Source organism: Euprymna scolopes, chromosome 3 (assembly GCF_053919585.1).
Source record: "Euprymna scolopes isolate OS-2025 chromosome 3, ASM5391958v1, whole genome shotgun sequence".
NCBI classification, from domain to species: domain Eukaryota; kingdom Metazoa; phylum Mollusca; class Cephalopoda; order Sepiida; family Sepiolidae; genus Euprymna; species Euprymna scolopes.
Window position 1 is genome coordinate 184600272 of NC_136484.1, and position 72089 is coordinate 184672360.

A 72089-nucleotide genomic window follows, 5' to 3' on the forward strand; every position below is an offset into this window, starting at 1 on the left:
TGAAATATACGTACATATATACATATAATTATTAAAAATACATATATATATACATACTATTATCAATACACTTATGTACATAATAATGTTATATACTTACATATATATATATATAAATATATATATATAATATACATATGTATATATACATTATTATACATATATATATACATATGAGTATATACATTATAATATACATATGTATATATATATTTTATATACATGTAGATATACATGTTAATTATATATATATATATATATATATATATATATATATATATATATATATATATATATATATATATATATATATATGACTTCGTTCAGTCTTGGATACTCACTGTAAGAGTGCCTGCGCGTGAAATTTTTGTGGCAAGAGTTGCGCAATAATGAACCACACCTCTTCTGAGATTGTTGAATACCGGTGACAAGTTGGAGTATATATATATATACATATATATACACATATATATATATATAAATATATATAATTGCCATTTTTTGTTTGATACTTTTTGTTTTGTTTTTTTTTGTTTTTTTGTTTTTTGTTGTTTTTTTTTGTTTTTTGTAATAAATATATAAAAATCAATTTTGAATTATTCACAATAAAAATAATGAACGAATTTTAGTCTTTGGAATTTATGATAAACCGCGATATTTATCTTTTAACCCAGGAAGGACGTGCTTTTTTATTATTTTTTTTTATTAATATTGAATAAAGTTAAATTAAAGCGTAAATTGTGTTTAATATTTTGATCTTTCTTAATATTTTTCAAAAACTTTGTTCAATCTTTTTCCTTATGTCATTGCTTCTGGATAACGCCGGAAAGTAAACTACACGATTATTATTATGATTGTGTTTCGTAAGCCTAAATGGAATGTCACTTAAAAGAAGTGTTTTAGAATTAAATACTCATGCACAATAAGGAATGTTAAAATGATTGAATGGAATTTTATTCTGAAAATATTGGTTTCACTTGGAAGAGGAATTTGGAATCAAGAGTTTGAAATGTAGGGATGATAACAAATGGATTATGTGAAAACAATCAAGTGATGACGTCATAAGTAAGAAATATAGTTTTAACAATGTTAAAAGTCCACGTATGCTTCTAGGATAGTGATTTAAAGGTTATGGGGTTTTTTGAAGCATGAAAAACGATGTTAATTTTTGTATTTAATATTTTTATTGTTATTTTTTATATTTTAAGTGGACCTCCGCTTGAAATATATTTTTCGATATAGATTTGGAGTTTAGTTATTTGGGAAGAACAGTTAAGTATCGGCCTTTGACAGAGCTGGACATGGAAGTGGGTAATCCATACGATACAAATTGGGATGATGGAGCGTAAAGAGTTAGACAACGACAGAATAATTGAAGGAATAAAGGATAAAAGATTATGAAATCACCAACTTTGTCCGACGTTGCTAGGAAGAAGAAGAGATGAAACAATGACAAAATGTAAGTAATTTGTCTGTATATAAACACCCACCCACATACAGACACACACACACAGGCACAAACGCGACATTATATATATAGACGTTTTTCTTGTGCATACATGTAAAGATACTGCACAATATTTTATATATACACGATTTACTTCACTCCAGTGCAACATTTTCAAAAAGCTCTCATTCATTATCGACAATTTTACTGTTCGACAGATCTTGTATGTTTTGCCTACTTTGTGCGACGTTATTTTTCAGTTAACAGCCCTTGTTTTTCAGCAGCCACGACTGAAACAACTTGAAATGGAGATCAACGACCCTGACGGAACTGATACGCTACAGATAAAGTATTACAGTATTAAAAACAAAACATAATTCTTCATCATTTTAAAAACTGCATGTTGATACGAATGCAGATATATGAAACAGAACATAAGTAACAATTGCTACAAGAAAATAAATATCTTTATTTTTGCACTGAAGTATATCATTGAACGATAACGATACATAAGTTATAAATGCACTCACTCTAATATATATATATATATATATATATATATATATATATATATATATATATATATATATATATATGCAAAGGTAATTATGAATCAAATTGGAATAAACACGCAGAAAGAAAAATGTATGAACAATCTCAATGGAAAACAAGAATTACAAGATAAAACAGAAAATGTATATGATTAGTTTATTCGCGAAGAAATGTCTTAGGACACGAACGCTCAAATCCGCAAATCAAAACTGGTAAAAAAAAATATCAAATCGTAGATACGCAAACTTTCTTCGTGATAAAAGTTCTGAAATGATGGAAGCTAATCAAGGCATAACTAATCAGAAAAATATGACATGTTAACGTTAGAATAAGATAAAACACTTGTTTTGAACATTTATATAGCAAGATCATTTCTTTTTTCTGTACGTGTATCAAACTAATATGAAGAAACGAGAATATTTAGACAAATAACACGCACGAACACGTGTGCATATATATTTATATAAAAGAATGATGATATGAAGCAAGAATATGAGAACAATAATCGTTAGTTCATTATGTAGCTAACCTTTATTATGCGGAGCATATGAATTTAAAACAAGTCGTTCGAAATACTGCATATATATATATATATATACTATAATTATTAAATACTTACAGACACTAGTGTTTCGTTCTGGTTATATATATATATATATATATATATATATATATATATATATATATATATATATATATATATATATATATATATTGATTTTAAAATATAATTATCCACTGACACGTGTTTCGTCGGTTTATGAATTATCAGAGTGGTTGAATCTAGCGAGATTCGAAATCGGGACCCTACGGTAATGAGCTTGACCTCCTTAATCGCTGGTCCATCTCGCCGACTGCCTGAATAAATCGCGATTTATTTATATGTTATTTGTTTTTTGCGATATATATATACATATATATACATATACATACATACATATACGTACATATATATGTATATGTATATGTATATGTATATGTATATATATATATATATATATATATATATATCGCAAAAAAAACATATAGGAGCCTATTTGTGACCAGACACACACAGACGTTCAGCTTTATATCATATATATATATATATATATATATATATATATATATATATATATGTATATATAAAAAAGCGAAAATGTATGTATGTATGTTTGGATGTCTGCTAAAAGCTTTCGACAGACGCGACGAAAATTCACAAACTCGGTATCACATCGAAGCTCCATCCTTTGCTCGAAAAAATATCGAAAAATTGGCTAAAAACGTTAACTTTTAAACCCCGAAATCGATAATTTTCGACAAGGGGGGTCTACAAAACGGTCCTCTCGTGACAATGACCGATTCTACGCATGCGTCAGATGACGTCGTTACCTGATTTACTTTGAATAGTTGAAAACTTTATGTACGTCGCGTTAGCTGAGTTGGTTAAGGCTTTGGTTCATTTTTTTCACGTAACGTTCGTTTTGCTGTTTTTTTTTTACTTCGCTTATTCTTAGCGACACCCAAAAACACCCGGGTACCCACCGATTTTTTAAATTTTAATATCGAAACAGGCTTATTTAAGCCATTTTTCACGTGTTCGTTTTTCTGTTTTCATCGTTCGTTTGCCTTACGTTATTTTTCCCCCGCTTAAGTGTTAACGTTGTTTTCTGTTTTTACTTCGCTTATAACAAAAAAAACCTACGTCGTCGTCGTAACGCTCGATGACTTCCGGCCGCGCACCTGTCAATTTGGTTCTTAAATAAATTCAAACATCTTCCACTAACTCATTCTGGCTGGCCGATTTTATTTTCAAGCTTCGCCTCAGGACTTCGGGTTCGATCCTACCCCCCTCCCGGGTTCTTTTTATTTAAAACAACATACACCTCCAAACACCCAGGCAACGCCGGGTACCCCCGCTAGTATAATATAAAGCTGAACGTCTGCGTGTGTGTCTGGTCACAAATATGCTCCTATATGGTTGACTATTATAGAAAACTGATCACATATAATGATAGAAGATGTATCGAGACACAGGAATGGGTATGTTTGATCTGGCATAATGATGATTCATTAAAATTGTGGGGTTTGCGTACGCGCCTGGTCCACAAAGTAGTGAAATAAAAAATTTAAAAATTAAAAAAAAACGTTTACAAGTGTTTTTGATATAGATGTACATAAGAATACTTTGATAAGTATGTTTTAACTTAAATAGGGATGGTATAATAAAATTGTGGGGTCTGCCTCCTTAGAATGGAAATAGGCACAAACTTTAATAAAAACTTTTCATATTTATCTCCGTAAGTATACTTTGATAATTATGTTTCAGTTTGAAGAAATATGGTATAATAAAATTATGGGCGTGTTCATCCGCGCCTGACCTCTATAGAATGGAAATATGTCACAAAGTTTAACAAAGTTTTTTTTTTTTTAATATAGATCCACAGAATATTGTGTAAGTGTTTCAGTGTGAATAGGTATGGTATAATAAATGATGGGGTTTATCTATTTTATTTTTACTTTCATCATATTTTGTTGTGGTTTTGATGCCCCCAAATTCGAATATATCTCTTTATAAGCCTTCCTTTTCATAACCTATCATAGTTTCATAAATCAGAGTCCATTTTCTATTGGATGTTTTTGAACCCAGTCAACGACGGGTACTTTTGCTAGTATATATATATATATATATATATATATATATATATATATATATATATATATATATATATATATAACTAGCTCTATAAAAGGGAATTAGATTCTCAAGTGCCAAAGTAGATTAAATGAAAGTGTTGCACAAATAATTAACAAGAACACGAAAATAAAGGTATACAATAATACATTAGGAAGGAAGAAAAGTTATATACATATTTACATGTCTTCAGATATACTTCCGTGGGAGATATTCCGGCAGATGGCGTGTTGCATGTCTTACTGGAGGCAGCATAAGCGTCTTGCCTATTTGACGATCGTTGCCGCACTCTCCCGGTATTGCCGATTGATACCTTTATATATCTCACTCACCCGCCTATGTTAATTAGTGGAGGTCTCCACAACAGAAAGGTAATTGAAATTAATATGAACTCATTTACACGTTCAACAAAATCAAGATAAAAATGACTAGTGACATTGTACGATCGTTTCAGAGACGATAATATTTTGTTATGATCTCCTCATAAGCACAATGGAGTAGAGGAGTGATTGAAACTAAATTCATGATTAATTTATAGCATCAGGCTGATTTAGGTTCCACATCAAATCGATAAGTAATTTATTTACAATCTGATTTCGAATAAAAGACTCTTTGATGAACGAGAAAAAATCAAACCTAAAATGGTGCCACTATTGTTGGTTGTTTTTGGCTTGCTTTCTTTGAATATGTAAATGAATTCATACGAAGTCATTAGTTCAATTTACCTCCCATTAATACATGTGTGTGCGTCATATTATAGTACTTGTAATGTAAACAGCCTATAAAATTTTATAACCTTTTGTTTAGATGGTATTTATACTTTCTAGCCTGTATAATCCATTTAACTAAGTAGATTATTTTTATCCATTTTTAGCCTATAATCTTAATTTACTGTATAATCTTTTGATATTTTGGTGTTAATGAAATATATAAAGATTCTATTTGATGTGTAATTTGGGTGCTCATGATAGACTTCATTCAAATTTTTTTTAATCCATCGTATGAGAAACGATCATAAATGTATTGGTTGTTGTTGATGCTGTTGTTGAAATGATTTTTCCATAAATCACATTACTTTTTGCTTTACACACATACACACATGCACAGATATATATATATATATATATATATATATATATATATATATATATATATATATATATAGAGAGATAGATAGATAGATAGAGAGAGAGAGAGATAGAGAGAGAGAGAGAGTATTTTTTTAATGATTGCCTACATGTGCATACATATTTAAGTTGCGATTTCATCCAAAATCCAGCATCTTGCAGCCATTTTTTTATTTCTTGTTAGAAGCTGGATTTTGAAGGTAACCGCAACCGAAAATGTACGCACATATGTAGTACATTATTTTTGTAAAAATAAATAAAAGTATAATCTAATACAGTTTTATTTGTTATTGAGTATAATCGTATAACTACTAGAATTTCACATTATTCACATTATTAACATCTAGAAAACTACAAAAACAATACAAGTTATATATATGTATATATATATATATATATATATATATATATAACTACTTCATTTACTCACATAAAATTAATATACGAAAGTATAGATTTATGCGTAAACTTTAAGTATTTACTTCAAAAGTGCCCAATACGTAGGTAGAGCTAGTTAGTAATTTATAAAATATATATGGCGATTAAGCTACACTGAATATTCGGCGTTTCATCCACTCTATGAATCCTAGAGTGGATGAAACGCCGAATATTCAGTGTAGCTTAATCGCCATATATATTTTATAAATTACTATATATATATATATATATATATATATATATATATATATATATTTCATATACCCAGATGATGATGATGATGATGATGATGATGTACAACGGGTTAATATCTATAATTGTCCTTTCTACTCATCTTTCTGGCTGAAAGTTAGACACTAGCAAAATGCATTGCTTATTTTGATTCAGTATGACCACAAGCAGGTTACGGTAAACTATTTCTTGTCTAATTTGTTTTTTATTCATACAAACATTATTGGCTACATATATGCATACATGTTTCAGAGGTGATTTCTTTCGAAATCCAGCGGCATCCGACGCCTAACGATTTCTAGTGATATTCATTTATTTTGGAATTATCAAGAACAAAATTTGTTACTGTAGAAGCAGAAAAAATGTTTTATTACTCACAGAAATTCAAATTATTCCCCATTAACCAACTAAATTAGAAAATTATTGAAATTACAAATGTGCAAAGAAGGAAGGATAGAGGGAAATGAAATCGAAGATATGTTTATACACCTTTTATATTTCCCGTACTTAAGCTGCTAGTATTTAATATCATCTGCAAACTGAGAGCTTTCTATTTAACCCTAACCCTTATTCTATTAACAGGATATAATGAGAAATATGACTCTTTTATTATCGACATTAAACAGTGGTTATAACTTTTGAATTCAAAACTGTCTTCATTTTTATATTGACCAGTGGTTTCGTGAGACAAAATCAATTTCTGCTTTCTAAATCAGATGGGCAAAAAACTTAAAAAAATAAAAACATTTTAAGCCAACAATAAGCTATGATCGGTACTGGCAACATCGATAGAAGAAATCTATTTGAAAAATTAAGATTCTTTGACATAAATCGACTTAAGAATCTGAACCATCCTTTGAAGTATACTTTTTATGGCTAAACTCCATCGTAAGACTCAAAAAAAAACAAGAAGGCAAATTGTACGAGGAATTATATAGTTCCAATATACTTATATCTATCTTTGTGTTTTGTATGCTTATGTTATGGCATTGAAGGGTCGATAATGATTAAGACAACACGGTTGTATATTTAAAAAGGCGTATTTACACAAGGTTTTTGATAACGGCGTTACCACTTATCAAGGCGTAAAGACCACTCGAAGATAAGGGTTGATGAATATAAGATCGTGTATGGGACAGTAGCGTAGTGGTCGATAGTGGTGAACATTCGGGAGAATTTAGTTATTTAAGGGGACGGCTTAACTATAACTTGTTTATATTGGACTTGAAGACGATCATATTGTAGTCAACTAGAAATAAGGTCCGCAGTACAGAGTTCTACATGCGAGCAGTTCTAGGAAAGACGTTTTGTTCATGGAATTTGCGTTTAGATCACAACACAGTTAGAGTGTGAGAGATTATATAGAAATAGTATGTTATCGAAAGTCTGTGTCCGGTACTGTGGCTATTGCTGCCACCAATGAATGCAACGACAATCTGTAGTATCCGGATGAGTCCATCTATTCCTGAAATAAAGTAGATAAACATCACACTATGATGCAATAATCATCTAGCGCAGAAACCACCCTAGAAATTCAGATGACGCTGACGAACCACAAAAACGTTTAAATAAAACAAAACTTAGTCAACAATACTTCAAATGTGATTTAAACATACTAAGAACAGATACTTTCAGTCTACATTAGATAATTCCTTAAATAGGTCTCTTTAATTATATTTGAATTATATATACACATATATTTATATACATAGATGCGTGTCTATATATAGAGATATACGTGTATATAGTTTTACACACACACACAAACATACATACATGTACGGTTTTGTTATTTTCTTTCTATTATTCAAATATGGCAACCAATTATAAATCCTGTGCGAAAACCAGTAATTCAGCTATGAATAATATGTCCTGGAAATTGATATATTTGTTTTAAGTAGCTGGGTGTTTCTGGCTACTATAATTGAGTAATATACTCTAGTAGGTCGCTTATCTAACAGTTGTTCGTGGTCGTAGTTGGCTTAGGATTTTGGTATACCTTTTGACGTCTCTCTCACACTGCTATACGCATTTATGGCTTACAATAGTTTATCATATGCTTGTGTGTAGGAACCGGATGAAATCGTATTAATTACATCAAATAATAACGGTTAACAATTAATTAAAAGTTCTCTTTATATATAAGATGATTTTTTATATATTATTCTTAATAATTGGCATGGATATATTTATCAATTAGTAGAAGAACATAGCTTTAGCTTATACAAATTGGTAGACGGTTCTGGACCTAGGAAAGGGTCATAAAATTGGTATAGATAAATATGGTATAGGGGACAACAGATTTATGAGAAAGAATATATTGTACAAGAACGTGAAATACAAATAAAGGTTGTCGGTATGGTTAGGCAGTCTGTAGTCTCGCGTTAGATCGCGATATTTCCTCACACGAGTATTATCACAGTGGTTTATATAATGATTATTAGAGTCTATTATGTGTGAATGAATAAATCCCAATAACACCTCCAAAGCATTATACTCTTCAAAGGTTACTTCATTTTTATAATTTTATATTTATATTTTTATTTATTTATTTTATTCTTAAATCGATGCATTAGGATTCGTGAATTTTCTTTTTCTTCCCGAACGGCGTCGTTCTGAAGCTACTTGGATTTTGGGATATCAAAAGTGTCGTATATCATCTCAATTACCTCCTCCTCCTCCCCCTCTTATTCTTATTCTTCTTTTTCTTCTTCTTCTTCTTCTTCTTCTTCTTCTTCTTCTTCATCATCATCTTATTTTTCTTCGTGAGGTGCATAGTTTGGATCGCCAAACCGACGCTTTCTTATCTGATTAAGATATCTTTTATATGTGAATTTAGGACCTTGATTAATGTATACCAGATTTCAAATTTTTGTGTCTATTGTGCCCAGTTCCCAGGAAGACATCTTATTTTTGTAAGACGTGGAAAACTTTTTCTCCTGTGATGTAATGTTTCTTAGACACAATAAACTCCCTTAATTTTGTTTGCTTTTGTAACAGGTTTTTAAATAAGGGGTTTATCTTTCGTTTGACATAGTCTCCGTTGGGGATAATGCCGATAGCATGTTAGGATTACGTGTGATCCTATGAATTTGTATAAACTGTTGTAATGCCGTTTCTGTAGGTGTGCCACGTGCTTTTTGGAGGGCTCATTTTCAAGTGTAGACGAAGCATGCAGCCATCTCATTAGGTCGTGGATAATACGGGGTGGTATTAATTTTGAACGTCTCACAGAACTTCTAGAAGTCTGTAGATGTAAATTGTCACTTACTAAGCAGTCTAGTGACCCTGCGAAAGCTATATGAATTCTAGAGCAGAGGCAGTCTCTTTTCTGTCACGTTTTAAATGCGATTCGGAGTACCTTTGTAGCCAAAGCCCAGCCCTTACGCGATTCAACTATGTTTTTGATGTCACCATCTATCTTTGATCAATATACGTTACTAAACATGAAGCTCTCTATTCTATTTATTCCAGGGTGACCAATGTGAAAATCCTTTGTTATTCATTTTTGTGGCGCTTTTGGTATTACGAGCCTCTCGTTGTACAGTAGAACTGTTTTGTACTTTCCGGGGTTTATTTGCGATTTTCTATTTTGCAACATTAATAAATTGGTCTTTTTGTGCTTCGTATTTAATTTCATGTAATGTGAGTGGAAGAGTTTTGAAAATATTGCAGATAATGGTTTTAATTTAGCTATCAAATGAAAGCAATTACTGAAAGGTTTACTTTGTTTCAAGACCAACTTTGAAAGTCCCTCCGCGTGTGTGATTTGCTTTTAATTCAACAAAATAGTTTTTCCCACCTCAGCAGTTTGTTTACTGTTTAAACGGGTAACCTTTTCTTCGAACTAAAGATATTCAATAAAGATTTATTGGGTGGTCTGCAGTATAAAGAATCGTCTGTGTAAATATCGGTGGAACTTTGTAATTGCGAAGATAATAGCAAACGCTACATTCTCGAACGTGAATATTGCTTTTCTGCAAGTAACAAAAAAAAATGGCGCGTGCGCAATCGGTTTTCTACTTCCTGCATTTTATGGATGATACAGGTCCCTATTTCATATGAGCTCGCACTGTTGCTAGCGACTATTATGTCTAGTTTTGAGTCATAATATGTGAGGAATAGATTTGGCGTTAGTGTTTTTATGCCGCTTGGTATTTAGGTGTGTATTTCAACACTTTGTCTTGTTTTAGAGGCTCGTTCAGTGGATCTTATAGGTCGTGCATATTGGGAATAATTGTCTGGTCGCGAACCTCAAAACACTTTTTAATTCTGTAATGATTTTTGGGATCGGCATATCCTTCATAGCTCTGGCTCTTTTCGGACCCGGTTTTTTTTTACTTGGGCCGCTCAACATAGTATTCATAATTTCTTGAAAAATGACGGGCGTTATCTTGACTTCAAAGGCTAACCTTTCGAATTTTAATTACCTTTTATCGCTGCTAATACAAAAGAACTTCGAGCAGTTTTCCTCGACTGAGTTATAAAGATATGCGTCACTCAGCTCGCTTTTAGAGAAGACTTTTCCTCCATTAAGCCTAGTAAAAAGTTCTTTATGGCAAAGAAGTGAATAATGGTAGTCTTAAGTGCCGAGTTCAAACCCGTGCTGCAGTCAGTGCAAATGTAAATTATTTTTTACTTATTTTTGAAATAGACAGTAAGCGCTGCCCATTGATTGAATTTCACTTTTCATATAGTGCAGGTTTTGTTTAAGTCTTTTAAGCCCTTATTTATTTTCTCCAATGAGTTAAACTGTACTTTTTTATATTGGTTGTGTATTCTCTGTGAGTTCGAATCTGGCTATTTTTGTGCATTTTTCAAGACTGTCTGTGAAAACTTCCGTGAAACTTTCTTTTAATTCCGACTTTAGATTTTCCTTGTCAGTCGTTAGAGTTTCGATTTATGACACAAGGTATTTATAGATAAATATCACAAATTGAATTGCTGCATAAAATCTGTTCCAAAACTTTCTTTGCGTTTCTTAACTTTCAATTTCTTTGTCGTAATGATTAACATTAATGATTAATTCACCTTTAAAATGTATTTTCTACCCAATCACCTTTCTGTCCTGCAAGACTTTAGCATGAATTTTCATTCATGTATGGAAATTTTGGATCGATAAGTCCGATCCCGTATCTAACTGAAACTTCACGATTTTATTTCACGTTTTTGCTAACACATATTTCCGTATATTTTTCTCGTTATTTTCGTTTATTCTCGTGTGTCGTACCCGAATTGTAATTTTGTTTTTTGCTTTACAATAAGAAATTTTATCTCCAATTCTGTTACAAGTGAAGCAAGTTTTGTGCGGCATAACCAGTCTTTAACCCAGTGCAGAGCATCGCATTGATAACAATTGATAACTAGGTGGTGACTTATTTTTATTTTCAGTGAATTATGATTTCTGTCTGCAAAAGGGGGAATGAAGCTCTTTTTTATTTTTATGTGGACTTTTATGTATTTTTCTTACGCGACGCTGAATTTTTCTATGTTCTTTGAATCCCGTCTAGCGCTAATCACTCGTTGGCAGTTTTTGCACTAGTCTTCGTAGTGTCAGGTTTGGCTCGTTTTCTAATTTAGTTAACACTTTGCGTCGAATTTCAGAGGGTTTTTTTTCCGATGTCACATCTTGTACGTATATCAGACATTTGAAATCGTCAGCACTTAATTCATGGGTTTAAAATCGTCGCAATGTTTGTGGACTATTGATGCACATATTCAATAGTCCTCATCATCTTTCTTTGTTGCATCCAGGCATTTCCAGCGTTTATGAAATAACAATGTTTTCAGGCTAAACAGTTCTGTTAAAGGTTTTACTGTTTCAGAACATGTTAAGTCATGTTTTTCGAGGTAAAATTTAGTCCACGAATTTGTTGTGTTATGTATATCCCAGTTTTCGAAGCAATAAACGAACATTTTATAGCCTGCCCAATCGACACGATGAATTTTATATAGGTCCTCATACCTTCTAAAGTACGAGATGAAAGTCTTTTCTTCGTCTGGGCGTAAATGAAACTGTCCATAGCGTTCTAGACTTTGGGAGAGCACTATGTTGTTTTCTGTAAGTACATTTTCATTTCTTAAAATTTGTAGTCATAAGTCTGTATTCTCTTGTTGTTCCAGTAAGTTTTGAAATCTTTCTTTCATTTTCTATTGTTCTCTGCTTGTGTTATTGTATCTGGTATTTAACAAATTCAGTTTTTCCTCTTTTTTTTAGTTTTTATCATAGCTATTTTAATTAATGGATCTAATAGAGGTTCCACAGTTATCATTCCAAGAATTAAGTTAAAGCCAAGTGATACAAATGTTCCGTTTGCATTTCATCGGATACAGTTTGCAATACAATTAGCATATTCACTGACCATCAATAAAGCATAAGGCCAAACTTTGGATAAGGTTGGTATATATCTTCAACAACCTGTATTTTCTCATGGTCAACTGTATGTGGCATGTTCAAGAGCCCCATCTAAGCACAGTGTGAAATTTAAGGTAATGCAACTGCATAGAAATGATAATCAGGGCAGAAAGCGTGGTGTAACATATACTAAGAATATTGTTTACCGTGAAGTGTTATGAAAACAATCAGTAACAGCTATGGAATCTAAAAATTAACTTGGATGTAAATATGATTTTGGAAAAAAAAATTTTTTAATTGCTTTCCTTATATTTAAAATTCATAATTTGATGAAAAAGTAGTGTACAGTTTGTTTAAATTTACTTAATTATATAACATTGACATAAATTTGATAGGTACAACCTACCTCACATCATTTTGATTATCGAAAAATCAAAATTTAACTGTACTTCGTAAGATTTACAGAAACACTTCATTTTATATGCATGTAATACACAAGAATCTGAATATTATAACGGATTACAATGTTTTTATGGAAAAAACTTTTGTACAGAAAATTCAAAGTGTTCTATTTATATTATCAGGAAGTTGTGATGCATTAATTGAAATCTATATCAATAATTCGACTTAAAAAATATTTGTGAATTTCCAAATCTTCATTGAATAAAATTCAAAATAAATAGAAAAGTCTATTGCATATGTAAAAGTTGACGGTTGCTTATTTAACTTCATTAAAAGCTATCAAAGTTAACCAAGAGCTGCTCAATATTCTGGCTTAATGGATCATTTAGCAAGGAATGACGATGGCGATTCTGGTGTACCAGTTATTCTACTATCTTCATTTACAGGAAGTCCTAGGAATCTTCAACAACTGTATCAAGATGCAATGGCAGTTTTCTGTAAATATGGGAAGCCAGACTTATTCCTTACCTATACATGTAATCCAAGATGTCTTGAAATATTAAACAACTTGGGGTCATCAGAACTTGCACAAAATCGATGTCAACAATGTCACACAGTTTTTTTTTAATTCACAGTCTGACTCCCCAGAACCTGCTGACTGACCACTATTCTCACTCCAAGCAGCTGATCAACGTCCCTGTCACCGCCTCAATCATCACCAGCACTTCCTGACAATATCAACAGCATCAGTTACGATCGCATTGGCCATCAATAAAAGTTTTAACTAAAGTTCTTTATTTGTACTACTTGCTTCCATACGGTCATTTTTGTAATATAACAATAAGGAATTTCTTATTGATGTGTTTTAAAAGATTTTAACTACCGTGGAATTTCCACGGGTCCTGCTAGTTATTATTATTTTATTTATTTTTATTTTATTTATTTATTTATTTTGCTGTTTATGTTGTTGTTTTATTTGATATCTGACTCATTTCTTGGGGGTTTTCTGTATTTGCATTAGTCTTTCTTCGTGTTTTGTGTTTTTTGCTGCAACTCTATCTAAAGTTTCCACATTTACGAATTTTAGATCCTCCATTGCTTTAAAAAGAAGGAAAAAATGACTTTGAATTTGTAAAAGAAATAACTTACTATTTTCCATGTACTTTTTTCGCAAACATTACCAGAATATTTACCGTCAGAGTGAGAGAAATAAAAATCAACTTTTTTCACTCAATTAAAATTCACTTTCTTTCTTTTGACAAAAAATCATGTCATTTGTGTTACAAAATTTAATTTTCTCTTTGAGAAAAAAAAACAAAGAATAAACGAAAAATCAATAAGTCATATTTTTTTTTAAATCGACATAGGAATTTTTAATTTATAACAGTTAAACAATCCTTTTTAGTCGGTGCGCCGAACTAACATATCCACCAGTTAGTGTAACATAACGTTAAATTATATTTAGTAATTGGTATAGATGTATCCATCATTTAGTATAAGAACGTAATGTTCAGTCGTAGTTTCTTTCATTCTTGCTCTCTCTGGTGATTGGTAATCGATAATTGTGGTTACTAGTCGGTTATTATCGATCTGACCTCACTCAATCGAGCTCGACCGAATCGATTAAAGGAGGAAACAATAATTGCTTTCACAGAACATCATACAATTATCGTGCATCGACAGCCATCTTGCCCTTTCTCTTGATTTTCGGCTTTCCCAATCCTGGCGTTCGATCTTTCCCCCAACGCCGATTGAGATGAGAGAATTACTTAATAGTCCGTCAACGGATTCTCAAGCGAGACAGAAAAATACACTGCGAACAAAGGTTGAGGAGAAGGACACAAAAGATCGCCTAATTGAAAATGACTCATAAGTTTCTGGGAATAGTTTCAGCCGTCGAAGCCATAATGTAAGGGAAACCCATTTCCCCCGTTTCATAGTTTATAAAAGAAAAAAACGTTAATCTTAATTAGATATCCAGCTTATCGGGAGAATCTTGTAATGCGCGATGAATAGACTTTTCGAGGCGGAATAAATAGAGGCGACTTTTATTCAGTAAATTACGAAACTATTCGCCGATTTCGAATATCTAAAGATGTGATCGCTGCGAAGTTGTTAATGACTCTGTATGGACAACAAAGATAACAGAAATTTGAAGGACTTTCAATTATATGTGTGTGCATGTATGTGTGTGTATGTGTGCGTGCGCGCGCGTGTGTGTATGTGTGTGTGTGTACGCGCGTGTGTTTAATATTATACCGCTTCACTGAAAACAGACAATAATTTATATTTCTCCAAAGAAACCAGTTTATTTACTATATAAGCGTATAAATGTTTCAGCCGTACTGAATATCTTTATATATAGTTCTCTCTAAATGTTTTCTTTGTATTTCAGTACGGACAGTTCATTAGAGCTAGAAACGTATATGAAAACCCCATAACAAACGTCACACTAACCTTTTTTTTTCAGTCCCGTCAATTTATAATTAGAAGTTTTTATGCGTCATCACTAGGGCTATGACAAATGAATATTCTTTTCATTGTTTTGACTCTTGAGTATATATCCGTTCATATCATATATGTTTTTATATGGACTGATGTGGTTCTGGGTGTTGATTGACTGTGTCTTACTGTATGGGATATATACTAGAGCGTCAAAAGAAGGAAAAGAATATTCTGTTGTCACAGTCCTAGTCATTACGCCCTCGTACCCTACAACCTCTCTCCCACAGAAGAGACGTTGCGAGCCTATTCTTGTTTTATCGTTATTTCCATGGCAGGTGCTCGTCTGAACTCCAATCTTTGGTCCCCCCTCGCCAATCTTTCACGAAAAACACCCGTCTAGCTGAATCCACTGTGAAAAATTTCCCCCACTCTATATCTGTGCCTAAATCAAAACGCGGATTCCATGAACAAAGCTTCTTTCTTGGAACTGCATGCCTGTGGAACGCTGTTCCGTCTGCCTACTTCCCTCCGGACTACAACTTGGATGTCTTCAAGCCCAATGTTAACAAATTCCTAATGAACCGCCCCCTTAAGTAAACACTTCATCAAATCTCCACACTAACGTAATGTACTTGCAATAACCCTTATCCCTGAGTGGCTTCCGGACCTTGATAAGTGGTGATTACTGTGTAAAAAAAAAGTCATATGCTACGCTCTAGCTGCATAATCCGGTATCATCTGTACAAATAAGTTATGGATTTTAAAGTACAATTATTTTAAATAAATGTACTTAGCTTAAATATTCATATTTCCGGTGTATTTCCCTTTCATCCCTTTTACACTATTCCTTATTATTATTTGCTCATGCGTTCAGGAAAAGTAATAACGCAAACAAGAGTAACACTTTCTATGTAAACATTTACACCCGTCTTTTTTGTATCAATGAAAGTATTATACGCACACATTTATTTATATTCTAGCTGTACCCTACCACGCGTTGCTGTTGCTCAATTTGGTGCGATGAAAAAATCTAATAAAAGAGAACATGCATGTTACTTATATTCTTAGTACAGCAATCCACTCAAAACGTGAAAAAAAAGACGAAAATGAAAAAAATAATGGTACTCTTGCAGAATCTGGCCCGGATCATTGGGAGTTTTCCCATTAATCATGGCTTGGACTCGACCAGCAATCATTGAATTAAGCCGAACGTTGCTAAAATGTTGAAATGCTAAATCGAGTTTTTTTTTTGGGGGGGGGGTTGTATTAAAAAATGTGACTTTTTAATTAATATTTGGGTGAGGGGGGTACTATACACAGATTCTAAAAGTTGTCCAAAAACAAATAAATGAAAGCAAAGGTAAAGTAAGTTACGTTTCTACATAACTGGATAATTTTTTAGTGTTTTTAGTTAATGTAAAATGTTTAATCGGCTCGAAAAACACAATGTTTATCGATGTATTTGAAAAAGACAAATAATCGTGGACTCTGTTGAATACGTTAAGTTTGGGAAAATAAGTAAAAGCTAAAAAGAAAAAAACTATACAAAACTGTGTCAGAAACACCCCCCCCCCCGAATATATGTTACCGTGACATACGCTGATATATTCGGTGGGTTTCTGACAGTATTTTGTATATTCTTTGTTTGGTTTTGTTTTGCTTTAACTCATTTTCCAAAACAACGTAATCAGCAGTGTTCGCCACCGTTTGTATTTTTCAAATACACCGATAAACACTGTTTTTTGAGCAGACTAAACGTTACATTATATGAAAAGGGTTTGTATTACTAAACACAGATTCGAAAAAGTTGTCGAGAAATAAATATATAACAAATAAATGTTATCAAAGGAAAGATAAGTTACTTTTCTACCTAACTGGATAAGATTTTAGTGTTTTTATTCAATGTAAAATGTTTAATCAGTTCTAAACATGCAGTGTTTGTAGGGATATTTGAAAAATGCAAATTACGGCAGACTGTGTAGAACACATTAAGTTTGGGAAAATGAGTTTATACTAAAAAAATATACAAAATACTGTCAGGAACTCACTCAATATATGTTACCTTGACATAGGCTGACATATATTCGGTGGTTGTTTAACAGTATTTTGTATAGTTTTTTACTTTTAACTTATTTTCCCAAACACAGAGTCTGTCACCATTTGTAATTTTCAAATATAGTGGTAAACGCTGTGTTTTTTCGAGCCGAATAAACATTTTACATTAAATAAAAACACTAAAAAATTGCCCAGTTTGGTAGAAAAGTAACTTATCTTGCCTTTGATAATATTTGTTATATATTTGTTTTTTGACAACTTTTTCGAATCTATGTGTAGTAATACAAAGCAAATAAAAACACTAAAAATTATCCAGTCAGGTAGAAAAGTAACTTATCTTGCCTTTAAAAACATTTACTTGTTATATATTTGTTTGTTTGTTTGTTTGATTTTTTTGTTTGTTTGTTTTTTGTTGACAACTTTTTCGAATCATTGTGCATAGTGATACAAACCCTAAGGGGATATTTTTCTGTCTATTTTATTTTTGGTACCGCGCTATTTTAAAATAGTTTTCCAAGTATAATTTAAATTTCATGATATTTTTTTCTTACATTAGGTCCACCTCCACAATTTTCTTTAAAATGAGTACTTTTAAATGTTTTCGGCAATGCTAAATAAGAAAATCTCATTTAAAATTTGCAGAGGCAAGTAGTTTTCGAGATATAAAGACCTGTACTATGCACTATAATTCACTGGCGGCCATGAATAAACACCCCTAACCTCCCCATATTAAGAACGGCTTTTGGAATAAACACCCCCCAATCTCCCCATGTTAAGAAGAGCTTTAGGAATAAACACCCTCAATCTCCCCATGTTAAGAATAGCTTTCAGAATAAACACCCCTAAACTCCCCATATAAAAAACGGCTTTTGGAATAAATACCCCGATCCTCCCCATGTTAAGAACGGCTTTCAGAATAAACAACCGCTACCTAATCATGTTAAAAATTGTGGATGTGGACCTAATGTAAAAATTTACCATTTTTTTAATAAATTGTTAATTGAAAGCACAGAATAGTTACAAAACACCATTCCCTCCCCATAGTAAGAACAGCTGAAAAAAATAACGGTTTTCTTGCTAGAAACTTTTCTGTATTTCACCTTACAATTTACGGTTTTGGTATTCCTTGGGCGTTGAGCTCCATGGTCGCCAGCATAATTATTTAATAGTCGCTCTCTTAGAAAAGATTAACGCATGCGCACGTAACATTTGTCATTAATTTATTTACTTACGTTGGCTTGGGTGAGTCAATGTCGGTTGCAGAGAAGTAGATGTATTTATCACACTGAGATTTTTTGAAAACCAATAGAACTCGTCATTTTAAAGAAAATTGTGGAGGTGGACCTAAATGTAAATATTTACCAAAAAGTTATCCGCGCATGTAAATTAAAAATGTTTGTGGTGAGAAAGTATCAATAAATGGGTTAGTTACTTTTCTTTTTAATATTCATAAAAAAGTTGAGTCAACGTAAGTAGATAAACAAATAAATAAAATGTTACGTGCGCATGCGTTATCCTTTTCTAAGGGAGTGATTATTAAATTAATATGCTGGCCCACATGGAACTCAGCGCCAAGGAGTACCACAATTTTAATAAAGAAAAATCATTCCTATTTTCTTATATAAAAACAACTCCTTTAAAAAAATAAAGTGTGCTTTAAATTTTGTTAAAAAAAGTTTTCTTGAAAAACAAAAACAAAAAAACATTAATCACCAAATAGGCTCCGGCTAGAATGTTGAATGCTGCATCCATGTAGTTTTGTTTGTTTGTTTTTTTTTTTTTTGTTTTGTTTTTCCAAGTAAAATTCAACTTTCATGATATTTTTTTCATAATTTCACGATATATGTTTTATATAATAAATTGTTAGCTGAAAGCACAGAATAGTTACAAAACACTCTCCCCTCTCCATGGTAAGAATGGCTGAAAAAAAACGGTATTATTTCAGCACGTTACGAAAATGCATATGTACCGTAAATTTTCCTCCGAAAAAAAAACTGTATTTTCACCTTACAATTAAAAAAACAGTTAATATTTTCTTATATAAAAAGACCTGTTTCAACTCAAAACGCACCTCCTGGTGAGCCTTTTTTTTTTTTTTTTGCCTGATATAAAAAACAACTATATTTTTCAGTACGGTGACATAGGTGCTCAAGTACAAAAAAATCGACCGGAAAAGCGGAAAATTGTAACAAAAAAAAAATAAATAACCCTAACGAAATGCATGTTATCAAAAGTTCTTAAATAAAAAATAACGGTATAGCAAAATCCACGTTCAACATTGTATGTGGAATTTTAGGTTCGACTCGTGTACGTCAGGCCATTAATATTCTTTTGAAAAAAAAACAATCACAAAGCGATAAATTTCGCGTCTTCGCAGTTTGGAATTCAGCCAATCGGAGCTCTTCTTGTGCCAGTGTTTGCTGCTGTTCAACGTGTACGTCTTTTGCAGATGACAAACGATTTCACACGATTTAGAAAACAGTGCTTTTTTAAATATTTTAATATCTTTCTGTTTTAAGTATCAGGCCTGTAGTTTTCTAGTTTATTTAAGCCAAACAAATCAGAAGTTTCATTTATATATATATATATATATATATATATATATATATATATATATATATATATATATATATATTAAAATTTTCAGAATTTGAGAGATTATATAATTGTTTCCACAGTCAAGCAACGTCGCAGCTCACACGAACAATGAAAGCAAACAAACCGGAAGTTAAAGACTAAAGTTTCGCCTTCACCAGCAACCTCAAGTGGCAGAGTACTTGCTTCGCATGCAAGAGATTTGGGTTTCGAATCTCGAGTTCAGATGTGTTCAATTGATAGACTAATATGAGGGCGAAACTCGAGTCTTGGACTTCAGGTTTCATGGCTTTCATGGCTTGTGTGAGCTGCGACGTTGTTTGGCGATAGAAATAAATACAACATCTCTCATATTCTGAAAATTCTAACATTAATTTGTTCACTAGGTTAGCTTATTGGATGACATGTGAAAATCCTACTGGTAAGACATCGGCTTGAGTTATCCGTGGTTGGATGACTGCATAGCTTGTTTGAGAAGAAGCTGGCATATTTCATCGTCGGATTTCGCCGCGGTTTGCTTGATCTAGATAGTTAATGTAGTTATATACATTTCGACAGCATTCTTTCTTGTCTACATGTCTATTTAACTGGCTAATGTAACTGGCATATTCACTTATTTATGTGGACATATTGTCAGGGATAATTAATAGAACTGATATTAAAATATTTATAGAAATATGTATGTTTAGTTCGTGATATCGCATAAAAAATTTATTACTTATAAATGTCACTTAAAAAACAAAACAAATATTGGTCTGAAGCTAAAAGACGACAACAACAAAAGATACGTAACTATATAACTAATCCTTACACAGGGTGGAACGATAAAATTGTCAACCCAAAACGAAACAACACTAAAGCTTTATTCTTAAACTTTTATTGAAAAAATCAATTCGGCTAACTTGATTATGTAGTAGAACTGACATCTATTCAATTTAGCCGCCTTCAGCCCTAATCACTGCCACAGGACGAGTTCAGAACTGACAGCCGGCTTTTCCATCATGTATGTGATGTTCCCGGTGTATAACCAAACGAAGTAGTCCAGCGGGTTCAGGTTGGGTTAGTGAGATAAGCCAAGCTTGGGTCTCTTTAGACTTGTGGGCCAGCGCCGAGTTCTGCTGCCACACCCAGAGTCTGCCAGCGGGCACGTGATTGCACCAGGGAATCACCACACTCTTCAGCACATCCAGGCACACTTTGGTGTTGACTTTCAAGCCGACTTCGAAGATGTGAAGAAGCAGGATTCGACCTTTACTTAAAACCACGTCAAAAACCAAAACCGTAGCCGAAAACTTTGTTTTCATTATACTGGACACGTCCTTGTCACCGGGATTTGCATTTTGAGGGTGCTGGCAATGGTCCTGTTATCATAACTTGGATTGGTAAAGAACATGAGTTGTACAGCTGCGCATCTCTGATTTCGCTCGTTGAACATTGTGTCATTTTTACACATGATAGAAACCTCCTATCGCTCCTGGGATTTGTACACAACTACCCAACTAGTAGATGGTCTGAAACAAAAAAAGAAAATCTGTTTTCAGCAAACGGAAATGGAACCATGTCGTCTTTTCTAGGGCAACAATTTTATCCTTCCACCCTGTAATGTGGAGGAAAGTATAGTAATTACATTATTATAGTAATTGTCCAGAATGTTGCAAATATATTATAAGCTCAATAGAAATGGAGTTAGATATTCTAGAGCTAAGGTATAGTAGATAGAATGTTAATGAAATTAATGCAAGATCTTTTACATATGTGCCAAGAATTTCAAATAATAACAAATTTGAATAATGTACGATCGTTTCAGAGATGATAAAGTTAAATTGGTGTCAACCTTTACCTAACCCCTTGTGCTGTTAAAGAAATTATGTATGACTAAACATACACACTTTTAAGATTTTAATACTTTGAAACATGTGTTAATAATCTTGTATTAATTTCGTTTATATCCCATTTACTCTCTATGTATCTTTCTAGCTATCTATCTGTCTGTCTATGTTATTCTCTCTTTCTCTTTCTCTTTATCTATTTATCTATCCATCTACCTATATGCATATACATATATACATATATATACATATATATATGCATATATATATATATATATATATATATAATGTTAAATACGTATGTATTTTTTATATTTATTGTAGCGGATTCACTCCTAAACTAATTCACAAATCATTATGATTTTTAGAACGCAGTTTTTGAGTGTAAGAAGCCGTAATGTGAGCTATATATAGTTTATGTAATACGCAAATGGAAACCGTTCGTTAAAATTCAGATACGTTCGATTCTTTTTTTTTATTTCTTTTTTTTTTTTGAGATTTTAAGAATAGATATAAGTAATCTATATTATACATCTCATCTGAAGCAAAGGATTTTTACGAGATCGGTATCGTTTTGAAAGCTGGCCTTTTGGAAGACAAATATCGAAAAATTGGCTAAAAACATTAATTCCCTCATCCTCAACGGGGCATTTTTTACAGGGGGAGGTCGCTTTTTTCGCCGAGATTTTCGAAGGTCATCCTCTATTTTCGTTACGACCATCTCCAAACTGGAAGTGGCGAACGTTATTTCACGCGGTGAATGGTAGCCGAATTGATGCGCTAATCGAGCCAGAGATGTGTCGTGTTGTGGGAATCGAATCGTTCGACTAGTGTTAATCGTGACACCCTGCACTGAAGATTCCCGAAATGATGAAACAGTGTCTGTTGGTATTTAATTATTATAGTAAAAAGATAATTATATATATATATATATATATATATATACATATATATATATATATATATATATATATATATATATATATATATATATATAAAAAATTATTTTTTTATAAATGTCTGTCATAATCTTAATAACGGATTGGCATAAAAATAAGACGTAAATGAATATTTGTTGTAATGCTTTTTAGCCATGAGAGAATTTAATGGCAAAATCTTTCTAGGATCTACAATAAATATCAATCTATATATATATATATATATATATATATATATATATATATATATATATATATATATATATATATATATATATATATATATGCATTGAGAGAATTTAATGGCAAAATCTTTCTTGGATCTACAATAAATATCAATGTGTATATATATATATATATATATATATATATATATATGTATATATATATATACATTGATATTATAAGAGAATTTAATGGCAAAATCTTTCTAGAATCTACAATAAATATCAATATATATATATATATATATATATATATATATATATATGTATATATATATATATATATATATATATATATATATATATAATATATACATTGATATTTATTGTAGATTCTAGAAAGATTTTGCCATTAAATTCTCTTATGGCTAAAAAGCATTGCAACAAATATTTATTTACGTCTTATTTTCATGCCAATCCGTTATTAAGATTATGACAGACATTTATAGCAATTAGATATACGGTTTCCTTTGGTGCTATGTAAAGAAATCGAACAAGAACGAGGTTTTTCCCTTTTTCAACCAGTCGCTGTTCAGTTATGGACTTACTAAAAATCTGACAATAGCGGCTATCAGAATGATTTTCTCCCCACAGGATTCATATAACCACCGTCTTCCGTTTCAAATATCCATTCAGCATCCATTCCATATCTTGTTTCGATCGATATGAACCTCTTCGAACGCAATGATGAATCGAAAACAGAACCGTTTTCTGATTTGGCCTGTCGGCTCAAAAATAATATCAGGAGGATAATTTTAGTAACATTAAATTTTATATCAATATATATATATATATATATATATATACATATATATATACATATATATATACTACTGTTTGCAATAATACTTTTGCAAAACCTTTTTGATAAAAATTTAATGCTACTAAAATTATCCTCTTGATAATATATATATATATATATATAGTCTTTGAAGTTTTCAACCTTTAAAACTATACAAAAACATATTTTTTATCATTCGTTAGAAAACTATCCAGTCAGTATGTTATTTAATCACCTGCAATCACTGCATCAACTCGATTTCGAATTTACTATAGTACCAATAATTTATTTTTCAAGGGATCATCAGTTGTTTACCATGAAACACTGTTTCGGGGATTTAAAAACAAAACAGTATATTACATCATGGCTCTCCGGCAGTGTTGATCAAACACCACCACCTTTACTCTTAGGAAGAAGACATGTTACAAACATTTGATCCAATTTCCTATTCTTAATTGCAGTTACTAACCTTTTCATACTAAAAAAATGAATTTCTTACCTGTGTGATTCATCAATTTCCACATTTAAAATGGATATATTTTTTAATTTTTAATTTTTCAGTCTTGTATTTATAAGATTAGGATTAATCCATGTAACTACTTATCACCCTCACTGTGATTAGTATTTAGTATATTTACATTTTTATTTATTTAAAATTAGATATATAAAGGTTAAAAATATTTTTACATATATACAATTTTTTTTTAATATTATTATAATTTTATTATATGTAATTATAAATACATTTTATACATTGCTAATATAGTTTTGGATTTCCTTTATTAATATCGTCTGGTTAATCTTAAACGATTCAAAAGTATCAGGATATCGAACAAATGCTTTATTTAACTGTTTAAATATTTTATTTTTATCCCCACCTTGTTTTATCATACTTATTACTAAGTTAGAAACTGGTGGTTTAAAATCTGTTAATTTTAAAGTAACGCGAGCTATTCTCAAAAACTCTGACATAATGGTTCCATAAAACATAAAAACAGGGCAGGGGCTATCTTTATGCGGCATACGTACTATTTTAAAGGGAAAGGCGTTTCTTTTATCAAATATTTTATAAAGAAAAATCCCATCCTTTATTTTTATATCTAAATCCAAAAATGTAGCCTGTTGTCCTCTATGTTTACAATTCAATTTTAATTCGTTTGGATATATAAGATGTTTATTCTTTTCGAATTTATCATTATCGTTTATACATATAAGGTCATCTATAAATCTCCTACACCCATGAAAGTTATGTTTTAGATATATCAATTTTTAATAGTGATGACATATATATATATATATATATATATATATATATATATATATATATATATATATATATATATACTCGAGTCTATGTAAATACAAATTTGCCCAAAATGGTGCAGAATCCAATCCCATTGGGATACCTATCGTTTGGAGTAATATTTTATTTCCTATTTGAAAATAGCATTCTTTAACAAGATGACTTACAAGTATTTTTAAAATACCTTTAGAAACACTCATTTTGATATTTTTATTTTTACACCAGAAAGCTTTAGAGTTTGAAAAGTCTATATATTTACCTTTTTTACCTTCAAAAGCTAAATCTACAGTATCATTTAATTCTTTTATAAGTTTTTCGTGCGGAATTTTAGTATATAGCGTACTAAAATCATAAGTAGCTATAGATTTTCCTTTTATTCTGGAATTTATCTTATGTAATTTTTCTTTCACTGGTTGGGAATTATTTACTACCCAAAATAGATTTATATTACAATAGAATTTTCTTTTCAGGTGAAAATTATTTATTTGATTTATAATTAATTTAAATATTTTAGATATAGCTTTACTTAAAGGTTTAGTGATGCACGTCTTTGAACCTACAATAAATCTAGCACTAACTGGATTTTTATGCATTTTAGGTATCCAATGCATACATGGAAGATTTTTGTGTTTATCTTCTAACTTTAATCCTACTTTTTCACTAATAATACTATTATTCAGAATAATGCTATCTAAATTACTATTACTTACTTTATAGGTATCCGAAACGTTACCTATACGCCCTACTTCTATCAATAAACGTTGTATATAACATTTTTTACATATAAAAGCTATATTGTTTGCCGCTTTATCAATCGGAACTATTACAAACTTGTCTTGAAGTATTTTAAGTTCCTCCAATATTTCTGAATTTTTTAAAAGAGGATTGGTTTTTCTAGGGTGTTTAATTTTTTTTATATGTTTAACCTTTTCATTTACGCATTCAAGTATACTATTTTTCCATGCATCAAACGTAGACTGTGCTTATTTATATTTATTTACCATAGACATAATAAAACCTTCTAGTGCTTTTGTTACTTCTTTAACGCATTTAGTGTAATTTAAGCATTTAGGCTCTCTATAGTTCGGACCCTTACTAAGTAGTTTTCTTAATTTAGGATTATTTACTATCTTTAAATATCCTGTAATTACATGTTTTATCTCATTATTACAGAAAGGAGAGGAATTACATTCACATTCTGGAATATTTATAATATTATCATTTATATTTATATGTTCTATCGTTTTTTTATAATTAAAAATCTTATTGCGTATTGTTGGCCCTAGTTTATATGTAACTATTGGTTTTTGATCTTTTGTCTGTAACTCATTTGGTAGTAATTGTATGTTGTTTTGTTTATTAAATATTTTAGGTAAATTTACATCATCAAAACCTTTATTTTCATACAAAACTACACAAACATTTTTAGGTGTCTTTTTTATACGGTCCACTGGTGGCTTATATACTTTAGTGTCGATTATATCTAGAATTAGTCATACTATTGAATGAAAGAGTCCTTCCTATATATCGTATCCGGTTGTAATATTTTCGATGCTATTTCCTTCAAAACTTTCTTTTTTGTTTGATTAAACAATTTTCTTATATAACTGAATGACTCAAAAATTTTATTAATAATAATATCTTTAATTTTACTAAAAAAAATCCTCGCATGAAATAACTGGTTCTCTATTATTTCTATTAGCATGAGTTCTATCTCTAATACCGTAGCGAGGCAAAGCTGGATATAATCTACCTATAATTTCAGAATCTTGTAGGGTTTTTTTTTCTTTGATATTTAAACCATATTGGTAAATTACTCGCATTTTTTTAATTATGTTGTCTTCCTTATCCTGACGCATCCTTAGGATATCGTTATGTACAAACTATTATATCCATTACTTTTAAATTTTTCAATTATTTATACAGAAAAAGACGACTGACTACAGGTTTCTTTAAAATGAATACATCCCCTAGTACTAGTCCTATGCAAATTCATGCGTTTATTTAGAGTTTATTTAGGTTTCCCCTACGGATTGTAAATTACAGTTTTCACAGGACAACAGGTAAACTAAATTTTGGGATCTACATGACAAATCTTCTTTAGAATGAGTTATAACAGAATAAATTTTATTAGTCACATTTGACTTATATTCTTTCGATGTTATAAGAATATTACAAATTTTACATAAGGGTGCTCCACAAGGAGCAACCTTGAAATTATTATCGACCGAACAAGTCCCATTTGTCACTTCGAAAGAAGGAGTTCCTACTTCTATATTACTAATGACAACGGCTTGACCCTGTCGAGACATCTCCGACCTCCTTGGGTGGTAAGTCCTAGGAGAACTCACTAGTTATGAGGACTGCCCAAACCTAGCTTGCAATCTAGTTTTCGTGACCATATTCAAAAGTTATTTGATAATTATTTTTGTATTTTATCAGGAAAAAAAAAAACTTTAGTACCTTTGGTACCAGAAAAGTATCTAAATAAGAGGAAGGGGACATATATATATATATATATATATATATATATATATATATATATATATATATATATATATATATGTGTGTGTGTGTGTGTGTATGTATGTATGTATGTATGTATATATATATCTATATATCTATAAAAGTGAACGTGTCTGTCTGTCTGTGTGTCTGTGTGTGTGTCTGTCTGTCTGTGTACATTTCCCTACGCAATAACTCTGTCAATTTTTAGTCTATAGACTCGAAATTTGAAATACCGGGTACTGAGATTTGGGAAAATCGATGTGACGGGTGTCAGCCAGAAATTTGGCTGTTAAGGGGTCAAATTTCAACGATTTGATCTTTAAGAACTCTACCAAACTCCTCCGACAATTTTGGGTCTAGACACTTGAAATTTTAGATACAGGTTCCTTGAACCTGGATCTAACTTAATAAAGTGATTTGAACCCGAAACAATAAATTTTAAGGGGTCATAATAGGGGTCAAAGTTTTAAAAAATTAACCATTTTTTTTGTTTTTTTGCTTTTTTTTGCACAGCATACACCTCCAAACACCCGAGCAACGCCGGGCACCCCTGCTAGTATATATATATAAGAAATATAGATGAGGAAAATAGACTTTTTTTTTCTTCTTTTTTTTACACAGTGATCACCACTTATCAAGGCCCGGAAGACACTCAGGGATAAGGGTTATTGCAAGTACATTACGTTAGTGTGGAGATTTGATGAAGTGTTTAATTGAGGGGTCGGTTCATTAGGAATTTGTTAACATTGGACTTGAAGACATCCAAGTTGTAGTCCGGAGGGAAGCAGGCAGACGGAACAGAGTTCCACAGGCGTGCAGTTCTAAGAAAGAAGCTTTGTTCATGGAATCCACGTTTTGATTTAGGCACAGATATAGAGTGGGGGAAATTTTTCACAGTGGATTCAGCTAGATGGGAGTTTTTCGTGAAGGATTAGCGAGGGGGGACCAGAGATTGGAGTTCAGACGAGCACCTGCCATGGAAATAACGATAAAACAAGGATAGGCTCGCAACGTCTCTTCTGTGGGAGAGAGGTTGCAGGGTAGAGAAAAGGGTATCCCCCACTAAGCCACGAAGTCTATTTTGTACTCTGTCAATGCAGGATAGGCTGTTTTTAGCAGCTACTGCCAAGATATGGCAAGGGTATTCCATCCTTGGACGTACTTGGCATTTTATATAGATAGAGAATTGCATCACTAGTGAGATATCTTCTGGAGCGGTAGAAGGATCCCACCATCTTTCCAGCGACCTTGGCAACAGACTTGATGTACGTGTTCCATTTCAGATCAGGAGTAAAGGTCAAACCCAGAAGCTTGTCAAAACACGGAACCTCACCCAGACGAGAGCTATCCATCACAATTGATGCCAGATGGGGATCAGAGCGTTGATGATGTAAGGATAGGAGTTTGGTTTTGGATGCATTAAAGGTAACCAGCCACATCTTCCCCCACTGAACCATGCGCTCATGATCAGAGGAGAGAGAATCAGAGAGAACTTTGTCATTTACAGCCGTTATATGTGTTGCTGTAGATGGTCGTGTCATCAGCATAGATGTCAACGAATGATTTAAATATGTGTTTAGGGAGGTCATTGATGTAGATCAGGAAGAGAGTTGGGCCCAGGATTGACCCCTGAGGGACTCCAGCATTTATATTGCAGGCCTCCGATTTTTATCGATCTACCACTACTCTTATGAGCCTATCGGAGAGAAATGATTTAATGATTGAGAAAACATTTCCAGTTATACCGTAGCTGGAAATCTTGTGAAGTAGACCCTTATGCCATACCTTGTCGAAGGCCTTAGATATGTCAAGAGCAATTGCCCTAGAAAGGAAGCCTTTGTCAAGAGATTCACTAATCCTGTGGGATATAACCGTCAGCACATCTGTGGTAGATCTTGCAGAGCGGAAACCATATTGTGTGTCACTAAGAAGGTTATTCCTGCTGAGGTGGTTGACTATTTCTCTATTTAATATGGATTCCAGCAACTTACTCATAACACACAGGAGACTTATTGGTCTGTACTGAGAGGGAGATGACTTATCACCTGAATTCTTAAATGCAGGGCAAACTGATGAGGTCTTCCAGGGAGTCGGAAAGCACTTCTCCTTAAGGCAGCGATTAAATAGTTTCATAAGTATGGGAGCAAGTTCTGGTTGAAGCTTTTTTAACACTATAATTGGGATGCCATCAGGGCCAGTTGCTTTACTGGAATCTAGGTTCTTGATTAGCTTGGCGACCTCATGCACAGATATTTGTATGTTACCTAGCTTGTTCTGTGTTATAGGAGGAAATATGGGGAGTTGATGGCCTTCGTCGCATAGGGTAGAATTAGCTGCAAAGGTCTTTGCAAATAGTTTGGCCTTGTCTGACGCTGACTTAAATAAATTACATTAGTTATTGATAAATCAAATTCAAGTAAGGAATTAAACTATAAAAATTCCTTAATAGATTTTCAAAGATAAACATTAGTAAAAAAAAAAAAAGGCATCACGTGATAGCATAAATATAGTTTTTTGAAACAAAGTCTCCTCATCAGCAAAAATATTGGGTGGGGATTTATTAAAGACACCAAAAATAAACCTAGACTTTTTTAAGTAAGGCAGATCTATCTGGAAAAATATTTAAACATAAAGGAAAATAGTTACTTTTTATGTTAATAAACAAATTAAGATAAATTGATATTAAAAATCAGAATAAATTGGTATTGGGTTTAAATGTAATGTTATAATAAGATATTTTTAAGACAATTTAACAAAGATATATATTTACCTTATAATAGTTCGCCTTTTAAGATTCGTAATTATGTTAGATGTAGCTTATGAATGTTTTAAATGTTGAATTTTCAAAGTGAATGCCAATGGAATAGTTTTCTTATAAGCCGAATAGTTTTCTTATATATATATATATATATATATATATATATATATATATATATATATATATATATATATATATATATATATACGATTACCTGAGCTGGACATACCAACCATTATCGATGATGTCTCCGAATCCAGGCTCCAGGTACTACTTCCATCTCAGGCGAAGTGATCAAAAGTGGCAAGTCCTTTCTCTCCTGAAGCTATTATACCAACGTTTGTTATGTTGTTGGGAAGAAGGCGCTGTTCCATCTTCCATGAGAAACGCAAACATAATCACATAAGAATAAAATGGATCGGAGCGACTGTAATAATTATAGGAGTATCTTGCTACTGAGCATCGTTCGCAAACTGTTTGTCCGCATCATTCTGAGGTGACTGCAATATATTCTGGATCACAGTGTGGTTTTCGCTCCCAAGGTTTCCACCATTGACATAATTTCTCACTAAGACAACTCCATAAGTGCAGATAACGAAACAGGCCATTTTACTTTGCCTTCATTGACTTTACTAAGGCATTCGACTTAGTTAGTAGAGATGGGCCATTCAAAATGCTATCTCATTGTCTGACCTCCCAAACTTCTGAGCCTTATAGTCATTTCATGACGGTATGATGAGCATTGTGCAATTCGACGGAGACACCGCTGCTGAGTTTGGTGTAAAAAGCGGTGTCAAACAGAGATACGTACTTGCCTCTACGCTAGTTGGCTTTTCTCCGGAGACATGCTTTCAATCCGTCTGAAGACAGGGTTTACCTCCGCTCCAATGGGAAAATCCCAAACGCAACATGAAATCATGTGATGTTGACTGTACCAGCTGGGAGCTCAAAGCTAAAGTCTGCAACATCTGGAGACAAACGGTAACCAAAGGCCTGACCACTAGCGAAAGAGCCATCGCAGAACGTGCGAAGATCAAAATACTATTCAGGAAGGCCAGTCAACAAAATTCAACATACCACTGATACGATGCACCGACCTACACCTGCGACGTGTGCAACTGACAATGTAGATTGAAGATAGGCTTATTCGGTCAAAGAAGACAATGGTCAAACACCTCTACAAGCTCAACCCCAGAGAATTCTAAACTGACGGATGCCAACAACAACACAGTTGTAGCTCATAAGAGCCATGAGAGACAATAAACAGACGGAAGTCCAAGACTGTAGTTTCACCCTCATTTGGGCTCATGAGTTAAACGCACCCGAACTCTTTCATGCGAGACGAACACTCTACCAATTGAGCAAACCACATTAGGAAGCTTATCAACTGACACCGATAAAGCAAACCGCGGCGAAATCCGACAGTGGATTCAAACTACCTCGTTCCGAACAAGGGACGTGGTCATCGTAACCAGCTATAACCTAACCGACGCCTAAATAAAATACATTAAATATAATCGACAAAAATATATATAAATAATAGCCCAAACTTTAAAGAATTGGTCAAAAATACCCGTGGTAAAAACAATCTAGCTCTATATCCTCTGCATTGTTTTTCCCGCGGATTTTATTTGGCCAATCCTTTGAAAAGTTTGGACTATATTTATATATTTTTTCTTAATTATATTACATGTATTTTTTATATTTATTTGCTATCCCTCCCTATATATCCCTACTTCCCTATATATGCCTCTTTTTTATCTCTACCTACAGGTTTTAATTTCTATTGCTGCATGCATTTATTTTTTATTCTTTCTCTCCACGGAAATATCACTCCTGATGACGCTTACGCGATCTATAACGCTCGAGAAAGAAATGGCCAAAACAAAATCACTCACTTCCACAATACAAAATTTACCATCTGAGACAAAAAGAATTGCTCCTCAAGTTCATAAAATCATCAGGTTTTTTAGCAGAAAACGCAGTCGTTTTTAGTCTCACACGCTTACAAGTGTGTGTGTGTGTGTGTGTGTGTGTGTGTGTGCGTGCGTGCGTGCGTGCGTGCGTGCGTGCGTGCGTGCGTGCGTGTGTGTGTGTGTGTGTGTGTGTGTGTGTGTGTGAAAATCGACCTGCTATTAAGAATGCTGCGTATTACAAAAACAAGTTGTATTCGCGTCAGAGAGCGAACAACGAATTAAAACTTTTGCCGCTTTTATTTAATTTAATGGCGAATTGCTTCAGTCCGCCGAGTCAGAACCTTTGAATTATATTGTCTGGCGAGGCAGGGCTATTTAAAGCGAACTAACCTCGAACCAATACACAATACAACTCTCACCCTCATGTTCTTCATTTCTCTCTCTCTCTCTCTCTCTCTCTCTCTCTCTCTCTCTCTCTCTCTCTCTCTCTCTCTCTCTCTATCTATCTATCTATCTATCTATCTATCTTATTTCTATCTATCTGCCATTTATATTAACGTTTTTGATAAGATATGTAGGTGAGGTGACGGACAATGCAAAGGGCAAAATTAGTTTGAAATTGCATAGTGAATGTCAGTGAATGAGAAGAGTGAAGAATTGGTGCCGTCCGTGAGTGGGGGATTTTTTTCCATAGAACTAGTTTCTTATCATTTGAAGTTCTTATTATGAATATTATTTCCCATATTTACGGCCTATGATCGTATTTGGTATGCGGCTTTGTTAAAATCGAATTCCATTTTCGTAACAATACTTCGAATATTATTCGGCTTCGGTAAGTTTTTAAGGTAAGACAGATCTTGTATGTAATTGAAGATTTTATGTCTGCCAGCACTGAAAGGAAATAATAATTTGTATGAGTTGAAAGCAGATAATTTGGTAGAAATAATGGGTGATGATAGAAAAAGAGAGGGGATTCAAGGATCAATGAGACATAACTATTATAAGAGTTATTTTTATAGCAGGTGCTCCATTGGGTATCTATCTAAGCCCCCCTGCAAAACATTCACAACAACTCTGGTTACTCTTACTCTCTCTCTGTACTTAAAACTAAAATTCCATGAGCAAAATTTCTATCCTAGAACTGTTCGTCTGTGAACACACAATAGCGTAAAGCTGCTTCCGAACTAAATATAAATAGCTGTCTTCAAGACTAATACAAATAAGTTCTTGTTTAGCCGTCCTGTTGTGTATTAATTATTCTATCCTAAAGGGGGCCGTGTGTGATCGTCTAAATGTGTTTCTCTTACATGATATGTTCATATGCTTTTGTGTGTGTGACATGTAATGTATTTTCGAACATACCTTCTACGTCGTCGATGTTGGTCCATCTGGAAACATCTCGTCTTGGAGGGAGACTGGTACCTGTTTTTTGGGGATGAAGATTCATTTCACTCCAATACAAGGAATTGGTTTTATAGTGTCTTTTTTATTTCACTTTCCAGATGTCTTGCAGAAAGATGGAAAGCAAAACTCTGGCTTGTGTGGTTCTGTTCTACGCACATCAGCGAGCCCCCTCCCCAGTGAAGGGGAGGAGACAACGGTGAAGCCGTCCGTCCTCTTCTAATTCTAAACCAAATCTCTACGATTTAGCTAACCTGATCACGTGACTCACACGCAATCCGATCAGCTGACCCTAACTTCCGGTCAACGTGTCTCAATATAATTTATACATCTCTCTCTCCCTCTCTCTCTCTCTCTCTTTCTCTCTCTCTCGTCTTTCTATAAAAATCCTCTTCAATAATTAAACCCTATTTAAGTCCAACCATTAACGATCACCATGGTGTTGTGTCACCGTCTACTTAATGCTCATTAATCCTTATCATCTGGAAAATAGCGCGAAATGCATGCGAAGTGACGTCACCGGTGTGGAAAATAGACTATAAAAATAAAAAAAGAGAATTATCACGAGGGAGACGAGATAACGTCCGAGATCTCGCGAGACGTGGAGTTCTAGTCATGGCTGTAACAACATGGAAATAAATGTCGTTGTATAGACATAGGATGCGAGTTGAAGTTATTTCCTATTCTTTGTCTTGGTATTCTTTGCGACTGAAACTGCAAACGACATGTGTTGGTCCGAGGACAATGTTACATCTCGAGTGGCCTTTGGGCCTTGATAAGCAGTGCCCCACCCCTTGTAAAAAAACTCATGTGTATGCATCGTTTTTCAAAGGAGAGCGTGGAGAGAAATGGGCGTCACCAGGCTATTCTTGCTCAAGATACGTTGCATGAAATAATGCAGTGTCCTCACAGCCTGGAGGGAGGGTTAAACGACACGTCTCATATGGGTTGATGCATCAACCAATCATCTCCCCGCCTCTCTCTCTCCTCTCTCTCTCTCTCTCTCTCTCTATATATATATATATATATATATATATATAATATATGATTGCAACGTCTTATCAGACGAGTGCCACTCTCTCAAAGTCCATAAGCCCAAAAATGACTTCCATCGCCACGAGACCATTTTAATAGACACATGCCTGAGAGAGTATCTGTATATAGATGATGTTACAGAGTCTTAACTTTGTACGACAACTAAGTCTCTCTCTCTCTGTTCAAAATGTTGAGATCCGGCAACAAGCAAGAGCAAGATAGCCAACAGTAAGTTAAACTGTAGACCAACTTAATGCGGGTATTGGTCTATCGCTTTATGGTTTTTTTAAATCAGAGATTTGCTTCTCCTAGAAAGGTTGCCTTCACCACGGCTTACGGGAGCCCTCTCCACCCCAACACACACATACAGACAGACAAACACACCGTGCTAGTTGGCCGTTGACCCCGAAAAGGGGTTCATTCGCCCTTTGGAAGGTCTTGTTTTTAATCTTTCAGGGGGACTAGCCACCCTCCTCACCAAACTAGTCTGGTAGGGGAACCAGTTTAGTCGCCGGTGACCCGACCATGAGGCAGGTAGTACTGGGTTACATGCTACCATAGTATATAACATGACCTGACATACGAATATATATATAGTGAATAGAGTTCAAAAACAAATCTTCACTCTTACAGATCCCCCACTATCAATCAAGATCCAGCCCCTGTCTCATCGCTACAATGTTGCATCCCTAGTCTTGTTTTACATTTTAATGGAATGTGATCTGACGAAGCGTTTACTGGTGCTACTTTCACATAAATACTCCTGACTTACTCGATAAGAAACAAAATTCCACTCATTGCTTCACTGAAGAGGTCCTCCGAGAAATTTTTTTATCCTGATAGAGTTTTAGAATTCCCTCTCTGTTTTCTGCTTCACAATATGCAGAAATTTAAATGTAATGTGAACATCTTGCTGCTTATCTCCCTTCTCAGAGCAGACTCTAATTCACATTAGCCCCTTAAAATTCAATAGCAACGTGTTTTGTTTGAGGTGAATATGAGTTAAAAAGAAAACAAGATATTAAATGAGAGAACGACTAGCGAATATATGAGATGACCTGTTAAATTAGTTAACCTTACAAGTAGATCGCGTAAGTATAAATCAGTATATTAAGTAGACATTGTTCCTATTTACTTGCCTCCGGGGACAGAGGTCATACAAAGTCTACTTTTTGTGTGGCAAAAATTCCAACTGTCCCCTTCTAACAAAGGTGCCTGAACTTGAACAAAATTATTTTTACTCACTTTGTTTAAAAGGATTTCTCCTTTAGTGACCAAGGACAGGAGCATGATTTTGTTTTTTGTTTTTTTTTTTACAACATATTAACCCTTTTAAGGCTATTTAATTTCGAATCCTATACTTTTAGAAAATGTTTTATCGCAATAAGATTTGGAAACTTCCTTTTAGTTTTATGGCATATCAATCCTTTTCGGACTATTTAATACTGAATCCAGCAACTTCAAAAAAAGTTGTATGCTTAAAGTTATTAATGTCTTCCAATATATATATTTGTAGTGTTTGTTTTAGTTGTTTTATTTTATGATATATCAACTATTTTATGACATATCAACCATTTTATGACATATCAATCATTTTATGACATATCAACCATTTTATGACACATTAATCATTTTATGAAATATCAACCATTTTATGACATATCACCCATTTTATGGCATATCAACCATTTTATGACACATTAATCATTTTATGACATATCAACCATTTTATGACATATCAATCATTTTATGACACATCAATAATTTTATGACATATCAACAATTTAATGACATATCAACCATTTTATGACACATTAATCATATTATGACATATCAACCATTTCATGACATGTCAACCGTTTTATTACACATCAATCATTTTATGACATATCAACCATTTTATGAAATATCAACTATTTTATGACATATCAATCATTTTATGACATAACAACCATTTTATGACATAACAATCATTTTATAAAACATCAATCATTTGTTGACATATCAACTATTTTATGACATATCAAGGGTTCTATGACATATCAACCATTTTATGACATATAAACCATTTTATAACATATCAACCGTTTTATGACACATAAATCATTTTATGATATATCAACCATTTTATGATATATCAACCATTTTATGATATATCAACCATTTTCGGGTTATTTAATGCCAATTCTCAATGATTTTGCTTTGACTCCTTCAATCAGTCTCCTAACAGTAAGTATTTAGTTAGTAGTAGAGCGATTCTTTCTAAATACATTTTGCTTCTTCCTGAGCACTTCTTAGATTTTTGGTTGAATACGGTTTAGAAGCATGGCATTGTAGTCATGATCTTTGTAGATTTCTCCAAAGCATTCAACTCTGCACATAGAGGAAAAATGGCCAGCATATTAAAAGCATATGGCATTCCAAATGAAGTCATTAATGCTATCATGATGCTATATGAGCACACTCGAGCAATGGCCAGGTCCCCAGATGGGGACACTGAATTTTTCGACATCCGCTCTGGGGTTCTACAAGGAGATACTCTTGTCCCTGTTGTATAATAAGGGGACATGCTGTGAAGAAATCGGAGAGGCAAGCCAAGAACGTGATGTGAGGGTCACGTTTCAAGCATGGCAACATGGAATGTTGGACACGAGCGTCACCTGAGCTAGTGACACACATAATTGGAATGCGGTGATGTTTCAAGGCCAAACAAACAAAAGGAAATTGGCCTACAATCGAAAACAACGGTTGTGGATTATTGGGACAATTATGCTTTGAATTAATCAAAAATAATAACATCAACAAATATTTTATGACCAGATCGGAATGCAGCTGACATTCGCAGCTGGGGCTAGAGAAACGTGACCGATACCAATATAAACAAAGATGTTTTGGTTTTACAAAGAGAGTAGCCGGCCGACGCGGTGAGAAGCAAGTCTGTCATCTGTCAACACCCCCGCCACGCCACCTATCTCTCCCAACACCTCTCTCCTCGCTAGTGGAGTCAGTGACAACCGACACCAAAGTGTAAAGAAAGATTGTTTAAAATAAACTCGAATTCTTTCGTAAACAGTTGAGTCTTTTAGTTGTCATTCCAAATATACACTCGTCGGTAAACTTGTCCGGCGACCATTTGTCCACGCAGTTATATATACTGAGTGCATATAACGCAACATCCCTTTTCTTTTTATTGCCTGTCTGTACTTTGTACTTCGCACCTCTGTTGATATACACAACATGCTAGGCTTCACCCTAAATGAATCTAGAAACAGGCGTCATCAATCAGCACACGTAACCGATGCAGATTAGGCAGACGATATTGCTTTGTTCGCGAACAACACTGCTGATGCGCAAACACTGTTACGTAAGCTAGAAAAGTCTGCAAATGACATTGGTCTCCACATTAATGCGGATAAGACAAAGTTTAAGACTTTCGATGTGAAGGGAGAGATCAAGACTTTGGTTGGATCAACACTGAAAGAAGTCGATGAGTTTACGTATCTGGGCAGCAACATAGTTTCCACAGAGAGAGATATCGGAATTCGCATCTCAAAAGCATGGACCGCATTGGATGGGCTACATTCAGTATGGACTTCGAGACTGGCTGACAAACTGAAAAGGCAGTTCTTCAGGGCAGTGGTAGAGTCTGTCCTTGTTTACGGTGCTACAACCTGGACATTCACCAAAAGATTGGAAAGAAAACTAGACGGCACATACACCCGTATGCTAAGAACAATATTAAATATATCTTGGCAAAATCATCCCACGAAGCAGCAACTTTATGGCAATCTACTTGCCATATCTAATACCATCAGAGAAAGACGCCTACGAGGGGCAAGCATGAATTGGTGAGTGATGTATTGCTATGGACTCCACGACACGGACGCGCAAGCAGAGGACGACCTAGATCCACGTACATCTAACAAATAGCACGCGGCGCCAACTGTGAACCTGAAGATCTGAGAAAATGATGGAAGACAGGAAACTCTGGAGCGGAAGGGTCACATAGGTCCGGGTAAGGAGCCCGTCATGATGATGATGATGATGATGATGATGATGATGATGATGATGATGATGATGATGATGATGCCAATTACGGTGATGCCGGAAAATGTTTTACGCTTTAAGTTAATTACATCTTCAATTATTTATTTGAGATAATTAATTTGGTTGTTTTATTTCACAGCATATCAAGTCTTTTTAATTTTTTTAATTTTTTTCTTAATTTTTTTCTCATCCTATTTGGCTATACCTTTTCTCCACTCGCCATTAACGTTTACTTTGATTTGATTTGTTTACAAATCTGTTCTTACTCTGATGTCGCAATCAGTATTATCTCACATGGAAAAACAAGAAGTCACTGCGTTTAGATGTTGGAATTTATAAATCAATGTTTTATTTGACATTACTAATAATAGCTTATTAAAACAATGACAAGAAAAAGAAAATATTTTTATAGGGTAATTAAGGCATCGAAATCGACTAACTTCACTTTGTCTTGAATCACCAACTAAATTAGTTTTAGATAAATAAAAAAATATGATCTGACACAATTTATGAATTCGTTTTTGCCGAGAAGATCAAAGGAAAAAATCGATAACTAATTAATATGTATCGATATGACGAGGCGACTTTTAAAAAAGAATACATGTTTACTGCTTCAACCTGTGGTCAATGGATAAAAGTACTGTAATAATAATCAGCTCGAAGTGACAAAAGTTCTCAGAACGGGCGATACTAAGAAGACAATTATGAATTACTTAACTTCAACCCAAACAAAACGAAAGCAAGCTACTCTCTGTGGATTAAATAAAGGGCTCTTGTACAGATTGACGAGTTTGACATAAGTACTCCCGAGTGCGACAATGGACACCTAAATAAGGTCGGAGGTTACAACGGCCGAAACATTGTGAACATAACATTCCAGATGAGAATAGTAATCCGAATTTTAATCAATAGCTCGATAGCGTAATACTAGAGCTATCATTTTAAATATCTATATAATTATAAAACTCTGTGGGTCGTCCGAGCATTCTTGTTTGCTTGTTTGAATCTTGTATTCGACGATCGGGGAGATTCCATCTTTTAGAAAAAGGATGACAGGTTACTATATATGTGTGTGTGTATGTGTGTGTGTGTGTGTGCGTGCGTGCGTACAGGTGGCTCAGAGACTAAGATTCTAGTTGATGGTACCCAAGTCATATATATATATATATATATATATATATATATATATATATATATATATATATATATATATAGTTTGGATCTCACTACTATATATTGGGTTTAATATAATAATCGATAGAGAATTGTCTATATAATAATAAATACGTGATGTGAATTATTTTACGACCGGGCAACGGCGGGCTGTCTGCTAGCATTATTATGTAAACCTCATCAAATGTAAAAGGAACAAAATTCTCAGAAACTAGTATTATTTTATTTGAAGCATACGATTGTTTCGACCTAGTATCAACAAATGTTCAAAATATATCAGGCATTTTATTTCTCAATGATAGATAAAGTGTAGAAAAATGAAAATAAGGTGAAGATAAATATGATAATATATATAATAATATAATAATATAATTAAAAACCTATGTTAAATGTATATTTAAATGAACAATTTAAAGGGTGGTTAAAAATTCAGGTCTGATTTTGAAAGAAGAAAAAAATATTAGCCATAATCTATTAGTTTCATGAATAAAAATCACCGAGGAATTTTATAAATAAAGTTCACTAATACGTTTATATTCCTCTGTTACCTAAAAAAAAAAAATATGTGACTATTGTTCGCATCAGTATTTCTTTTTTTCAAAATGAAACCGGACTTTTTGTAAATAGATGGCAAACGATAGTTATTATTATACCGCACTGTTGAGACACGTGACACTAAAATAACACCCGGTCAAAGTTATGGGCGTAAATAATATAAATTTGCTGTTGGTATTAACTATTTGAATTCAGTACGATTTCCGTCAGTTTTTCGAACATGAAAGAAAATATGGAAACCGTTCGCTTATTTTTAGTCTCTAAATTCACATATTAAAATATCCCAATTATGTTACCAATACTCGTGTGTGTGTGTGTGTGTGTGTGTGTGTGTGTGTGTGTGTGTGTGTGTGTGTGTGTGTGTGTGTGTGTGTGTGTGTGTGTGTGTGTGTGTGTGTTTATCGCTTTTTTTTTCTTTCGATACGTGATATCTTGATTTACAAGCGAATTCTCTCTCACGAAGATAATAACTTGCTGGAGGAAATGACTAAACAGGTTCTTAATATCACGTTTCGGATTTTTTTTTAGCTGTGGATTGGTTATTCGTATTACTTTAATTCTTGGAACTACTAAGTCATTTACACAACGTTTCGGTCGATGTAACCCCCGACCTGCTTCAGTTGTGTCTTGTGGAACTCCGCAGTTGGGCAATAAAATGAAAAGTCAGTTGTGTGAAAAGTAATTTTCTTCTGAAAGTCCGATCCTCAGTATGGGCGACCGGAAATACAATTGCGAATCACTTAGAACGTTCATCCGGTCACGTGATTAAATTATAAAACGCATGAAGCGAAATAAAAATACAGACGAAATCAGCCTCATTCGGTGAAAAAAAAGGTACTGGCAAAAAGAATAGATGACGATAAGAAAAACTGGGGATTTATAATAAAAAGGCGCTGACACAAGCGAGTAGAGCAATTCAACAATTGTAGATGTCATCTCATTGTATTAGTGTTTCTGTATAAAACTGACGCAGAGATATCGTGTAGAAAGCCCGTAAGACATAAAAAGATAAATCGGGAAGAATACAATGAACACGAACAGATTACCACAGACAATGAGGATATTTAGAATATTGAAGCGTTATAAGTGTTTTTATAAAAATGCACACCAGTAGATTCTGATGTTATTATACGACATGACTACTCCTACTAATACTATTACAATTACAGTAGAACCCCGGAATACTGCATTAATCCGTTAAATAGAAACCGACTTGAAAGCAAGAAATATATTCTATTAAAACAATTTTCTTCAAAATCTTTAGATTCGGCATTAAATAATCCGAAAAGAGTTAATATGCCGTTAAACAAAAACAGCCAACCAATCATCTAAAAATACATATATCTAATGTTTTATAGACATTTGTACAATCTTGATTACTTTTGGACTTTTATGCAAATCACTCCGGAAAAGGCTTGTAGTCACTTGATACTAAGAAGCATATATATATATATATATATATATATATATATATATATATATATATATATATATATATATATATATATATATATGTTTTATTTTTTATAACCGTATCTTTCTGTTAAGTTACATTATTGTTTCAGCTACCGGCTGTTTTTTTAGCCGTCCGTAGCTTCCTCTTTCTGTAAAAGTCTGAGGAAGCTACGGACGGCAAAAAAAACGACCGGGTAGCTGAAACAATAATGTAACTTAACAGAAAGATACGGTAATAAAAAATAAAACGCAAAATTTAATGATTGCAATCATGACAGGACGACCTGTTTTGATGTTCATGATTAAAAGTGGGAAATGAAAGAAAAAAAACAATTTAATGGGGAAGGCCAGCTGACCGGTTCGCCCTCACTTTTTATAAGCTGGATCAAGAGATTTACTTTTTTTTATTTTAATTATAAAATCGAGTTAAATGAAAGACAATACGTTTAAAATAAAATGGAAGGCGATGAGTTTAAAATAAAATAGCGATATAGTGTATTAGAAATAAAAACGGTATATACTATGTGTCTAAAATACCGAAACGTATGATATATATATATATATATATATATATATATATATATATATATATATATATAGTTTGCTTGGAGCATTGTTTTAGATGCGTATAAAGGTAAATATTAGAAGGCTATTACAATGCAAAGAATGGCATGTTCTTAGTCTTTATTTTATAATTTTTTCAATATTTTTATTGAAAAAATTATAAAATACACACACATACACACACAATATCTTACTTGAAAAGTCAAACTTCTACAAGAAATACAAGATAAATTGCTTGTATACGAATAATAGATTTGTCAAATATTAGCTCCCTTCATATAATGACGCTCTGTCTCGAATAATATTAAGCATTTTTGTGATGGGATGAGATTAATCTAAAATATTAGAAGTAATATTTGGATTTCCATCTCAACATTTGATATTTTGATTTCTGAATATATATATATATATATATATATATATATATATATACTATATATACTCACCTTGAGTTGAGCATATTGAGAAGTGAAAAACGAATTACCATTAGCATATAAGCGACGCTATTTGTGTAAACAAATCGAGCGGAGGTATTTCGGACGATATCAAAACATCGTTAAACTCACTACTCAAGCAGCCGCCAATAGCGTAATGGTTAGAAGCCTTGACTGCCGTATAAACGGTCGGGTTTCAATCCTGGCTTGAGGTAGTTGCCTGTCTAGCCGCACTGATGAGCTGTGAAACAGCGAAACAGTACTGTATGTGGATGACTATATATATATATATATATATATATATATATATATATATATATATATATATATGCATGCTAAATGCTAAATATGATATGTTGGGTCACTGGCGACTAAACTGGTTTCCCCCACCAGACTTGTTTGGTAAGGAGGGCGGCTAGTCTCCCTGGAGGATTAAAAATAAGACGTTCCAAAGGCCGAATGAACCCTTTTTCAGGGTCAACGGCCAACTAGCACCGTGTGTGTTTGTGTGTATGTGTGTGTGTGTTGGGGTGGAGAGGGCTCCCACAAGCCGTGGTGAAGGCAACCTTTCTAAGAGAAGCAAATCTCTGATTTAAAAAAAAAAACATAAAGCGGGAGACCGGTACCCGCATTAAGCTAGTCTGAAGTTAAATTTGTTGCTGGCCATCTTGCTCTTGCTTGTTGCTGGATTTCAACATTTTGAACCGAGAGAGAGATTTAGCTGTCGTACTCTGTAACATCATCTTTTTATAGATACTTCTTCATTCATTTGAGCTCATGGGCTTTCAGTGTCCGAGGGAGTGGCACTCGTCTGGCAAGACGTTGCAATCATCATATATGCTAAAACTCAAAGACTTACAGTTTTGTTTTTCATAACCTTCTTTTATTCCATCGTGAATTTTCCGATTACAGCTTTTTCGTTAACAGATGGACAGGTCTGTGAATTTATGTTTTCACCGAAATCTTCTAAACTGTCCACTCATCAGATGCGATTTTTCCGATGTTATTTAAAAAAAAAAGTTGTTTGTGCGTCTTAAAAGTCTGGTACATGTTTTTTAGGAAACATTCCATGGCCACGTCGTTACAGTAAAAATTGCATCTAATGAGTTGAAAGGTTAAAAGAGTTCGGTGAAAACATAAGATCACAGGCTTGTCCACCTGTTAACGAAACTGCTGTAATGAGAAAATTAACGATGCAGTAAAAGAAAGTTATGAAAAGTCTTTGAGTTTTAGCAAGATTGTATACTATATATGCTCTGCTACTATAAAACAGATGCATTGATCTTCCTTCCTATTTAATGGTTATTTTGTTTTTTTCTTAACAGTTTTCACACATTAAATAAAAACAGTATATATTGAAATAAATAACATTTCTAAAATAAACATTCATTATAAAAATATAACTTATGTAAAATAAAAAACATATTCAGCTCTACTAACGTATTGAGCACTTTTTATCTTTTTTACCATTTATACCTCGTAGTCCATATATGTGTGTATGTGTATGTGTGTGTGTGTGTGTGTGTGTGTGTGTGTGTGTGTGTGTGTGTGTGTACACTATTATATTTAAGGAATTTTGTCTGTATGTACGAGTTCGTTCCCTATGGACTCGGAAACGGCCGGATCGATTTCTTCAAATATCACGGGAAGATAATTGATGTGCCTGGAGGTTTTCTAACATACTTTTTGTATTGGAATGCTTCCGATATTTATAGAAAGTCGATAATCAGTAAAAATCCTATTAAAAAACAATGTCCAACTTTGACCAAAGTTAATAATTTTATACAGCCTAACATTTGAGAAGTTTTATCACCGTACAAGAAGAAAGTTCTAGCCTATAAAATCAACTTTTATAAGGCAGGAGCACGTTCGAAATGAATGCTTCTTTTTACAACACAAATGAACCAGGATGTTTTGACTTTTGTACGTTTAACTTTAATTCATTATGTAAAAAGAATTTCATAAAATGAACAGTTCATTCTTTGATAAGGCAGTGGGCGCGTTCAATATCTACAGTGCGATGTATACTAAAATGTATTTTATATTATCATTAATTAGAGCAGGTGATCAATCCATTTGATTGACAAATGACCGATTTTACCAATTTCAATGACACTGAAAGTATGGAGAACAGTTCTTGATCCTTATTCAATCCTGAACAACGTCGAAAATTCCTGCTGATATATATATACATATATATATATGTGTGTGTGTGTGTGTGTGTGTGTGTGTGTGTGTGTGTGTGTGTGTGTGTGTGTGTGTGTGTATGCAGCTTTTGTATTTTTATTAGAAACATGTTTTTACGATGCAATCTTTGACCTCTCTTTCATTTCCTCTTTACACCTTTTTCTCAAACGCTAGACAATTTGTCATCGCCAAAAGAATGTGATCAGAGGACATATTTATGAGTCTTCTTTTAAATATCTCCTCGCAATAATAAAAATAAATAAATCAAAGCATTTGACTTGCGCATGCGTTATGCGATGAATTTTACGCACACTCAATCAAACGCTGCGTCTTCATTAAGTTCATAATTGTTGAGACTCAAATGACATAATGATGCAGATCAGTTTGACTCGTGATAAGTTTTCTTGATTCGTTCTAGCCTAGATGACCGGGTTTAAAACAGACACATACACAACACATATGCACACACGCGTACACATACATACACATAAACAGATAAAGAAAAAGGAGATAATGATATATAGAGAAATATAGATGAAGGATAGATAGAGATATAGAGGGAGAGAGAGAAGGGCTAGACCGGCAACACAAATCCCAGACATCGTAGTGAAAATGAGATTTCTTGAATAATGGGATGATTCGATCGGTTGGGTGGGATGCGAAAAGCGGCGAAGGTGAACAAAATGTGATTAAAAATGGTGGACGATTCTTTATGTGTATATTTTGTTTTGTTTCAGAATGCATCCGCTATGTGGCGCCACCATGCATTTTTTTCGCACATCGTTTCGATTTCAAGCCAAAAGTTTCCAATTTCCATTTCGATAATTAAGTCAGTGTTTTTACATGCCTGTCAATACTTTTGTGATAAAAAATAATAAAATCTAAAGAATGATGAAAAAGCAATATATTAAGGTATCAAAATATATGGCAATTAAGCTGCACAGTATATTCCACGTTTAATCTCCGCAGAAAATGCATGGAATTCGTGTTATTTGTCAATACACGGCGATAAAAAAACTAATAAATTATGATAAACAATATGTGTGTGTGTGTGTGTGTGTGTGTGTGTGTGTGTGTGTGTGTGTGTGTGTGTGTGTGTGTGTGTGTGTGTGTGTGTGTGTGTGAGTAAAAATAAAATAAAAATATCAGCGCTGGTTGACGTCGGGTTGTTTTGAGAAAGAAAAATCGAAGAATTTATAAAATGGTGATCAACGTTTCGTCCCTATTACAGGGGACATCATCAGGATATCAAAAGTAAAAATGCAGAAGAAAAACGATTATAGACCATACGCGGGTGAAAAGGAAACATTATTAAAATCCTACCCATTCCGGACAGGAACTATAAATGTGCGTGTGTGAAGGTTGGATTGTTCAATGTATATATACATGTATGTATGTATGTATGTATGTATGTATGTATGTATGTATGTATGTAGCGATTATTCAATGCATATATACATGTATGTATACATACATATATGTATACATACATATATATATATATGAAAAGGATATATATATATATATATATCGATAAACAACCACAGAATTCGCGCATTAGCCTGAGGAGTCCTAGAGTGGATGAAACGCCGAATATTCAGTGTAGCTTAATCACCATATATATTTTATAAATTACTAACTAGTTCTACCTACGTATTGAGCACTTTTGAAGTAAATACTTAAAGTTTATGCATAAATTTATACTTTCGTATATTAATTTTATGTGAGTAAATTAAGTAGTTATATATATATATATATATATGTATATATATATATATATATATATATATATATATATATATATATATATATATATATATATATATATATATATATATGAAAAGGAAACATTATTAAAATCCTATCCATTCCGGGCAGGAACTATAAATGTGCGTGTGGAAATGTTGGAAATGTATGTATGCATACATGTATGTATACATTGAATAATCCAACATTTCCACACGCACATTTATAGTTCCTGCCCGGAATGGATAGGATTTTAATAATGTTTCCTTTTCATATATATATATATATATATATATATATATATATATATATATATATATATATATATATATATTAAGTAATGTGATTGATAATTTAAAATTTAAAAATCAAATTATAATTAAATTAACAATCCGTTTCATAAGAAGGAACAACAACAAAATCCATTATCTGTACGATCGTTTCGGAAAACAATGCTTTTTATTGTGGTAGACATCAAGTTACGTACAATAATTACATATAGTTTTTTAATAAGCAAGGTCTCCTCGTCAGCAAATTTTGAAGGATTTTTATTAAATTTAAAAGACACCATAAATAAACCTAGCATTAAAAGTAAAGCAGATGTATCTTTTAATTTTTCGCTTTTTGAAATCAGGAACTATGGTTAAAATACTCATTTAGATGTTTGCTATGGACGCTCCTGCTGAATGAGCAGTGGGCCCCATCTTGTTGAAACCGCACTGATGCCCTGTTGATTTTTCGTCTGCGAAGCTTAGGAAAGAAAACTGTTTTCAAACATTTGAATATACATCCGTTTCCCGTAACTTCCTCTGCATGTGTGTGTGTGTGTGTGTGTGTGTGTGTGTGTGAAAGGATGTGGCAATTAAGCTACACAGATATTCTGCGTTTAATCTCCGTAGGAAATGCATGGAATTCGTATTACCTCGCTTTTCTATATATACACGTGGTGCTTAGTTTAGCTTGCAAACCAAATCATATTCAATGTTATTCCTTCCCACAGGTTGATGCTTTACTCGAGCAAGGTTCTGCTGACTTTTATTCCCTCTTTATTTTTCTCTTTTAGTATAGGATGACGCACAATTGTTTTAAATGTGTTGAATTAATAGTTGCGCTTATCTTAACAAGTGCGTGCTTTGGGTCGTTTTTATATTTTTATTTTAATATTAGTTATTAATTTATTTTATTTTAGTTAAGCTTGTTTTCTTGTGTATTGTTATGTTAAAGTAAATTTAATTCTATACATTTATATGTGTAGCTCAATTCTCATCTATTTTCATAACTTACTAACTAGCTCATTTTTTATCAAGGCCCAGAGGCAACTCGGGGATAAGGGTTATTGCGGGTACATTAATCAATGGGATAGTATTGTAGTAATCGTTAGTAATATAGATTTGATAAAGTGTCTTACTTATAGGGGCGGTTTATCAGGAATTTGTTTATGTTAAACTTGAAGACATCCAAGTTGTAGTCAGGTGGGAAACAGGCTAACGGAAGAGAGTTCCACAGGCGTGCAGTTCTAAGAAAGAAGCTTTGTTCATGGAATCTACGTTTTTATTTAGGCACAGATAAAGAGTGGGGAAAATTATTGACAGTGGTTTCAGCTAAATGGGTGTTTATCGTGAAAGATTGGCGAGGGAGACCACAGATTGGAGCTCAGCCGAGCACTTGCCATGGAAATAACGATAAAACAAAGACAGGCTCGCAACGTCTCTTCTGTGGGAGAGAGGTTGCAGGGAAGAGAAAAGAGCATCCCCCACTAAGCTACGAAGTCTATTTTGTACTCTGTCAAGGCAGGATAGGTTGTTTTTAGCAGCTCCTGCCCAGATGTGGCAACAGTACTCCATCCTTGGATGTACTTGGCTTTTATATAGATAGAGAATTGCATCAGCAGTTAGATATCTACTGGAGCTGTAGAAGGATCCCACCATTTTTCAAACGACCTTCGCAACAGATTTGATGTACGTGTTCCATTTCAGATCAGAAGTAAAGGTCAATCCTAGAAGCTTGTCAAAACATGGAGCCTCCCAGGATGAGAGCCATCCATTTCAGCTGATGCCAGATGAGGATCAGAGCGTTGATGATGTAAAGATAAAAGCTTGGTTTTAGATGCATTAAAAATAACCAGCCACCTCTTACCCCATTATACCACGCGCCCAAGATCACAGAAGACAGAATAAGAGAGAACTTAGATGTGTTGCCATAGATGGCCGTGTCATCAGCATAGATGTGAACGAATGATTTAAGTATGTGTTTTGGGAGGTCATTGATGTAGATCAGGAAGAGAGTTGGGTCCAGGATGGACCCCTGAGGGATACCAGCATTAATACTGTTGGCTTCTGATTTTTGCTCATCAACCACTACTCTTATGAGCCTATTAGAGAGAAATTATTTAATGATTTAGAAAACATTTCAAGCTATACCATAGCTGGAAATCTTGTGAAGTAGGCCTTTATGCCATACCTTATCGAACTCCTTTGACATATCAAGAGCAATTTCCCTAGAAAGGAAGCCTTTGTCGAGAGATTCACTAATCCTATGATATATAAGCGTTAGCACATCTACTGTAGATCTAGCAGAACGGAAACCATATTGCATGTCACTAAGAAGGTTATTTCTGCTGAGGGGGTTGACTACTTCTTTATTTTATATGGATTTCAGCAACTTCCTCATGACACACAGGAGACTTATTGGTCTGTACTGAGAGGGAGATGACCTGTCACCTGAATTCTTAAATACAGGGCATACTGATGAGGTTTTCCAGGGTGTTGGGAAGAAGAAGTACTTCTTCTTAAGACAACACTTAAACAGTTTTGTAAGTATGGCGTTAGTTCTGGTTGAAGCTTTTTCAACACTATAATTGGAAACCATCAGGGCCAATTGCTTTACTGGAATCAAGGTTCTTGATTAGCTTGGCGACATCACGCACAGATATTTGTATGTTGCATAGTGTGTTGTCTGTTATAGGAGGAAATACTTCGTCGCATAGGGTAGAATTAGCTGCAAAGTTCTTGGCAAATAGTTTGGCTTTGTCTGATGCTGACGAGATGACCTCAGGTCCATTGATGGTGGTTGGGATAGAACGTACGCTTCTGTTCAGGATCTTGTTTGCTATTTGCCAAAACTGGTGGAAACCAAGCCGCTACTCAGTTACTTTGGATTTAACTGACTGAGCATATAGTTCTCTTGCATTTTTATTACTCTTTTACGGTGGTTACTGGTAGTCCTTAAAGTCTCAGTGCATCTATTACGTTGGTAGCTGTAGAAAAAGTGATTTCTGTGCGCGATGGCAGCAGCACATTCTGGGGAGAACCATGGCTGGCTGTTAGGTTTTTGTTGGAATTTTTTGAATGGTATGAATTGGTCTATACCTACAAGTAACCATTCGGTCAGGTCTGATACTATAGAGGACACATCCTTTTTAAACATGGAATGCAGAGGTAGATCAGATATAATGTACGGAAGGTATCCCGGTCAGCCATAGAGTATCGATATACTGTACGGTAGAGAGGAACGTCTGAAGACTTATTACATAGTTGCAGTAGGAAAGGGCAAATATGCCACATTTTTTAGTGTCTACATACTTAATTCATCTGATGAGCTAAAAGAAAAGTTTTGCACTTCTTTACGTGAACAGATTAACAAGATCTGTATACATGATAAGCTGTTTGTCTTGGGTGAATTCAATTCTCGTGTGGGTAGTGATGCATAATTTTGGAAAAATGTCATTGATTCACATGGAAGTAAAGTCAACTCAAACATTGTTCTCTTATTGTCTCTTTGCAGTGAATTTGATCTTTTGCTCACTAATACAGTGTTTCAGCTGCCTAATTGCAAGAAAGCGAGTTGGAAACATCCTCGGTCTAATCATTATCATCTCATTGATTATGTCATTGTACGTCGTTCTGATAGACAAGATATACATCTTACACGCTCTTACAGCATCGGGGAATGTTGGTCAGATCGTAAATTGATCTGCTCCACAGAGGATGAAAATCAAACGCCCCGTTTGAAATCAACCTAATTCCTCCATCAAGATGAGGATGGTGAAAGACGTCTCGGGTCTAAAAGAACTGTCTTTTCCGTCATATATAAATTATGTACCTAAAATAAACTTCTTTGGTATGTATATATATATATATATATATATATATATATATATATATATATATATAAATAGTCTAAAGAAGCTTTGAATAAAAAAAATGCAAAAATAAAAATAAAGAATGCGGTTTAGATTCCCGGAAGGAAAAAACAATAATTTTAACTATCGCAGACTAAGCACCTACATATTCCGATTTCTAAAAAAGGTTATAATGACAAAAGAGAATTCATTTATATATGGATGAAAAAAAAGCCTATACTAAAATTGTTAAATAGAAATAGACTTAGCAAAAGTGTTCAATTTTAAAACTCCTCAACGTGAAATATCAAAATCTCCAACATGAAATATCTCAAAAAAGAAAACACGAATAAAACTAGAACCCCATCCTCCTACGTAGACCCCTACTACCACGTCTCCTTCTCCAACATCAGGGGTCTACGTTCTAACCTTCCAGAGGTTGAAACTCAATTACAGGAGACGAAACCTGACATATTCTTCCTAAGCGAAACTGAAATAGGGCCGACCACCTCCCTAGATGAGTTCATAATTAAAGGCTACTCTAACATAACATCTAAATCTGACCCCCAAGATCGCCACGGGCATGGAATATGTGCCTACATTAAAGATGGCTTCCCATGTGGCAGGGATATCTCCAGAGAAGACCCTAATCTACCTTATATGTGCTTCCGGATTGCACTTGCTTACACCGCCGCATTTATATTTGCCCTCTATCGCCCCCACAACAGTGGAGTTACTGTCTTTAAGAGTATATCAGAAAAAATTGACCACATCTTGTCTGCTCATCCCTCAGCTAACATTCACATTTGCGGTGACTTTAATGTCCATAATGTGGAATGGCTGACCCACTCACATAAGTGATGATGAGGGGAGGTTCTGTCATGATTTTGCCATTGCCTATCACCTCACTCAGATTGCCCGTGAGCCCACCTGTGTGCCCGATAGTACCGGTCAGTTCGCAAGCCTCCTAGACCTTTTTCTATCCACTTCCCCTGAGCTATGCTCGTGTTCCGTTCTATCTCCTCTGGGATCCTCCGACCACTGCGTCGTATCAGTTCAGATAAAAATGAAATATAATAAATCTACAGACGTACCTCTCCACCGTACTGTATACCGATACTCTATGGCGGACTGGGATAGCTTCCGTACATTCATATCTGACCTACCTCTGAATTCCATGTTTAAAAAGGATGTGTCCTCTATAGTATCAGACCTGACCGAATGGTTACTTGTAGGCATAGAACAATTCATACCATTCAAAAAATTCCAACAAAAACCTAACAGCCAGCCATGGTTCTCCCCAGAATATGCTGCTGCCATCGCACACAGAAATCACTTTTTCCATAGCTACCAACGTAATAGATGCACTGAAACTAAAGCTACTTTCAGAACCGCCAGCAACCACTGTAAAAGAGTAATAAAAAATGCAAGAGAACTATATGCGCAATCCGTTAAGTCCAAAGTAACTGAGCAGCGGTTTGGTTCCCACCAGTTCTGGAAAATAGCAAATAGGATCCTGAACAGAAACGTGCGTTCTATCCCAACCATTATCAATGGACCAGAGGTCATCTCGACAGCATCCGACAAGGCCAAACTATTTGCCAAAAACTTCGCGGCAAATTCTACCCTGTGTGACGAAGGCCATCAACTCCCCATATCCCCTCCTATAACAGACAACACGCTATGCAACATACAAATATCTGTGCCTGAGGTCGCCAAGCTAATCAAGAACCTTTACTCCAGTAAAGCAACTGGTCCGGACGGTATTCCAATTATAGTGTTAAAAAAAATTACAACCAGAACTTGCCCCCATACTTTCCAAACTGTTTATGCGTCGCCTTAAGGAGAAGTGCTTCCCAACACCCTGGAAAATCTCATCAGTATGCCCTGTATTTAAGAATTCAGGAGATAAGTCATCTCCCTCTCAGTACAGACCAATAAGTCTCCTGTGTGTCATGAGTAAGTTGCTGGAATCCACAAGAAATAGAGAAGTAGTCAAACACCTCAGCAGAAATAACCTTCTTAATGACACACAATGTGGTTTCCGCTCTGCTAGATCTAAAGTAGATATGCTAACGCTTATATCTCATAGGATTAGTGAATCTCTCGAAAAAGGCTTCATTTCTAGGGCAATTGCTCTCGACATATCAAAGGCCTTCGATAAGGTATCGCATAAAGGCCTACTTCACAAGATTTCCAGCTACGGTATAACTGGAAATGTTTTCTCTATCATTAAGTAATTTGTCTCAGATAGGCTCATAACAGTAGTGGTTAATAGGCAGAAATCAGAGGCCCACAGTATTAATGCTGGAGTCCCTCAGGGGTCCATACTGGGCCCAACTCTCTTCCTGATCTACATCAATGATCTCCTAAAACACACACTTAAATCATTAGTTGACATCTCTGCTGATGACACGACCATCTATGGCAACACATCAATGGCCGTAAATGATGATGTTCTCTCTGATTCTCTCTCCTCTGATCTTGAGCGCGTGGTACAGTGGGGAAAGAGGTGGCTGGTTACCTTTAATGCATCCAAAACCAAACTCCTATCCTTACATCATCAACGCTCTGATCCCCAGCTGGCATCAATTGTGATGGATGGCTCTTGTCTGGGTGAGGCCCCGTGTTTTGACAAGCTTCTGGGTTTGACCTTTACTCCTGATCTGAAATGGAACACGTACATCAAGTCTGTTGCCATGGTCGCTGGAAAGATGGTGGGATCCTTCTATCGCTCCAGAAGATATCTCACTACTGATGCAATTCTCTATCTATATAAAAGCCAAGTACGTCCAAGGATGGAATACTGTTGCCATATCTGGGCAGGAGCTGCTAAAAACAGCCTATCCTGCCTTGACAGAGTACAAAATAGACTTCGTGGCTTAGTGGGGGATGCCCTTTTCTCTACCCTGCAACCTCTTTCCCACAGAAGAGACGTAGCCAGCCTGTCATTGTTCTATCGTTATTTCCATTGCAGGTGCTCGTCTGAGCTTCATTCTCTGGTCCCCCTCGCCAATCTTTTTCAAAAAACACCCGACTAGCTGAAACCACCGTCAATAATTTTCCCCACTCTTTATCTGTGCCTAAATCAAAACGTAGATTCCATGAACAAAGCTTCTTTCTTAGAACTGCACGCCTGTGGAACTCTGTTCCGCTTGCCTGTTTCCCTCCCGACTTCAACCTGGATGTCTTCAAGTTCAACACAAACAAATTCCTGATGAACCGCCCCCCCAAGTGATGACACTTTACAAATTCTCCAATACTATTGCTACACTATCCCTTTGATTACTGTACACACAATAACCCTTATCCCTGAGTGGCCATTGGGCCTTGATAATTGGTGAACTCCATGTAAAAAAAACAAAAAAAACGGAATTTAACTACATAAAGATGAGAAGAGAAAACCTTAACTAAAATTTTGTAAATAGAAAACGGGGATCATCAGCTGCTTATCATGTAGCTTTTTCGGAGATTTATATATATATATATATATATATATATATATATATATATATATATATATATATATATATATAAGCGGGATAAGACACTGATAGAATTCAGATGAAAAATCTTGATAGATATTACTTGAAGTAATACTTTCAAGGAGATTCTAGTCAAAAAAGAAAAGCCCAATATTTAAGAATAGAGCAATATATAAGTTTTGTGGTTTAATTTTAAATTCTGAAAAAATAACATATAGAGACATATATTCGATTTAAGAATTTATTGCTTGACAAAGGAATATATAGAAAGGGTTATTTTAATTTTCTTAATCCATGGAGTTTCAACAATGGCATATCATCAGAGGAAATGAAATGCAATAAATTCTTAAATCGAATATATGCCTCTATATGTTGTTTTTTCAGAATTTAAAATTAAACCACGAAACGTATATATATATATATATATATATATATATGACTATCGTTTCCCGGGGAGAGTTACTTGTTTGAGGAACGTCCTGGAAATGCAGGGGAATAAACGATATCCCATGATAGGCACATGGAAACAGCAACATAATGCGTCGAGATGTCGTCGGTTATAACCGGTTGGCATTGGTCGCTTCTTGTCTTCATTGCATCGTTATAGGCATCCTTCCATCGTCGACATTAATGTCATGCTGGAATTTAACGCTTATACAAAAATAGTGAACAAATGCATTTTTATAAAAATATAATTTATTTAAGATTTAACAATGAGGAGCATATTTTTACAAAGACCAGTTGAAATCGCCCGCATGCTATGTCGCGTCCGCTGGCCCCAGAATGCAAGCTTCAGCGGTTTTAAAACAATCGCATTATATTTAATTCTCTCTTTCTTCATTGAAAGACAGATAAAGGGAGTGAAAGAGAGAAATAGAGAGAGAGAGAGAGACATTCATACATAACGTTTAAACATTATTTTGTTTTTATATCCATGAGTTCTTTCGGGTTGGACCTTTCAAATTCTAAGGTCTTATATCGTTTTGCCTTTTATTATAAACAAACTGTCATTCTTGGCTTGAGTCATACAAGAACATTTTAAAATCACAAGCACCTGCTTAACACATCTGCACTTCACAAGTGCAGACAAGTTAAGCAGAAGGCTCATTAATGTAGAAGCCACCAGCTCCCTCAACAGGGGCGCTTTCCATTGTGCTACACACACACACATACATATATATATATATATATATATATATATATATATATATATATATACAACAAACCAAACAGAAGTCACATGATCATCACTAACTCTAATTCAAACAAATCCTTGGATAATCATTCATTTTATGCAATCTTCATTCTCTCATGACAGCGATCGTCGTTCAACTAACAATCAATTTACCCACTGTCCTCGAGTGTTTACAAAGCCTTGATAAGCGATTAGCCATCGGTAAAAGAAAACATTGCTTCTCTTAATATACCGGCTGTTCAGTAACACGAACAATTAATCAATATCAATGCCGTGTATATCCTGTAACAAAGCGTTAGTTACGCTAGACGAGTTTAACTGCCTTTCTCCGAAGGAGGGAGTTTAATTGCAAGCTCACAAGCGATCTCCAGTCGTTTTGATATCGCCGTCAAGAGAGATAACAGCGTAAGGTTTTAGCAGTTCTTTCATGGAGGTGTCGATATCCTCCTATACACACTGCCTTGTATTCCCAAGTAGTCAACCACTTGTTACTAACCAACGTTCAACGTTGCTTAACTTCAGAGAATCACTGCGTCAACGTGATTATACCGTGATTTAAGGTGATTTAAAAGACATTATTTTTTGCATTTTTTTTTTTCGTTTTCATGGCGTGTGATCTCCCCCCCCCTCCCCGTTACCATATGTAAAACGACCGCAACGTATTATCGTTTAACGAAATCACTTTCTGGATTGAGATGTTTGAATAACCGAAGAATTAGATGACAAATGGAATATTGGAAACACATCAGAAGCTGCAGAATATTTATCTTTTGTTTGCACACGTAAATGAGAAAGATGATGATGATGATGATGATGATGATGATGATGATGATGATGATGATGATGATGATGATGGTGGTGGTGATGATGGTGGTGGTGGTGATGATGATGATGATGATGATGATGATGATGATGATGATGATGATGATGATGATGATGATGATGATGATGATGATGATGATGATGATGATGATGATGATGATGATGATGATGATGATGATGAATGTTTATGTAAATATATAAGTAAAAAAAAAATTAGTTTCTTTTCTCGTTGAATATTTACTAAAATACTTCGCATCGGATAAGTTTAGAGATCGTTAAAAGGAAAATTAATGGATAAATATATAAACCAAATTAGAAATACACACAAGAAAAAAGAAATGGATAAAAGCATGTGACGAGATAAACAAGCACTTTTAGCTACCAAATCTAAAAAGGAATCCTCAGCAGTTGGCATCTCAATATAAAATAAAACAACGAAGTTTTTTTCCTACGATAGAGATTACGCTCGTATTCTGGTAAATCGCAACATTTGTGGTTTCAATATGTTTTAAAAACTTTTTCTCTTGCAATAAAAATATATGTCAATTATTGTCATGCTGTTAAAAGGGTTTTGTAACTCTGATTTGCAGTCTGCTAAACTGCAGTCAAATTTAACCGGTGCCATGGTTCTGATTTTTTAAGATGAGGATTCGTAATTCGTATGATTTCAATTATTCGGAGAACTGTTCTCATATTGAGTGTTATTTTCACAATGTTCGGTTGATGTAACCTCCAACCTTCTTCATGTGTATCTTGCGAAATTCGGAAATCTTACGCAAGGGCGCGTGGCGTATCGGATAAAATACTGGGTATATTCACTTCTAAGTAAAACTCTTCTGAAGATTGAAGGTTTAACACTCAGGTCGACACTTAGAATACAATTCGGAATTACTTAAAATCTTTACCCAGTCATTATTGATGAAAGGAAAGCGTGCTACCCTCTATGGGTTAAATAAAGGATTCTAACCCTAACCCTAACCCTAACCCTAACCCTCTATGGGTTAAATAAAGGATTCTAACCCTAACCCTAACCCTAACCCTAACCCTCTATGGGTTAAATAAAGGATTCTAACCCTAACCCTAACCCTAACCCTAACCCTCTATGGGTTAAATAAAGGATTCTAACCCTAACCCTAACCCTCTATGGGTTAAATAAAGGATTCTAACCCTAACCCTAACCCTAACCCTAACCCTCTATGGGTTAAATAAAGGATTCTAACCCTAACCCTAACCCTAACCCTAACCCTCTATGGGTTAAATAAAGGATTCTAACCCTAACCCTAACCCTAACCCTCTATGGGTTAAATAAAGGATTCTGTTCGAAATTATGTACAGATTCCCAAGCTCGACAGAAACATTTCTGATTTCAACACGATACACCTAAATAAAGTTGGAGGTTATATCGGGCGAAACGTTGTAGAAATAACACTCAAAATGAGAGCAATAGTCCGAACAATACAAATAAACAGATATTATTGCGTACTAATATCGTTGAAGGATGTATAAAATCACAATCATTTATCTATAGGCAATTAACATCGTGTTTGCTTAACTGTATACAATGAAATGTTTACATAATCGACAAAACTTGCGATATGCCATGAAATAGCTATATCGGTAAATATAGATTAAATGAAGGGTTCGGTTAAAAATTCTGTATAGATTCACGATTGACAACTGAAAAAGGTTCGAGATTACATTGGCGGAAACCTTGTAAGAAAAAAAATCCAATACCAAAATTAGAGTTCGAATAATCTATATAATACAAATACAACTAGAATCTCCTTCTTAGACAGGATCCAATAAAGAGTTTGTGATCCAATAGGTCCTGTATTATCAACCCGGCCCCAACTTCTGTCCCTTTGCATCCCTGTGCCTGTTTCACACGTGTTTTAAAGGAATGTGCACTGATTAATTCGTCATACTTGTGTCCCCTAGACGTACATACTCGCTAATTCTACAAGCATCACAAGCCTTTATTTTTGTCCCCGGAAGTCTGAAAGCCTTATACTCTAATGGTTTCTTCCCTCAAATAAATACTAACATGCAGACGTTTAAATATAATGCGAACAGACATATCGTTGCTCAGCTTATCACATGATTCCAAATAGTAGCTTCGTTTCTGCAATTGATAGTAAGCCTGGTTTGGAGCAAAAATTAGTGAAGAGAAAAAAAATCAAAATGCAGTATAACATGACAAAATTAAACTGTAAATACCGGTGGAAAGTTCCTTAAAAGGGGCATAACTCTAGTATACTAGAGTAAATAAAAGAAAACTATATAAGGTGTTTAAAAATGAATGCCAATAAAGAGCCAACAGCTAGTAAACAAAATAAACAAAATCCAACACACTATTTTTATATCTCGTTAACAAACAGACGAAATTGTTCGACTGAATTTCTCATAATTATTCAAATAAATGATAGAATTAAAGGGGATCACCGTTAATCACATTACCCACAAGTTTTTGTGGTCAGGTGCTGATTTCACCGAGAAAAGCATCTATTCGTGACCGTGAAAACAATGCGAATTTACCGATTATTTTCTTGTTATAGGAATTCAAATGAAGCGAAGCGAAAAAATCAGTTCATTACTTATTCTATGTAAACAACATCAAATAAAAAATTATATCTCTTGGTTTATATGTTTTTATTCCACTCTTTATATTCTATTTTCAAATAAAATAATTACCATTTATAATGTGCTATCGAGACGTGTCGTATTTACCAAAAAAATTATGACAACAAAATGTAAATGACTACTGTATAAACTGATATTAATTCTGATGCTAGTCTGTATATTTCATACCTAGTGCCACCAGATCAGATTGTTTGAAAACCTAAGATGCAGCAAACATGTATGCTATTGGTTTTTCCTTTCTCTTTACAAAACTCAATCATGTTCTGCAAAGTAAAAAACAATAAAAAAAAATTTTCTTCTGCCAAGCAACCAAGCCAAACATCAAATTATTGTTATGAATTAGGACTTTAAATAAACATTTTCATCCCTAAGATTACATTTTTTATCATCCAAAGCACTTACAACTACCTATTTGTTTTATACATATAATGAATTGAAATAAATTAAATATGTTTATGTACAAAATTAATACTCAAAGGTAAAAACGTTTTATAAATAAATGAAGTAAATAGAGATGAAATGAGTGCTTGTATACTTAACATTGCGTTTCTGGATTTTTTTAGATGAGGATTGGTTATTCGTATTATTTGGATTCATCGGACTACTGTTCTCATCTTGAGTGTTATTTTTACAACATTCCGGTCGATGTAATCTCCAACGTTCTTGAGGCGCAATGGTTAGAGTACTTGAAAATATCTATTGTGGAAGTGATATTCTCCTGAAGGTTCAATTCTTGGTGTATGCGATAGAAAATTACAACTCTGAATTACTTAAGACCTGTATTCAGTCATGGCTGACGGAACAAGAGCATGCTACCTCGTGAAGTAAATAAAGGCTTCATTTCGAAATTTCGTCTTAATTCTTGAGTTCGACAAAAACATTCCAAAATTCGACAAGATACACCCAAAGAAGGTCGGGGATTACATCGACCGAAACATTTTGAAAATGACGCTCAAAATGAATCCAAATAATGCGTATATTTAACATTGTTCAAAAATATGATTTTATCGCATATAATAAATTAAGTAAACGTAATGAAAAGGAAAAGGTGCATTCATTGAAATATAATTAAACCTCATAATAAGCACGGTTCCAGTAGATGATATTACCGAAAATACTTCGTGTTTTCAGCATAAGCAACGCCGTTTACTGTGGGCCACGGTTTTTTTTAATCGAAAAGTCGTTTGTCCTGGTAAATATGTGCTTGTACATTTTTTTTACTCTTTTTTCACCACCACCACCCCCCCTCCAAAAAAAGACCTATTTCCACTTGGACATGACTAGGTACTAATTGGGATGGTGTCTACAGTGGATTGTGGACAGCGTTACCTTTAAACTTGCGCATGTCAGTACAATCAGGAAACCATTAAATAAGGGTCGAACTCCAAAGTCTAGCCGTCCGTTGAAAGAAACTATTAAAGCAGTGAGATTTTATGGTTTGTCGGGTTAGTTTAGGGTATTTACGTCGAGCGGGCACAGGTTATGGGTTGATCATAGCACATTCCATTAAAGCACTTGCTAAACAGACACAGGCAGGAAACATTGCGGTTATGAGACAGGGATTGGAGCTCAGCCGATAATGCAGGACCTATAAGAGTGAAGAGCCTTTTGAAAACCTTGTCTAAGAGTGAGAGACTAGTGCATGGGCGAATTGCAGCATTATAAGATTCTCTTAAAGGTAATTATTAGAATTTACTCCAAAATATGTTTTCACGGTTAGATTCCACGGTTATATATATACTTTTATCGGCAAGCATATTTAATATGTGCAGTACAAACAGAAAATAATAAAAATATGATTTTACTCTGAAATGAATGCCGATAAAATAGAGCTAATGTGCATTCTTATATCCATTTATTTCATCATATGTATTTCGCGGGGAAAAATAAAATTAAACTTTTGATTGGCTCGTTTTGCAAGCTTCACCTTGGCACACTTCCAGAAAATGTGGCATGACGATTATAGATACTGTGATAATTTGAAACGAATTTAATGACAACGAGGAGGGCGAGGTCGAAGAGGGAAGAACCAGGAGTGAAAGAAGATAATTATATATGCGTAACGATGTTCCTTTTGCGACGACCAGAGAATGGAATATAGTGTTATCGAAAAAAGTTATGAGTTATAAGTTTTAGGAAAACAGAAATAAAAGGATAGCATAGGAACATATTTAAGGCTTAATTCTAAAAGAGAAAATATCGACATTAGACAAAGAATCTTATAGAATTTGCATTATTAGATTTATTCAGACCACTGTTCTGATATTGTCTGTTTCCGCAAGGATCTATGGCGTAACGAATAAATTCCTTGGTAAATTCAGTTGTATGTGACACCCCCTCTAAAGGTTAAAGGTTAAATTACCCATGTGCGCAATATTACTCAATCGTGGCTGACGGAGTGAGAACATTCTGTCCTTGTGCATTAAATAAAGAGTTCCGTTCTGAACTCCGTGAAGATTCGTGAGTTCGACGGAAGATTATCGTTTTCGACGAAATAATTCCCGAGTTCAACGGAAGATTCCCAAGTTCGGTGGAAAGATTCCTGTGTTCGACAAGATACATTTGAAATAGATCGGAGGTTACATCGACCGAAACGTTATCAAGATAGCACTCAAAAAGAGCAGTCTGAATAATCACAATACGAATTATCAATCTTCATCTAAAAAATTCAGTAACAATGTTAAGAAGTACCGTTTGTCGTCGAGGCGGTCTGGTTTCAAACTTGGTTTGAAGTAGCTACTTGTCTAGCCGCGTTGATGAACTGTGATACAGCGAAACATAATTGCGTGTGGATAAGTAGAAGAATTTAATAAAATATGTTGAAAAACACTTTAGCAGGAGTTAAAAATATACTTATTTTCCGGAAATGAAACACAAATAAAACGGATTGTCCTTAATCTGAGGAATTTCGAAAGAAATAGTTTCCTTCTCATTAGCGAAGAAGAGTTAGCATATATGAGGGGGTCTCTCTCTCTCTCTCTCTCTCTCTCTCTCTCTCTCTCTCTCTCTCTCTCTCTACCGTGTTAGAAAGTTACTTACGCCTAAAAGTATCCGGTACCTCTACACAGTCACCATTCACCCATGTATGGAGTATTGTTGTCACATTTTGGCACATGCTATTAGTCTCTCGCTCCTGGAGAGGGTTCAAAAGAGAGTCGCCAACCTAATAGGACCTGTACTGTCATCCAAGCTTCAACCACTATTCCACCGATGAAATGCTACATCCCTCTGTCTGTTTTACAAGTATTTTAATGATGGATGGTTTAACAAACTACAAGCCTTTGTACCCCCCTTGGCGTAAATACCCCCGAAAAACTTACAAGCAGCCAAGTCCCATCCTTACACAATAGAGATCCTTAAATGTAAAAAGGCCTTCTACTCTAATAGTTTCTTCCCCAGAACTGTTAGACTCTGGAACTCCATTCCGGGTTCATGTTTTCCCAACTTTACTCACATGCAGAACTTCAAGTTTAATGTGAATAGACGTCTTGCTGCTCGACTCTCTACATAGTATCCCTGCAACTACTGTCCCCGATATCAACTACTGTCCCCGATATTAGCCCTCTACGCCAAAGTGGCACTGTGCCTTGTTTGGGGTGAAAATGGAATATGTGTGTGTGTGTGTGTGTGTGTGTGTGTGTGTGTGTGTGTGTGTGTGTGTGTGTGTGTGTGTGTGTGTTATGAAAAACTCAGGGAAAATAAAGTATTAAATAAAGAAATTTGGCCATCTGTAGAAACATTATATAAGTTTAATATTTAAAATTAGAAAGCAGAAAAATTTCATATATTTTTTATTAATAATTAAAATCTTCTTTTTTTTTTTTGAGACTTTCGTCCTCCAAACAATATATTCACAGAACTTATTTTTTCCTTTGATATTGTTACTATCAAACCGAGTGTGTTGGCTTTACAAATGTACACGTCCGATGTCATTAAAGATTAAAGTTAAGTCTGAATTGATGTGGAAGGTGGCTGGCGCGAATTACGAATAGATAAATTAGGTCACATGTTTTAAACATTATTACATAGTTTGAGTTGAAAAGTTTTTCATTTAGAAAGTCGAATAATGTTGCATAATTTTTTTATTAAATGATTAAAATCTTTTACAGATTCTTTTGTTGTAAAAACAACTTATAAATATTAAAATAACTGAAAATGATTCATTATCACATGAAAATAGAGTGTTAGATATTAGAAGAGATTTAAGTAACATCTTGCACAATAAGGAGATGGTTCAAAATAGAAATACTTTCAAGAGTAACTGTTAATAAAAAAAAGACGTAGCACACCGTTCTTTTCTTTTGCAAAGTTGTATTCGGAATAAATCTAATTAGAAAACTTCTACTGCCTGGAAAATATCCAAGAAAGTCCCCGTGGATTTTCATCAACGTTTGCATGAAATGAAGGACGAAATTAATATCTTTTTGCTACTAACAATATCGACCCAGTTCATAACGGTATTAGTGTTGCATACTGGGTGTTCATATTAGAGGGGACAGATATTATATTATTAGTTGTTGAGTTCATATTTTGGAGAGTGAGACGGGGTACATTTTAAAGAGACATGTAATACAATTGGATGAGGGAGAGATAGAAGAGAGACATTTATACAGTTTGTAAATGTTTCTATAACATATATTTTAGAGAGGAGAATCGGTTCTTATGACATGGGAAAGACACATTAGATGATGGAGTTTATACAATGTTCATTTTACGATGAGGGGACACAAGTTCATATAAATACAATTTCACTTTATCTTTGTAGAATAACACAAGACGGCAGTTACAAAATATGATGTTTATTTATTTCTTCGACCGGTCAAGGAATTCAGTCCTACAGGATTTCAACTTCTAACCCTTCGCTTCCAAAGGGAGATTTGATCCGACTCGACTCTCTCTGTCTGACCCTGTCTGTCGACTCTGTCCTACCCCTCTCTCGACTCGGTCTGTTTGTCTCATTAAAACTCCCAACTATATTGAGAACTCGTGTCTTACTTATGACGTCATTGCATGGCCAACAACGTGCTTCACGTGTCTCGTTCCCCCATGTCCGAGCATGTGCTTGACTCACGTGTCCTGAACTCACGTGCACTGTTTACACATATCTCCAACAAGAATTCTCTAACCTATTTTTGATCTAACCTATTTTCCAATATGTTTAACATTTGCTAGTGTTCGTTTTTCAAATTCCTTTTTTCACAATGACATTTTTAAACAACGAATTCCTTTTAAACAAACATATCTGCTATTTACTTTAAAACTCTCCTGAATCTTAATTCTAAACCTAGCTTTCCAGGTTCGAATTCTCGGAATATCCTATCTCATTTTTACTTACTTACAAGAACAGGGGACTTGTTCTTGTAACAGTAGAGTTGTAAACCTTTGCCCAGCATAAAACATATTAGAAAATCAATTCTTTGTAAAGCTCTTGCTATATATATATATATATATATATATATATATATATATATATATATATACATATATATATATATATATATATATATATATATAACATCTAGATTCTGATTTCCATTGTGAATCGAGAAATGAATTCTTATAAATGCCTCAACGATATCTTCTGTGGTGCACTGTCGTCATTTACAGTTTCGGGTTTCACATCATATTAGCTCAAACAGCAACCTTGACCTGGCTCCGATTGCGCCAGATCGTCTCCTTGAAAACAACCAGCCACGAGTGCCGACATTGCAAAGAAATATTCGGCCTTTATTTTAACAAAACGTTAGCCGCAAGCTTAAGTAAACCTGAAATCGTAAAGAATTTTGTGTCTTAAACGATAAAATAAGGTATGTTTCAATCGGGCACAACGAAGTAATTTAAATAAACAGTGTTGGAGTATTCCTGTCGAAATCAAGATAAATTATAACTCATAAAAGTGGTGCGCAATTATATATATATATATAATTTTTTCACAAAATCAAGACAATAAAAATTCAAAAAATGAAAGCATCATATTGTGTATTTTCATATTCGTTACAATTGTTTCGTGACTGTTCGGACAAATTCAAACATTATGTCATTCAAAAATATTCCAAAATAGTCACTCTTCAAACGGCGAAATACACTATATATATATATATATATATATATATATATATATATATATATATATATATATATATATGAACATATTTCTAATCTTTATTTAAGAGAGAAAGCAGCTGAACCTACCTCCACCCTACTCTTTTTTCCGTTAGCCACTGAATTTAATAATCGCCCTATTTTCGAATTTCTATATTTTAAATAATATTTCAACCAATTATATATCTTAATATTACATTAAACCTCTGTGTGTATTTTAATTTGCGTAATTGTTAATCTTCTCCAAATTATTTATTTAACTGTTTTTTCTAAATATTAAACTACACCTTCAAATTCTAGTTCATATTTATATGTCCCAACTATATTTTCTTCTATCTACGATAGTTTCGTATCAGTTTTGTTTACATCTACGATCTTATACTGGATTGTGCTTAATATATTATTTCTTAAAACGGAATTGTAATTAAAAGATTAATTTAAACCATTATTAATTAACATTTATCTTCATCCTATACTTGTCATGTCATTAATTTAAATTTAAATTTTAAATTTATAATTTTTATTTTTATTCTCATATAATTATTCTACTTTAATTTCTTTTATATTCCTCTTCAATAGCATTCTTAAAATCTTCAAGTTGTGAGAGAAACAACCATGATTATAAATATTTTATCAAAGTGACTAATTTTTCTATTATAGCATATGATGATCGTACTTTAGTTAATCAATTAATTATTAAAAAGATTGCATTATTTTTACATGAATTATCACAACTTTACGTAATTCTTTGTCTGCAATTGGTTTATAATGCTTAGTTTAAAAATTCGATTTTATTTGATCTGCCACGCGCTACTTTTAAATATAATTTATTTCAACTGTTATACTTAAGTATGAAATGTCGTTTTCGTTAATGTTTCATGCTTAACTTTGATCAAACATTTTCGACCATCTATCACGCTTAAGAGCGATCAAACGTATTTATCGATCCGAACGACTTCCGATTTTGAAACTCGTCGAAAGAAAATGGTGTAACTTATCTACTGACTTTGACGAAAATGTAGGACAGATCACATCCGGAAACTGTCTTTTTTTTTTTTTAATAAATATGTTTATTTATAGAATTTTTACATAAATAATACTGGAAGTAAGATATTTTTAAATGTAATAAACTAAAATAAATTAAATAAATGGGAAATAAAATGAATGAATGTTTACTTAACATTGTTAAAAACAGTATAGATTTTTAAGACATAATACAAGGTCGAACGATAAATTTGTCGCCCTAAAGAAAACAACACTACAGCTTGATTTTAAAACTTTTATTAAAAAATCAATTCAGGTAACTTGATTATGTCGTTGAACTAAAATCTATTTAATGTAGCCGCCTTCAGCTTCAATCACCGTTTCGATACAAGTCCAGGATTGGGAGCATGCCTTTTCCACAAGCACAGGCGGGAAATTGACGAATACTCGGCGGATGGCGGTGATCAAGCTGGCTTTGGTGTTGTGGAAGGTCATTTTGATGATGTTCTCGAAGTAGTCCAGCGCTGTACCACTCTTGAAACCAAACCTGGATCTCTTTGGACTTGTGGATCGGTACCGAGTCCTACTACCACACCCACGGTCTCCCAGTGGCTATCTGATTGCATCAGTACATGAAGGTATATTTTGGTGATGACTTTCGAGTCGATTCCGAAGATGTGAGGTGGCATGACGTGGCTGTCACTTAAAAACACACCAAAGACCATAACCATGACCGGAAACTTAAACAGCTGGCAATGGTTTTGTTTTCATTACTTGAATCGGTAGAGAATATGAGTTGTACAGTGTCGCATCTCCGATCTCACTCGTTGAACATTGTGTCACTTTCAGGCATGATAGAAGGCTCCTATTGCTCTTGGGATTTGTACACGACTAGCCAACTAGTAGATAATTTGCAACAAAAAAAAGAAAGACGGTTTTCATAAAATGGAAATGGAATCATGTCGTGTTTTCTCGGGGGATAAATTTATCGTTCCGCCCCGTAGATTAAATAAAATAAACGTAATAAAATGATAGTATACATTTGTCTAAATATAATTAAACTACATAATAAATATAATTAAACTACATAATAAATATAATCAAACTACATAATAAATACGAATCCAGTAGACGATATTGCTGGAAAATTATGTATCGTAGCTAGTCGATTAAGAAAGGGAATATAACGAGATCTTCATATTAAGTAGCGCCGTTTATTTCAGACGAGTTTCAAAAACCGGAAGTATCTTAGGTTCGTAAATATGCATGATTGCACGCTTAAGTTTGAAATAGCATTTTCTTCGATAAACGCGTAGATCGAATGGACTCATCTTAAGAAGGCAGTTTTTCGTTTCTTTTCAATTCATGTTTGTCATATTTGAAGGGCGTTAAATTATGGCAAAAATATCCTTTTGTCGTCATTCAAAAAAGACGATGCCGACATAGACGAATTTATTTTGAATAGCAAGCGTTGAATCCTGTCGTAATCACTAATTATTTGATTCTTCGTATTTCGATGACGATTTAATCATTCGTTTATTCTTTCAAATTATACAGGAGATTCTCATTATTTTTAGTCAGAATATATATAAGCTATATCACCTTTCAACTTCTTTAAAATGTCTACTCTTTGAAATCTCGCTTTTTTTTTTTTTCCTTTTTGTTTACATATCTTCATTTCTTCGTTTCCTTCTTTTGAAGAGGTCCGCCATTGCCTATTCTTTCTACTTTCACTCTTTGACTTCTTAAGAAAAAAATAAGCTCGCATGATTGGCCAACATATTTTCATTTCGACTCAATCAAGATTTTCATTTTCCATTTCCGATTATTCTTAAAAAAAGATGAAATAATATTGCTTGACTTCCCCTTTCAGGATTCATTTCTCTTGATGCACCTCAACTCTTTCTCTTTCTCTCGCTCTCTCTCTCTCTCTCTCTCTCTCTCTCTCTCTCTCTCCCTACACACGAACACACACACACACATATTCTTTATATATATATATAAATATATGTATATTATTATTCCTATGTTATTTTATATGATAGCTTACATATCACAGAATAGTTTATTATTATTATTATTATTATTATTATTATTATTATTATTATTATCTGGCCCAGAGAGAGTACCGCAAAAGACACGATCGCATGGGACTCGGGATATATTGGGAGGTGTGTAAGAAGGTTGGGGTGAAATGTGCTGGAAAATGGTTTGAGGAGGTGCCTAATGAAGTGAGAACAAGTGAGGATGACAAGGTACAGGTATGGTGGGACAAAAGTGTAAGAACAACCAAGCAATTGCAACATAATCGTCCGGATTTGATCATCATTGACAAAGTCTCAAAAAACTAGCAGATTGTAGACTTTTCAATGCCCTGGGACATGAATGTGAGAGAGAAGGAGAACGAGAAGTGGAGCAATTATGCTTCATTGGCTTTGGAGAGGCGTAGGCGTATACACGGGGTTAAAACACAAATAATCCCGGTTGTAGCTGGTACACTAGGAAAGGTATCAAGTCGTCTGGAAGGACAATTGAAAAACTACAAATCCCCGATGTTTTAGATGGCCTTCAGACCTCTGCAATTGTAGGTATCATCCTTAGAAAACCCCTTGATTTTTGAAGCTCCTGGTTTGGAGCCAGGATTGAGGGAAATCCTCTGGAAATGAATATCATCTCTTTCCAGAGAGATGTTGATAAACGAAATCAGAATTATTATTATTATTATTATTATTATTATTATTATTATTATTATTATTATTATTATTATTATTATTATTATTAATCATTTTAATACAAAAATAATTAAATTTCAAATATTAAAAATAAAATAAAATAAATTAATTAAATCAATTAAATAAAAAAGCATTAAACATTAATACAATAGAACCCCTGGATACGGTGATCCCAGGATACGATATTTTCGGGTTACGATGTGGAATATATTTTCCTACCCCTGCTTATGGTATTTTATCCGCCTTACGGTGTTATTTATAATGTTATTTGATTATATACATGTGTATTATATACTGTACTATATTTTGTCACTAATTTTAATGCTATATCCCGAGATTCTACTGAATATGAAAATAGAAGATCACGAGATTTAATCGCAACACAAAAGCCGAAATAAATTAATCTTTAATATTGAACAGGACAATATTTCCCACTTAGTAATGTTTCCATGACGACACGTGGATTTAACGAGCGTCGCTGTCTACTGTAACTTATGGTCCAAATAAAATACTAATACTGGTTTTCTCATTCCCTAAACTTAAGCCAAATAATATATTAATACATAAACTAGCGGGACCTGTGGAAATTCCTCATCAGACTTTTTCCTATGTAATAAGATATTCTGTGGATGTTCAGTGAAAATGAAGATGCTCTTATATTATTATAGCTTTTTCTCTTAAACTGAAAAAGTATTTATCTAAGCTAACAGAGACGCCCGGCGTATCCTGGTCGTTAAATACGCTTAAATATGATTTTTTTTTATTCATTATTTATGCTGATGATAGGCTATATTAAAACGCTGGTGATCCCCGTTTTCTATTTAACAATTTAAGTTACCGTTTTTTGTTCGTCTTTCACTACCGTAATTTAATTCTTTTGTAATTGTTAATTTTCTGGTCCTAAGTTGGCTTATGCAGGTGCTGATTCTCCGATATATTAAAGTTTATATCCTTAGGAATTTAAACTGCGTATATTATTTTTTTTTTATTTTTTTTTTTTTTTATTACATTTTCACCCCAAACAAGGCACATTGCCACTTTAATGTAGGGGGCTACTATCAGGGGAAACATCTACTGGGGTACTATGTAGGGATTAGGGCAGCGAGATGTTGGTTCACGTTGCACTTGAACTTATGCATGTCAGTACAGTTGGGGAAGCAGTGACCTGGAATGGAATTCCAAAGTCCAGCAGTTCTGGGGAAGAAACTACTGGAGTAGAAAGATCTTTTACATCTAGGGATCTCTACAGTGTGGGGGTGGGATTTTGTAGCTTGTCGGGTCTGTCGAGGGTGTTCACGTCGTGGGGGCACAAGTGCTTGCAGTTCTTCAGAGCATTCACCATTATAATACTTGTAGAACAGGCAGAGGGATGCAACGTTTCGACGATGGGACAGAGGCTGAAGTTTTGACGCCAGTTTAGGGCCTATCAGATTTGCGACTCTCTTTTGAACCCTGTCAAGGAGCGAGAGACTAGTAGCCGATGCACCGGCCCAAATGTGACAGCAATACTCCATACATGGGCGAATAGTGGCCTTATAGAGGTACAGGATACTTTCGGGTGTTAGAAGTTTTCTAGCACGGTAGAGAGAGCCCACCTTCCTCGCAGCGGCCCTGGCAATGCCCTCGATGTAATTGTTCCAGCTCATGTTTCCTGTGAACGTTAGGCCAAGGAGCTTGAAAGACGTACTCTCAGCTAAAGAGTTGTTGGCCATTGCTATAGGTGGTAGAGAAGGTTTCTTGTAATTATTGAATGAAACCAGTTTTGTCTTGGTGGCATTGAACGTTACCATCCATTTTTGTCCCCATCCCACTACTGATTTGAGGTCATCCTCTAGTGTTTCTGCCATTACTTTAGATATATGTTCATTTGTTTTCCTGTCGTGCCTGCTATAGAGTGTGGTGTCATCAGCATATATACCCATCTCAGAGGCAATTTTGTCGGGGAGGTCATTTATGAATATCAGGAACAGCAGAGGACCAAGGATAGATCCCTGGGGCACTTCCGCATTTATATTATATTGTTTAGACGTACGACCGTCGAGGACAACCTGGATTTTTCTCTTATCTAAGAAGGATTTAATTATGTTAAGTATTCTACCAGTGATACCGTAAGATCTAATCTTCCTGAGGAGACCCTCATGCCATACCCTGTCAAAAGCCTTAGATATATCTAGAGCTACCGCTCTGCCCTCTCCCGCTTTGTCCAGTGAATGGTATATGCGTTCAGAGATTACAGTGAGGATGTCTGCCGTGGAACGGGCTTGTCTAAATCCATATTGATGGTCGGTCAGAAGTTTAGCATCTGTAAGGTGCTGGACTAGAGCATGGTTAATTAAGGTCTCAAATATTTTGGCAAAAAGTGGGAGGAGGCTAATAGGGCGATAATTTAATGGGTCAGTTCTTTCGCCAGAATTCTTGAATACTGGTACCACAGAAGCAGTTTTCCAACAGGTCGGAAAGCAAGATTCATTAAGGCATTTGTTGTAGAGTTTGGAGAGAACTGGAGCTACTTCGGCTGAGCACTTTTTTAATAGCACAGCTGGGATGAGGTCGGGTCCACATGCTTTGGAAGTGTCAAGGTTTTTTATGATAGCATGCACCTGAGCAGGGGTGATTTCCAGATCGTCTAGCGTGGCGTCTGTCCGCATAGGAAAGTCAGGTAGGGGGTGGTTTAGAGGGTCCAGTGTAGAGTTGGAGGCAAACCGACTGGCAAGCATGTTAGCCTTCTCGGTTGCTGAGCAAAGAACCTCGTGATTTTTGGTTAGTGGGGGAATTGTTGATTGCCCATTATTTACTACACTGTTGTAGATTTTCCAGAAGTCACGAGTTCCTAA